Genomic DNA, 72,089 nt, shown 5'->3' on the forward strand with positions numbered 1-72,089 from the left:
TGTTTAGGCGATGGAGACCTAAGAAATGAAAAAAGGAACTGATTATTTTATCTGATGGTTTCCGTTTCGATATCGTATGGACTGATTGGAGGATGGAGTAGAAGTCATCCTCTCTATCTTCTTCACGACCTTTTTTTTAGGTATGCAGGTAAGTTTGTGTTGAAGTCCCCAGCTATAATTATGATTGCGCTTTTGTAGTAATAATTAGTTTCTTTAGATTATTCAAGAAGGAAAAAATGTTTTTTATCGATAAATGCAAGCTGTCATTAAATTATTGTAGTACCATGAAAACATTTGTAGCATTTGAAACAGATGTAACATTTTTTCAATAAAGTTTCTTATTTATAAGGATGCAAAAGCCTTCACTAGTTCTTGCCCTTTTGTTCTACAAAGCCAGTGTTTCAAATGTTTTAAAGGGAGAAATGTACTCATCCACAATTCTCCAGGTTTCCAGGAGGAAAACATTTGATGTGAGGCTAGAAAATTGATCAAGTTTCTTCCACTACATTTTAGCTGACAATGAGGCCCCTCAATGTTCCATGAATATATGTTGAAGCAACAATGTGTCGATTGAGTAGTTGTGTAAGTTTTATCAGGAAGTTTGTTGGAAACCAGGTAGTCTGTATTTGAAAGTTTGGTAGCTGACTTTATCTTAACCTGTTGGTTTTGAGTCTACTGACATTTTGCTTTTTGGCAGCATGGTCGTTATTTACTTTTATTCTTAAGCTGTTGACTTCCTTTAATGAAAGGTTGCCTAGCTCTTTACTGAACTTTAAAGAGCATTATAGTAATAAACCACCAATGTTGATGATTGTGTCATGTGCTTTAATATGTAAGCGTATTTTTCTTTTGTGCCGGATTTCAATTCAATTTCTCAGTTTGCCAAATCTTCTTTACTAGCCCGGTTATAAGTGGGCTAGGTATCGGATGACCAACATGTACAAGTGATTTCTTTCTCCGTTTTATGATCAGCTATGAACTTGACACTTAAAAGATTGTGTGAATTTAAGCGGTTGTAGTCCTCAGATGTTTTCAGCAGTCTTAAATATTTTGTTTGTTCAAAATCATGTTGTACCTGAAAGTGATACACGGAAAAAATATGTATTGCAAAGGACTGTCGTGACACTGGTTATTTGTTTTTTGCCTATTAAAATTTAGTAGGTCTTCATGGAGAATCAAACTGATTTCCTCAGTCAAACTTTGATTACTTTGCAAAAGAATTTCATGTGAGTTTGAATGAAAAGGTTGAGAATAGTCTGGAGGTTAACAATTGGTGGGGCATCATTTTACTTAGGTGCTTCAGCTGAAAATATTTTAAATACATCTACATTCACTCGTGGTGACCGTGTGTGACCATACCTGTCTGAGAGAACTCTGCAAGTAATTTTACTACTGAGGCGATTGCTTCAGTGATTCCTTAAAGTAATATATTATTATTTTCTGGTGTGGGACTGGTTGTTATTTTAGTTGGTTCAATATTTGTTGTCATCATAGATGGTTCACTACGGTTTTAGATAAAGTATTAATCTTTGCTGCTTGTTCTCTTAATTGAGTTGTTGCTGTTTAGTCCTTGATTAGTATTAACATTTCTAGATACTTAGGGGCTCATCACGATGGCAGGTGGACCTGAGTCTGCCCGCCATCGCTGCGGTGTTTGGGACCGCCCGTCAGACATGCGGAGGTCCCACCACTGAAATTAGGGTGGGCATTTACAATTGCAGAAGGTGCTGCTGGCTGCAGCACCTTACGCAATGTTAAATAACAATGCTGTGCATTTCCCTGCACTATGTGGCAGGCACCACATGGTGCCTGCCTTACAGTTCCGGGAAATATAGGGGGGTACCATGGGTACCCCCCCCAGTGCACAGCTACCTCACACCAACACAAGGGGGGGCCACTACTCACCCCTAAATCTGTTTCCACCTGTCTTTTCACAGTGGGATGACAGCCACGAAAAGACAGGCGGAAAGGGATATTGTAATCCCTACGGCAGTGCCTGCAAGGCACCGCCGCAATGCTGCTCAATGTTTTGGTTCCGCAAGGCGGGCGGAAACGGACCCGGGTTCCCTGAGGATTCCCCCCGCCATAACCTGGTGGGGGAAAAACTGCTGTCAGATGTCGGAGGGCCCGCCACTGCACGGTTGGTGGTGGCTTTCCCTCCACCATCGTAATAAGCCCCTTTGTGTGGTAAATTGGTAGTAGGCTAAGAGATAACTTTTTCTTCAAAAATTGTAAATGTTGGGGAGCAGATAGAGGGGTTTACCTAAACTCTGCCATCCCTAAGGAGCAGACAGGCCACTAGACACCAAGAATTATCTTTAAAAAAATGTGGGTGAGGACAGTCAACTCTGGCATCAGGCCTGACAACCACCCCGAAATTCCTCAACGTTTTCTCTGTTCCCCAGGGTCATTAGGTGCCAACAGGGAGGGTTAGGCTCCTATTAGGGCTCCCTCTGGTTGCAGAACAACCAGGGGGAGAACAACTGTCTGGTGCCTGGGAGGGGGGTGCAGTGGTATGCCAGGATAGGCAAACCCCACACATCCTTTTGCTTCTCTCATTTTTCAATGATGGACTTATTGTCTTGCTGATGCCCCTGGGATAGGCAGAAAGATGGTAAAACCCCTAATCTGCACACAAAGAGGACTGAATACCCTCTAGGCTTCTAGGGAAAAAAGCAAGAAAAGGAATGGTGAGGGGTGCTGGAACATCTTAACATTAGTCACCAAGCCCTGACACCAAACAGTATTTCTGCTCCCGAAAGAGGTAGAAAGGAGGTTTACCACCCTGTATGCCAACCCATATGTCAAAACTATGACCAAAGAAATCCCAATCCCCTTTCACTCACCATGGTGAATGGCTGCACTATTCGGTCTGTGGGTCAGCAAGCAACCAGGGATCCCTACCAAACCTAGGCATATCTGAAACCTAGAGACCCAGGTAAATCCAGGATGGTGAGACTTGCATAGCACCCACACATTTTCGAATCCAGAAAGCCCAACACATATTAATGTTTGGGTCCAAAACGCCTACTTTTACCGTATGTATGTGACAGAAAACTCAGCCACTTCCAGACAATGGCCAAAGTCTTCACACTCTTTTACTGACTGAAACACTGTTGCCTATGTGTGGTTGGATCTAAAACACATCATAGGAATGGACCAAAACTATAATCATATGAAGACCCCTTTAACATCACAATAACTTCACATGATCCAGGTTTTGACCAATTCCTGTGGCAGGTGATAGAACTAGCCACAAAAGCGGGCTACTGTTTTTATCAGGGGAAGTGTGGAAACGCTGGGTGGCTTTTTTGTGGATACCCACAAAGTCTGGAAATTTCCCTTACAGAAAAGCGAGGAAGATACACAACGTTATACAAAGTTTGAAGTTTGCACAGCTCTCTGGGTAAGAAAACCTAGTGGGATACATGTAATTTACACCACCCTTGATTCCCCTCAGTTTCTATTTGTTAGAAATGCCTGGGTTTCATATATTTCCATTGTTGGTGGGATAGCCTGGGCCCTAAATGCCAAAGCTACCACATTTGCCAGAATGGGTCAATTTTCAAGACAGAATATTGATATCTATACATTGCCTCTTGAGGTGATAGACCTGGACTCACAAGTCGGTTACTATTTATACAAGGAGAAGTTTGGGACTATTTAATAGTAGAACATTTGTTATGATCAATTTATCTCCTTTTTTGGCTTCTAACTGTAAGCCAGTGTGCAAAAGAGAACACATTTTGCAAAATGTCCTCTGAATCAAATGATAGTATCACTTAATTCAGTGTTGTACAAATAACCACTATTCCTCAACTCAGCATCTTATTCATACCTGTTTCATTTCGTAAAACTTTATTCAGCTATACAAAACAGCAATAAAAGTGCATATAGAATAACACAGTTAAAATAATTAAAATCTTGTTGATATAATACATTCAATGATAATTATAAAGTTCATTTGCTGCGCTATTACATAATACTTGTCCTCACGTTGCTAGATCTCAAAATAAATAGGGCAACATTATAGCATACAAAAGGATGACTTAGAGTCACCAAATATTTAATTGCTATTTTATGTGACCTAATATTCTGTGGAACAAGCATAGGTTTAAGATAAAACGCCTAAAATTCTGATAAAATGTACAGAACAATAGAAAGTGCAGTGTGCTTTGTTTGCTTTGGTCATCACAAGGGCAAAGAACCGCATCGGGTGGGTGGGACTTCATAGTTGGGAAAGCATCTATACGGTGCACAATGCCACATCTCATTCTTACCAGCACAAAGTGATGCTGCATATTTGTTACATATGATAAATAACTATTTCTTCCCTCCTCCAAGTCCAAAGACTTATAAAAGGTGACTGTTGATTTATTCCTATCGTCTATCGATCATTGATCCAGTCGATACTGGAGAAAGGTTTCTTTAATCATCCTCTTAGTTAATGATAATACCTTTGTAGGATCCGACCAGAAAGATAAATTAAACAGCCAAGTGAGGGAGGAATTAATATACAGTAGCCAGTGAATACCTAGCGCATCATTCAAGGTTAAACAATCTGAAATAATTATTCTAGTAAAACCGGTTTCTTCCTTGGACCATAGTGAAGCCCACAATAACAATGGTCTGACTAATAGAAGATCCTCTAAAAAATATAGTCTGACCTCTCGATGTAAAATAGACTGCTTTTGACCTGGTCCCCCGCCCCAAGCTCTGGCAGGTGGTGCATGAGTTAGATACTCCCCCCTTGGTTTTGGACTTCATTAGACGTCTCCATGAGGGCAATTATGCCAGAATTAGGTGGGGAACTCAGGGACAGCTAACAGAGAGGATCGAGGTAAACAGGGGGGTACGCCAGGGCTGTGTATTGGCACCGACCTTGTTCTCCCTCTTTGTGAATGGGGTGGCAGACCATTTGAGGGAGACTCCGGCCGATGCACCAGCCCTGGTGGGTGAAAAGATCCCGACCCTCCTGTATGCTGACGACACCCTCTTGCTGTCAAAGAGCCCAAGTGGTCTCCAAAGGCTGTTAGACAGATTTAGCCTATTTTGCTCTGGTCGAGGCTTAATCACCAATACTGTTAAAACAAAATTGCTGGTTTTATCCCCCTCAAAGCGGTTTAGAAATAACATTACCCTTGAAGGCAAACCATTAGACCTAGTTGAGTCTTTCGATTATTTGGGTATACGGGTCACTAGTGACATGAAGTGGAATTCCCATTTGACAAAAATGCTTCTGAACCACAAGCGAGTTTTCGGGGCAATTTTAAGAGAACAACAACTCTCTGTAAGTAAACCAATATTCCCGGCCCTTGTGGTTTATGAAGGCAAAGCACTCCCCTCAGCCCTGTATGGGGCTGAGCTTTGGGGCTTTGAGAATATCACTGACCTAGTAAGATCGGAGAATACGTTTTTTAGAGGTCTGGTTTCCCTTCCAATTTCTACACCACTGAAGCCCCTTTATTTAGATCTGGGCAGACGTTCAATTAAAGATATTGCACGTCTCCACCCTCTACTTTTTTGAGCCCGCATTAGATCGACCCCAGAGCTGTCTTATTATGCAGCAGCCTTTGGTGACATTATTCAAACAGATACAGGCCAGAGGGTTAAATGGACTTCAGATCTCAGGCGTTTATTAACCGACATAGGTTTAGGGGAGGCATGGGTTAGCCAGACCCCGCCTCCCAAACAGGTTATAAAAAAAGCTTATAGGAACTGGGTGGAGGTGGTCCAAGAGATCAATGCGGACAGGGGAACCCTCACCGAACGGTTCATGGAACACAAGCCGGTCCGAAAGCTGGAGGCATATCTTGATTTTATTCAAATTCCTAGAGACAGGTACCTATATATGAAAATGAGAATTGGAACCCTCCCTATTAATGACTTAATAGTAAGTTGGAGGAGGACCGAACGATTGGCATCAGTACCAGCAGTAGTGCCATGTCCAGGATGTGGAGCTCGTACTGAGTCCATTGCCCATTTTATGTTGGCTTGCCCAGCATACAGACATATAAGAAGTAAATGGTTAAAACCTGTTTGTTTACAGTTGGGCTCAAGAAACTACTTGTTTGTCTTACGCATCCTCAGGACAGATACCACCTCCCTTACCGTGATCTACGGGGTGGCCAAATACCTGGGATGCACATTGGCGTTACGTTCAAAGTTTTTAACACAAAAAAATATGGACTAGCTCCACACTAATTGTTTTGTACTATACTGCTGTATATTATTTTATGATATTTAAATTTAAAGGGTTTTCTCTACTTCTTTTATTCTTTGTTTTTTATAAAAATGAATTCAACTTTTTATCTCTCTGTAAATGAACTGTTGTTGCTAGTTTTATACTAAATCCTCCTCATGAATTGTATAAGAATTGATTCTGCTTTTATGATATATTTGTATCGAATAAAGCTTTATACAACAAAATAGCATTTGAAACAGAGGAAGGTAGGCCTAATAAACATTTTAAAAAGCTGTTTTCTTCTACTTGCAGGGCTGTGCTACTTGCATAACCCCAGAGACCTGCCCAATATTGGGATAGAGTTGCTCCTTTTGCTTTAAAGATAGCCACCATTTCGTTAATGGCTCGGTTCCCAAATTTTGAGGCAAATTTAAAAATACCTTGTGATGCCATGCTCATTTTAGCTCTAATGTTTAGAACATGTTGTGACCATGAGCCATTGCCTGCAAATAAAATACCCAAATAACAAAACAAGTTCACTCAAACATTTGGTGGAATTTTCAATAAAAAACAGTTTACAGGATTTATGTTTCAGCCCACAGACCATCTTAAAGGTTTTAGATTTGTTAATTACCATTTTCTTGAAAGTCATAAAATCTGTGAAAGCATTCATCAGTCTCTGGAGGCCAACTGGGGCTCGTGCTAATAATACCGCAACATCGGCATATAACAATACAGGTATCTGGCAACCAGCCTCCCGAGGGGCATCTGCCTGAACTGACTTCAGGTAATTATCTACCCCACTTATAAAAAAGTAAAATAATATTGGCAGTAGCACGCACCCTTGCGGAATACCTTGCCCCACTTTAAATTTGGTCGAACATTCCCCCTGGGGGCCAAACCAAACTTGACTAGTTAGGTTCTCATAAAGACAAGAGAGAAATCCAATGATTGGCCTAGGTGCACCCAGGGAGATCAGAGTTGACCAGAGTAGGTTATGGCTGACCAAATCGAAGGCGCTACTTAAATCGGCAAACCATAAATAAAGTGTGCCTGCCTTAGCCCTAGTATATTTACCAATTAATAGCTCTAAATTGATACTTTGTTCGATAGTCCCTCGCTGTTTCTGAACCCAAACTGCACCAGGGATAAAATGAATAGCTCCTGCGCCCATTGCTCCAATCTTATTAACAGGACTCTACTCATTACTTTCAAAGAGGAGTCCAAGAGGGAAACAGAGCAATAGTTTTTTGGGTCTGCTTTATCTCCTTTTTTAGATATGGGTACAATATTAGATTCAGCCCAGGAAGATGGGATCGTATCTATTGCGGCAGTATTAAACACCCTGGTTAAGATAGGCCCCCACAATTCAGGGCACATTTAAAAACAACTACTGGCACCCCATCTGGGCCTGGGGCCCGACCCGTAAAGCCAGATCGACTTCTCTATTAATAATATTCAGGGGAAGGCGCCCCCCCGCACAAAGGCCCCCAGTCTTGCCCTGTGGCATCCTCATTACTTTGTCTAGAGATTTCAGAGAAATGAGTCACCCATCTATCACAAGGGACAAAAGAACAGAATTTAGGGATGTCATCATTTTTAAAAAAGGGGGCATTCACTGTATCCCAAAAACGTTTGAGGTTCCTATTTTCTGCGGCAATGGACAGATTTTCCCATGCTTCGACCTGGAGTGTCTTTTTCCTAATAGCTATAGCTGATTTATTCTTTCACCGTAGGGACTTAATAGTCAGTATATCCCGTGGGGAATTAGACAGGGCATATTTAAGTGACTGTAGGGCTTTAGTGCAGGCACTATCGAACCATCCCCTTCTTTTGTTCCCTGATGTATTCAGGAACTTAGTCAAGAGTGATTTAATAAAAGTGATAATATGGCTGAAGTTTTCTATCATTACATTTGGTAAAATGTAGGTTATTTCCCTAAAATTATTTACTACTGATCGAGCGTGATTATTTAAGAATGTCTTGCTCAATCAAAACAAGCTCAAACTAATACCCATTTAAGAAACATGACTAACAGAATGTGAAAGTTTAAAACTGCTTCGCAAAAGCATGCAGAAGTGTCACAAACTGGTTTGAGATAAAGTCATTCATGACAAAGAGAGAAACCTACTAATGTGCTGTGATAATAACGTGAAAAGTAATATGCAAATTTTAGTTTAGCAAAATATGATTATGAAAATGCATTAGTAAAATGATTCCTGCTTATAATTCCTTTGACATGTAAATCTAAGAGGAAGTGCTTGCTTATATTTTAATGAGTCGTAATTAGACTCTGCTTATAAGTTTAATGAAATTATGCTTCTTAAGTTATTTCTTATGCATCTTTATTTCTTTAAATGTTTTCAATATTAGCGTGTTTATTAATTAGAAAATGATGATTTAGTAGTTTTCCATGTAGGCCTTCAAATTCAAAATGTATTTAGTTTTATTACTTCTTCGGATAGACTAGAAATGCTGACCTGATTGCATTGTGGCTATGAGAATTATTGCTGAAGTTTCTTTTCTACAGTTTGAATAATGGACATCTTCTCTGTAACTAAAAACTGTATCGACCTTGTTGCAAGCTCAGAGAAGAGAGTGTGGAGCGGACAGGATAAGCTACAAATGTATTTCCTATTTCCGAAGGGAAGTTTTATTGTACATTCTTAGAAAACAGTGAACACTGAACAAAGATATTATGTTTGGGTTTCAGACGATTTGAGTTAGAAAATGATCATATCAGGGTTGGACCACAGATTTTGCCCCATAGAAATCATCCAAATTTGTAAAAAGATATGTTGTGAGAAGGAACTGATAATGTAAGAAGGTATAACTACCCCGTGTGAAAAGGACGGGCGCGGCTATTTTCCTTGCAATTCCTGAGCCTGACATGCTGTCAGTTTGAACACTGATTTCCCTGAACTGAACTCTCCGGATTACCTCCACACTTTATCAGCTGGTAAAGTTGAGCAGGTCAAAAGCTTTCAGCTGAATAATTAATGACTCTGGTTATTTTACGCTGTACTCTAGCATTCTTGGGCTCATCTCATATCCTGATTCTGGAAAATCTAGAACCGATTCTTGGTTTGTATGATTTCAAATTGCATTTTGTATTTTGCAATGTATTCTCTCTCTCTCTCTCTCTCTCTCCCCCTCACAAGATGTTATTTGATGATGTATGTGCTCTAAGCTGTAATGTATTGTGATTTACCTGTATTACAAAAGAATTATTGCTATTAAATGAATCTAATGTATTTTTGTGCTTTGACCATTCATCTTGAAGTTTAGATAAAGGTATTTGATGACATTGTGAGAGTATTATTATCATATTGCCACTTCTTTATTCTAGGTTCTCATGAAGGAGTGGCTTTCGTCTCTAATTATCTGAGTTCCAATTAGCTCATACAAAGGTTTATCAGAGGACCTTGTGGTTGTGATTTTATTTGTAGAGTTTCAATGGGCCAAAGTCTGTGTTATTGTTAATAGTGTTGTTGGGGATTGAGTTTACGGTGTGGTAGGTAGCTCATGCCTGAGCTCACAAAATATTTACAACGCTTCCACTGGATCACTACTATTTTCTGCAGAATCTCACTTGGGTCAATACCCGTACACTTAATTCTTACACCATTAATCCCGGTGGGGTTAATACTATTTAATATAAGAAATGAGTCCTGCCTTTGGCCCCAAAAAAAGAAGGGTAATTTAAGTAAATTGTGGTAACTCAAGATTGAAGGTACAATACTGAGATTACCACACATATCATTAGCAAAGACAGACACCAATACATGATCTATAATGGAAAACGAGTTTCTCCCAGTAAAATCTGGGGTTGCTCTCCATTTATATTACATCCCCATCTAAGTAATTAAAGGCCATATTGAGAGATAATAGAATTCAGTGCTTCTCCATACTCATTGTGGCAAAAGTGATCATTACCCACCCGGTCCTGATAAATATGACCACATGCCTGGGTGGTAGATAATGTACATGCCTGAATATTAAAATCACCTGTCCATACTAATACAAAATCTGTATAAATGGAGCCTAAGAAGGCTTTGAGGCCGTGGTCAAGAGCTGTAGCCACACTGCTACGTGATGAATCAAAGATATTGTTATAAACATTTACGATTACTAGATCTCTCCCTCCCTTTTTGTTCAGCCACAATAGTTGAGAATGGGGGTCCACTGATGAAATCTTCTTAACATTTCCAGTAATTTTATTGGAGATAAGTATCTGTTGTCCCCCTTTCGCCCACCTGGCTTGCAACGCTAGAGCTTCTAAAAAATATGAGGAAACCCCTTCTATGTGTACTGGGCTTGTGCACAAGGTTTCTTGTATACATATATATCATATCCAGATATAGTGCTAACCAATCAACATTTCCTACATTATACATTAGCCCATTCACATTTCAAGTTGCCAGCCTAAACCCCCCTCAGGGTACTGACTTACAGGATCCATATTTGAAGCACAGGTAGATGTGTTACAGGTGCTAGGATGTTCATTACAGCTTGCCTTTGCGGCCTTGGCTACAGCCAACCTACTATCTGGAGCCGTCCCAGGAATAAGTGTGTGATCTTTAGGGGGCAGATGGCTTACCTGGACGGTAATAAGAGCCCCTCTACAATAATTTCCTGGGCCCAAGGCATGGTATCGGCCACGGCTGAGTCAGTCATTATCATCTAGGGTGCTCAATAACTGATATCTACTGGACACATCAAAATCAGCAATATGGCAGGTGCAAACTCGGCATCACCCTTTGTGCCTGCAAGTTCCATGCACCATCGTAATATTGGTCTAAACTCCGTAGATGCCGATAAAAACCCCAGTGGGAATATACCCATATCTTGAACAGCCGCCGGGTGTTGCTCCACCTTTGTGTGAATGCTTCTGGCAACCCTAGGGTTCTGAAAATTAATAACTATGCAATCACCCTCAAAATGTTTCTGTAGTGGTCCAATCCACCCCACTCTCCTTGTAAACAGAATTTCATGTGCTCTAGCAAGTGAGAATGAGCGTTTGGAGCTAAGCCAGTGCATAACCTTGTTCTTCAGGCATTCAGTAGTCTCCCTAACCCCTGGTTTCAACGGGGAACATTAACCAAAACTGCCACATATGGGCAGCAGGCAGGTGGCAGATTAATAGTAACTAGCTCCTGTGAAGACATATTGATATTAGAAAGGTGTTTGTTAGGTTGTCTCCATTGGGATTGGCCCACAGTGCGTATCATAGTAGCAGACTCCCTATTAGCCTCTTGCACATTACCATTCAAATTACCCACTAGAGCTTGAGTAGGATAAGCCATATCCTAGGCTGGGGGGGAGCAAGCCGCCTTCTACATTATTCTGCCTCAGATCTGTTGCTTGTGGCCCGGCCGCAATTACTGAACCCACATTCAGCAATGTTTCACCAAAGGAAATTACGTTTTTCAACCTCCCCAGTCTCTCTTTGAGGGGCATTAGTAGGTCATTTGGAATGGTTGCTTCTCCCAGAAATTTTACCCATGCAGGTTTGTCCATAGAATTGCAGTGGTTAGCCCACCCTTGCAAAAATGATGTGTCGGGGAAGCTCAGATTAACAGTAGGATCATTCTGTGTCTTTCTTTTACATTTAGCTGCGGGCGGCCGAGCTGGCAGACTGTGGTTGAGGCTGTAGCTGTAGCAGCCTGGCATGGGGATATTAGAAGTGTTACCGTTTCTAACACAGTAGGTACTTGACAGGCTGTAATGTTCTATGGCCCCTTGATACATCCAGTATTCTGACCGTCTTGGTCATTGTCCAGGCCAGACTGCTCCTTGGTAGATGTTAGGCACTCAGCCGGCCCATTTTGCCTAGTTGCACTCAGGTACATGCGTCGTTCAGCTAGGTCTATTTCTTTATATATAGATTCCCCAGCGCAAGCAAGAAAAGTATCTATAGTAGATCGCTTAGTAGTAATAGTTGGTTCAGCAGATGACTTTATACCTCCGACCTTACGTTTGCCAATACTGCTGTTAAGAACTAGTTATCAAAAGCACCACAGAGAACAGGGAATCAAACACAGGAAGAACGATTTACTTCTCCCTGGTCCCCTTAAAGTGTTGTAGTTGGCATCTTCAGCTGACAATGATGTCCCGACAATATTTATAAGGGTCCAAAAAGAAGAAAAGCCAAGAGAGTGGGCCTAGCCCGGCCTCAGTCGGCCGCTGACGGGTGCAGATGGGTCCACCCTTGACACGGGCTTTGCCTGGGCACGGCCAGGCACGCCCGTGCAAGTCCCGCACTGCGGGAGTGCACTACCGCATTTAAGGAATGTCGGGGGTTCAGTCCCTGCCTCCTTGTGACGTGCAGGAAGAGCAGCAGGTTGGTGGGGCCTCCGATGGCCCAAAGAAGGATACCCATTTTACATTTATTAGTTGGTACACAATGAAAAATCATTATACGCTGCAGCTCAGTCATTGGTTGTTGGCTCTGGGTATCACGTGGTTTTAGACAGTCAACAAACAATATATATCCCTATTACAGAAGGGTCTGGTGGATGGAACGGTGTATTACTTTTGTAAATAGTTCAATGTTGCAAAACACTATGGGGCAGATTTATGTTTCCTGGCGCATCCCTGCAAATCAGCAGGGATGCGCCAGGAAAGATGCGTCACGCAAGTTTACCCTTGCGCCACCATAGATGCGCCGCATTTACAATGCAGCACATCGTGGCGCAAGGATAAACAGATGCGTGACGCATCTGATGGTATAAGGGGGGGCGCATTGCTGGAGTCGTGCCGCAAGCACGACGCAACTCCAGCAATGCTCAGGGGCTGCCCATACCGAACATGCTGCGTCATGCCATACGCCTGCTTCAAGCAGGCGCAGGGTTTTGACGCAGCAGCGTCGGAAAAGTGACTCAGTGAAATCTTGTAGATTTCACTGCGTCACTTTTCCGAGGCTTTTTCCGACGGAACGCCCACCCTGCATACATTAAACCTGACGCAGGTTTAATGTTGCGCAGGGCTTTACAACGTGACGCATCTCCCTAGATGCGTCACGTTGTAAATAAGGCGCAACATGGCGCATGGTTTACGCCGCCGCTGCGTCACAGAAGTGACGCAACGGCGGCGTAATTGTCTCCCAAGGGGCTTGCAAATCTGCCCCTATATATGAAAACATTGTCACCTATTTCTATTTTTTCTACATATTTTCATTATTTTTTAATTCAACAGTTAGTTTCTTTGGGAAAACGGTAAACGATCTACACAAATCACCCATTGATGAAATCCGAATGTTGTCTTCTATTCAGAAATGTAAAGCTCTCAGGATTCACTCATGGGTTTCACATCTCTTTCCACCACAAGCTACATGTAAGTCGAAATCACTAAAAACACACCTATGGCACATTGGAGCTGATAGTATAACAGGAGGCATGTGTTGATGTTTGTGTCTAATTCTTTCAAAAATGTTCCCCTAAAGAAGCAGTGCAAAATACATTGGGATTGTGCTTTCAACAAGGGACATTAATAACATAGGGCCTCATTACGATGGTGGTGGGACCACCACAGTCAGGCCATCGGTGACGGTTCCACCGCCATCTGACCATGCAGGACCTCCCACTGCATTAGGATGGCGGGCAGATGGTCTGCGGGCAGAGAGACCGTCGGACACTAATCCGTGACCGTGGAATGGAGTGTAATCCCTACAATGGTGGTGGGGATTACAATGTTGGTTTCTGCTGGCAGTTTCATGGCGGTTAACCTGCCATATAAAGGCAGGTGGAAAGTGACTTGAGGGCCCAATGTGGGACCCCTTCCAAATGGTGGCTGCCACATAGTTCAGGGATATGTCAGATGTGGGTTTTTTTGTATTGCGGAGTGTTCTGCAGCCCAGAGCACATGCCGCAATACAAAGAATATAAATTGCGACCACCTTGAAGTCGGTTGCATCCTAATACAGATGGCAGGACCGCCAACAGCTAGTGGTTCACTTGGGTAAATTGTCCACCGAGTACAAAGTGCCAGGGCACTACACCTATGCACCCAGAAACACTATTTATAGTTGATCACATTTTTAAACTCATCTGAAAACAAAACCATAAAGTTCATATAAAACAGGAACGTGCTGCCAGCTTCTTCAAAAATAGAAAGGAAGGAAAGTTTGCTGACATATCTAAGTGATAAAGAGCTGGAAGCAAGTGCTATGTGGGAGTTTCTGAGAGCTCTTGGGCATTCTTGTGAGCAGTGCAGGTGGTCTCCATATTTCTGCCTAGATCAGTGACCTGTCTTTGGTAAATTTAGTGGCTTTCTCCAAAAATACTTAATTCAGTTTTGCTAGATCTGTACTTAGCTACATCTCTATTTATCATTACTGTTTACACTGTCACTGGGTCACTCCTCTAAAAAAAATGGCTATCCCCAGAATAAGATTGATTTGGCTGTGAAACACTTAACATAGATCAGAAAAATATCCTGCACACAGTCAGGCTTTCACCAGTTCCACTCCATCAAGCACCTTACTGCCGCAATCGTCTAGCTATGCATTCCACACATATCAAGGTGTACAAAGTCTACTGAATAGGCAGTGCATGAGTGTTAAGAGCCATCTAGAAAAGGTATTGCCATTCCATTGGACCTTGCTAGCTCCTCATCTCCACCCAAAGCTGCAAGTCCAGAAAAGCAGGAGTATGAAGAGGAGGTGAAAGGTTTGTGAAAAGAGAGAGTTGGAGAGAGAAATGAGCCAAGGTGATAAGGGAGGGGGTGTGTGGCCACCTCCTGGAGCCTAATTAGGCCCTTGGAACCCCATTCCGTGGGGCCTAGTAAATTAAATGGAAGGGGCACGCAGCCCTCTACAGGACCCTAATGAGGCACCAGGGACCCCATCTCCTGAGGTCAAAATGTAAAGATTGGGGGAGAGGGCAGTGAGTGCCCCTACACAGGCATTAAAAAGGCTCCGGGGACCCCATCCTCCAGGCCAGTGATTCTAATTAAAAGCCACCATCCCTGAGCCCCTAAAGGCCCCTGGAGACCCCATCTCCCAGTACCAGCTCACTTACTGTGTACTGGGGAGCCCACCCATAGGACCCAGGAGTTTCCCTGCCCACACTAATGTAACATGATGCAATGTAATGTAATGGTAACAAACCGAGCTGGGGGCAGACTTGTGTTCTGTTTTCCTGCCTGCACTCCTACGGGGAGGAAAACAGAACACAAATTTCTCATGCCCAGGGGAAGCATGTAGATAACAGCAGCTCCCTCCGGCGGAAGCAATACTGGCTCCCACACTATGCGGGGAGCCAGCTGGGGCCACGGGGGGCATGGGTTTCCCCTGCTGCCCCAAATATGGTAATTGGTGGGGGCCCCAGGTGGGTACCGGGGCACCCGCCTATATTTAAGACAGGTCCCGGGGATGGGGTCCCCGGGGTCATAATAAGCTCAGGAAGGGGGGCCCACTCCCCTTTTTGATGAGATAGGGCCTTCGGTGATGGGGTCCCTGGTACCTATGAAGAGTCAGAGACGGGGCTGCACTGCCCGACCCCCTTTTAGATACTCTACAGCCCTGGGGATGGGGTTCCTGAGACCTAATAGGGCTCAGGGAGGGGTCTGTACTGCCCACTCCCCTTTTTTATTGCCTTTGGCCCTGGGGGATGGGTCCCCGGGGACTGATAAGGCTAGACGATGACAGCCGCACAGCCCACCCTCTTCTTTTTTCTGCAATTAGGCCCCAGGGGATGGGGTTCCCAGTGCCCCAAGGTCAACCCTACCCCGCATTGTCAAAGTCTGTTTGTGCCATGAGGTTGGCATACAACAGCCAACTACCCGCCTTAGGTCGTGCGCAACGGGGTTTTATTTACCTATGGTAACAAAATATTACTTTGTGTAAAAAAAAAAAACTAGAAATTCACATAGAAATGTAACATTTTAAATTAAAATATCACAGACATTCACCAATTATAGTTATTGCAAGTAATTATAAGTCTTGCCCTAAGGTACTTATAACTCGCGCCAACACCATGCACTGCGAAATACCCCACATATTACATCACTCATGACATATTCTATGACACCATTGATAATATCACTGCAACATTTGCAATGAAAATATTGATTAGAAAACTATGCATGGTGAGGGCTCGAGTAATTGTTACCTTAGGGCACGAGTTATAGTTACTTTAGATAACTACAACTTGTGAGTTTCTGTGCTTTTGTTTAGTTTAAAACTTTATATTGTTACTGAACATTTGACCTAGCTATAACTTTACTTTGGTTGTTTCAGTGAATATTTATATATATGTATGTATACACACACAGATATATACAGCAAGGAACTCTGGGTACTTCTCAGGTTTAGGCTTTAGACAGTGAGCAGCTCCTTTATATGGCACACCGCACAACACCAGAGACACCGAATCTGCTCACCTCAAATGACTGTTTGTCTAGCAGAGTTTTTAAGCATAGGATTAGCACCATGACATCCATGCTGAGCTAGATAAGGATAAAGCCTTTTGGCCGTTTTATCGCAAAGTATTTAAGCAGAGGAACAGTACAGTGCCATCCACGCTGAGCTGAAAAATGACAAAAGCTTTTTACCATTCCAGACACAGTATTACAGCATTTCACATCATTACTTGCATAATTACTGCTGTAGAAATTCCATGAATTTTGCACGCTCCTAAATAGCATTGAAATAAAGAATACATATGTGGGAAGGGCGGCAAACATTGGCACCAATATGTCTCAAAATCAAAGTCCATCACTTCTGTAGGCCATGTCAGCAATAAAGCAAATAATACTACAGGAGGTTTCAATCCTCATAGACAATATCAATTAAAATTAGCACAGTGGGCCAAGAGCTGCATACCTGTATAAGATAGTATTGTCATGGAAGCATCATTTGCAGCACTCTTTTACATGTGGTGACTATGTTAAGTAAGTATGCATTGTAGTTTTTGATGCATAGTCTGTGTTTGAGTACTGAATGTCGCATGATAAATGTGTTCAGATAGCATAAATGTGTAAGGTCTATAACTCAGGTCTAATGATAAGTACAATTTCTTTGCTGTATTTCTTGAAAGATGATGGGACATTTTGTGTGTACAAATTTCTGTTGAACATTACTTGAACAAAAGGGAAATATTCCACTTTCTTTCTGAATAATAACGGGCTGAAGATGTGTGTTCCGCAGGAAGAGGAAGACCTTGCAAGCTTCAGCTCGTGCTACAATAAACACTCCATGACCCTATGAATAGTGTGAAAGGCCAATTTATTGGGCATGGTTGCACATCAATAACTTTATTAACCATTATCATCAACTTATAACCTAAGACAACAATCCCACAACATAACATGTCCAATCACATCTCACAGCAACTTTCAACCCCAACCATCCCTTCTCATTACATCCTTTCCCTGACAAGGTACCGCCCCTGTTTTTCCTCCTGCGGACCTTTCTCCCACTCCCCTGAGGGTGTGTAAGAGCCTGCATGTGACATTTAAGCCCCAAGACCTCTGCCCCTGCAACCCGTCCTAATATTGCCAGAAACGAACTTTTTCTTGACACACGTCCCCCCACTCGTTTGACCCTTTCTCAATGTAGGGTGGGTGGGCGGTCAAACTTAGCTTCTTAGCCCTTATCCCAGTGATGCACAGGGTCCTAACGAGGCCATTTATGTATCGCCGGACCCTTATATATAAAACAGGATGACCCGCCCCTCCCCGCTGAACAGGCTATCCCCCCCCATGTCCTGTCTAGGCACAAATTCCCTTGGGGAAAGACTAGTCTGCGCGTTTCTTGCCCCGGGCCATCATTCCGTGATTGAGTGCAAAGGAATAAACGAATAATTCCAAAATGCTTCCAACTAAAGGAATCTTCTCAGCTTGGTATTGCAAACACCGGATTCTGAGTAAACCGACATCTGCTCCATACAAATACGATATAAGAAAAAGTATAACAATTCATTGTAAATTGGGAGGAGTAAAGACAGAAAAATTAATTGCAGAGAGGAGTCTACTTCTAGTCTACAGGTATGCAGGAGTATTATACGTCTAGGCAACAAACCAAACAGTGATAATTCAATGGCTCCAGGCAAATAGGAATTGATGAAAAATGCTTTGTCTTTCTGGTATTTAGTCTACAAATATTTGAAATTGTAGGGATATTCAAGTATATGGTAATTTGTACTCGCCAAACAGGAGAATAACACACAATAAATACTAATTAGGGTTTATGTTCACTGATTCTGGGGGTTCGGGGCAATCCCCTTTGTATATTTCCCCTTTAAGAGCAAGAGTTTCTGGGGCAGTTTCTTCAGACTCAGAGGACTCCTTCGTGCCTGTAAATACAGCTCAGAGATGCCGTGAAAAACACCCTTTCACTTTCTTTTTCTCTGCAAAGTTACTGTTTCCTTGGCACGGCTAGAGAATTCTACCTACCCTCACGGCAGTGGGGCAGCATCAATGACCAGAGCAATTAACGGATGGGGCAAAAGTGTAGTGTTAAGCAATCAGCTGATAGAGGTCCTTACGCTAGTTCAAGGAAGATATAAGGGAGTAGGTGGTAAGTAGAGGAGGAAGTTTAACAAGCATAAATATTTTCTTTTATCGTATAATATCAGGGAGTTGTGAGGGTGGGAAATGAGGAAAAGTCTGGCCGGGTACTGTTAAGAACTGAGGACCACGTGTACAATCATTTCATTTTGCGAGTCTCTAAGTGCGATTTTTTCCGACTCGCTATTAAAGACTCGCAAAGTGAAATGTACTAATGTGTCTTAGAAACATTTAGCAATTCCCAATAGGGTCGCAAATGACCTACCTCATCAATAATAATGAGATAGATTGCAGTTTTCGACTCTTTGGGAATGGCCTACTACCACAGGGGCGGTGGCCCCCAGGGGACAGTAGACCACCATGTCTGTGATTGCATTTTAAATAAAACAATTTTTTTTTCAAATGTAGACTGTCTTCCTTAAAGGAAAATGGGATGCTTTTTAAAAAAAATGAAAAGATTCCATTTCATTTTTTAAGAACAGGCAGTGGTCCATGGGACCACTGCCTGCTCTTAAAAAATGTTGGCTCCCACATTCACAAAAGGGAAGGGTTCCCTTGGGGACCCCTCTCCATTTGCGAATGGGTTACCACCTACTACAAGGAGTCAGTAAAAAATGAATGTTTTGCGACCGCATTCATAACACATTCATACATGCCCAACAGTATCAGGAAGGGATGCACTTGGCACCTTCCCTTCCTAATAGCGACTCACAAACCCTATTGTAAGAATTGGTAATAGGTTACCGACTTGCAAAATAGGGTTAGTACATGCCAGAAGCCATTTTAGTGGTTACAAACAGCCCAATTCTCCATTTGCAACCGCTAAAAACGGTCAAACATCTGACCCAGAGTGGGGAATTGTCCCAGTGTTAAGGTAAAGTCACAGGGCCTGATTACAGAGTGAGGCATTATTTATCACCCATGATAAATAACAATACCATGGGGTATGTTATTTATTGGGTGCGATAAGTAAAACCTATTATGATTTTATGCGGAATATCATGAGGATTTTGGTGTTTGATGCACCAAAATCTGCATGATACACTAATTACTGTAGGTTTTCCCATGTTGAACATGCCGAAATTGAACAAGCCACGAAGTATTTAACACAGCCGATAATTATTGGATACACTAAATACCTTTTAACTTGTAATTCCAACCCATGCGTAACACACCAACCACATCATAATCAAGCCGATAGGGTTTATTCAGATCAATTGTGGATGGATGCTCTATGATGTGCCACGGCAACCATGAAAATGTGAGAGGTGATAAAAAGGTCAGGATGGGTAGGATTGTGTTCCGGTACATATCGATGGTGAGGATTAATCAGGAGAAGAGAAGATCAGTCATTATGTTGGCACTATGTATGACAGTGTATGGACTGTATCTGTATATTACGCAATAATTAATATTTATTCTAGAGCCATTTCCAAATTACTGTTGACGGGCAGCATAATAAAGCTAATGCTGCTAGCAATTGCACAGCTACCTTGAGAGTAAATAGCAGTTATCAGAGTTTGAATCCGATTCACTCTCTCAGAAGCGCTTAAATCACAGTCAAATATTTTATAGAAGCTGCTTAATCTGAGAGATAAACTGGAACATATGGAATTGATATTATTACATCTGTCCATCTTGATCCATTTTTATCACCTGGAACAGTTACTCTGCTTTAGGGGACTGGACTACAGTCTAGGTTTATAACCAGTGGTCAAGATTAATGAAAGCAATCTATACATTACTTTTTTGTTTTCCTCAGTGCAAAGCCCTCAGTTTGACTTGTAGGACAAGATGTGGGTCCCTTGCTCACTGTGTCACTGGAACCAAGCAGCATCATACTGGTGTGGCACAGATAGGGTGAAACTTGTCTGGAATTATTGTGGTCTGGTTCCTAGAGGAACTGGTCTTGCAGTTTATTATGGAGTGTTACTATTGAAGCAAGAGCAAGGCTGATTTACATATGGCTGCTCATGTCTGAGGTGGCAGGGTGGCCAAAAAAGGATGGACAGGATTGCAACCCAGATTAGTTACCAGTTTATAACATTAATTAAAGCAATCCATCTATCTATGTATCTATGAATCTATGCATCTGTCTATTTATCTGTCTATCTATCTGTCTATCTATCTATCTATCTATCTATCTATCTATCTATCTATCTATCTATCTATCTATCTATCTATCTATCTATCTATCTATCTATCTATCTATCTATCTATCTATCTATCTATCTATCTATCCATCCATCAATCACTTTTTTTGATTTCCTCAGTGTTTTAGGAGATCAGTATCAAACTATTATTGTATTTTCCTTGAGGAAAGTGCTGGCAGGTCTAACTAGGAGATTTCCGCATTTGTTTTGCAACCTCATGGGTCTCATTTATTCCCACTAATTGTTTAACCCTAGTCAATACAAGACTACTGCATGAGAAATGAAAGGATCTGGGAGGAACGGAGCATGAAGCATCCATTACTCTTTAGATGAATACTTGCCTTCTGTGCCACCTTTCTCCCTCTGCCCCAGCAGCCCCTAACTTGCCCTCTGAAGGCCCTGGCCCATTCCTTGAAGATAGGAGGCCTGCCCAAGGCTCAGATACCAGAGACTTGGGGCTTCTGTTCTCTGTCTAGTGAGCCCTATACAGTTCTAACAGCGGAAGGCTTGGCTCATCCTGGTGCAGCTCCCTTGTTATGCCAGCAATTACTGGCCCTATGTGCTGAAGGATTTATACGAGCCAGGTAAAAATCAACTGACTGTCAAAGCCTGATCCTGGGACCCACCTCACCTTACCCCCAGTGGTTTCCACTGGAATCGACATGCAAGTGAACAACTGTCACAAGTGTATTTTTCCATTGACCGCATCATTAACGTTTTGCCAGATTGAAATGCACTGATTTATTTTTTCTTTCAAAATCCATGACTCCGGTTATACACATCTGATTGTCTTCGATTTGATGCCTAAATGTATATAAAAATCTGCTTTGTTTTTAAGTTGATATTACATTTCTTTTGAGTCGTGTCGGTTACTTATTGTCCATGTTGGTACTCTGAAATGTTAAACACATGTTTCCCCAGTAAAGCCTGACTATTCTGCACCACACTACCAGGACTGAGCTATGGATTTATTAGTGTGCATCCAAAGGACCTACTTGGAGTATTGTGAGATTATTGCATTGTGAAGCCTAACAAAGACTCACTGCTTAATAGTCCACATTCCTACTTGGATGACACAGAGGTGGAGCAGAAGGCTAAAGGAGCCATGAAACCACTAAGCCAGTAGCATTGATTACTACCTCCACCTGATAGGTAAGAGAGAACTTGGCAGGGGCCAAGAAACGTGAATGTCTACGTGTTTTTGTGAATGTGTGTGCATTTAAGTGTATGTGTCTGTAAAGCTATGGGGGTTGTAGTAGAGCTGCAGTTTAAAAATGATCCTAGCATATTGAAGCCCTGGACTATTCTGAAAATGTAGATATCCAAGGTTAAAGGATGCATAGCCTTACTTATTAGTTGAATTATTGAATACAATATATACCACTCAACCATAATTGATATTTCTATTGCAACATACAACAAACTCTCCTTTGTCAATGTTATTGCTCCACATACAGATTAATCACAGCCATGGTTAAATGTCAAGAAAATATAACTAAAACTACAGAAATTACGGGTTAACAGCAAAATCTGGATTTTCTGCACCAAACTTAGATGTCTACACATGGTCTACTAATTATTAATTCAAGACACAAAATAAATTACACACAGGATCAGATAAAGTCCTCTTCAAACCAATCCAACTTTCGGATAAATTTTATCAGGGATAACATCGCTCTTAAGAATTCATTACTTCTTTTACTCCACCAACACAATATAAGGACTTCCTAAATTCTATTACTGATATAAATCCTCTAAATAGGAGAAAATACTGCAATAAATTCCTTGCCAAAGGATAAATTAACCACAAAACTACTATCACCATTACTATTCACCACAGCCCGTGCAGAGGACTTGGAAGCATTGATCAAACACTTCTGAGTGAATAACTGTTTTAAGATGTCCGCTCAACAAACTTCTTAAACAATCACGTACATCTATTTAAAAAATCATGATGCCCAATGATACATCCATCACTATTAGAGGGAATCTTTGCAAACTCTTTAAAAATGATTCAAATAACTCATCTTCTTAATACATCCTGTCTATATCCAACCCCACTAATGAACTATAGACTGGTAACTAAGCTTCCTTGGTTAGCAAAAACTATGTATTGTTGGGTCTCTGCTCAGCTCAATAACTTTGGCAAGTAGCTTCTGGCTGACTACCAGTCGGGCTTCAGGGCAGGAATCTGTACAGAATCAGCTGCCCTCTGAAAGTCCTAGATGGCATTCATTGTATACAGGATTAAAGTAACTCTTCTTGGCATATTAGACATCTCAGCCACTTTTGACAACATTCACTATCATACAGTGTTAAACATCCTTAAGCGCAGAATGGGTTTCATAAATCAAGTTCTAAACACTCCAGTTATCTCAGTTTGGAAATAAGTAGTGAAATTGGCTCATACACACATACAAAAATAAGTAGTGAAATTGACTTACACACATATACACACACATACAAAACCTCTCACAATGTCTGTAGTGTCCCAAAAGATTCTAATATAGCTCCAACAATATTTAGCTTGTATACGGAACTGCTCAGCTCATCCCCTGAAGACTCAAACGTGAAGATTCATCAATATTCAGGTGGTACACAACTCCATCTAAAGACAGTATGAGTGGAAGTCACCCAAACACTACTATCCTACCTCGTGAGAATCCAAGAATGGATGCTATAAAATCTGTTTCTGGTAAACTTCCAACAAAACCAAATTTGTTTTGATACTTCCAAAACAAAGAAGAAAATTATTTACAGCATTGCTAGCTTAACTCCTGGCACATGGCATTTCTCCAATCGTGTCACCTAAAGTAAACTTGCTGAGATTCATCTTAGGCAACACCTTATGCCTCTACTCTAATGTAAACAAACAAACAAAAAAACTGTCTCCGACTCCCCCCCAAAAAATAAAGGACTATTTCACACATTAAAAACTGAAATCCACAGCTCACATACTCTTGATCTCATGACTGGACTTTGGTAATGTCTTGGTAGCTGGAGTCTCCAAAAACTCCTCACCCCATTAAATGCAGTTTTTCACTTCACTGCAGGGTTGGCCTCATTCAAGAAGAAACATGACTACATAATGCCCATATTAAGACAATTTTTGAGGGCTGGGCTCTCTTTGGATTTCTTATGGAAGGCCTGTGCTAGCTTGAGGCTTTTGTTGAAGAGAGATTGTGCTTGCTCCGTGTTTCAAATCTGGCAACACAGCAGCAGTGAGCAAGCAGTAGCAGACAGGGAATGAAGACAGATAAGTGGTATATGGGCTTCAGGGGGAGGCACACATATAGTAGGAATTGGTGTTTGGGGGCACAGTTCTTTGAAACACTGTAGTGGACCTTCTGTGGAAAGGGGGAGGGAAAGCAGGAGACAGGTAAGTAATGCATATATCATACAGTGTTAAATGTCCTTATATCATAAAGTGATAAATGTCCTTAAACCCAGAATGGGTTTCCAAAATCAAGTTCTAAACATGTTCACTTCAGTCATCTCTTTTTGGAAACAAGTAGCAAAATTGGACAGAGACACACACACAAACACACACGCACACACCAACACACACACACACAGACACACCCACACACACACACACACACACCCTCTCACAATATCTGTGGTGTCCCACAAGATTCTAATCTAGCTCCAAAAGGTAAGTAATGCATCTGGGGGATTCACAGGAGGAGTTAACTCTGCTGCCTATGAATAAACACACGTTTCATACTATTCACCCAGCACAGTAGGTTTAGGACATTGATGCTTATTGGTCCATGTCATGAATGGCCCCTAAAGCCACACTAACATTTTAGTCACCTGTGCAGTGCAACTTGGGAATGGTAGCTTTGATTTTTAGCATGTTAAGTAGTGTAAGGTCCTGTCTCCCCTCATGTCTGTACTTGGCAGTGCTGTCTCGGCAAAAACAATCTGGAAGCCAAGAAATAAACAAAAATCTGTGTTGACAGGCCTGGAGGCTTTACCTGACTAAAGTCATTGTGGAGGGGGTTGGGGAAGCAAGCAGTAGGAGGAGGAGGGTGAAAAGTAGAAGAATAAGGGTCAAGAGGTGAACCACTAGGAAGGCTAGGGTGACCGGAGCCACAAGAACCAGGACAAGAAAAACTAGCCCCAGGGAGCCCTAATCTATGAGGCCAGGTTCACCAATGCCAGAGGGGAACAGGAACAAATAGACATTGAGGAACAGGACAATGCATACCAAGGCTAGGGGTACTGGGGCCAGGGTAAGAGGTATGAAAAGGGCAAGAAGGATGTGGAGTAGGGGGATCTGGACCTAGTGGACAAAGACCTGAAGGAACAGAAGTACCAGAGGTAGAAGCAATAGAATGCCTTGGACCATAATGACAAGGAGTGCTGTGAGGGGCTGTGAGCACCAACCAGGACCAGAGGGACGAGGACAACCAGCATCAGGAGTAGCACACCCAAGTAGACAGACCAAAGAGGACTAGTACCAGAAAAACAATGGACAGAAGGACCAGAGACAAGAGGGCCAAGACCACGGACATCAGACCAAGGAGGATCAAGGGACCAGAAGCAAAAGGACCAAGGCCAGGAAGACCACAACCAGAGCTACCAGGGCTAGCAGGACCTGGAGACAGTCAATTAGAATGACTGGGGTAATAAAGGACGAGGAAGTCTAGGTTCAGGATCAGAAGTACCAGGAGTGTCAGACTCAGGGGGATCCTTAACCAGGGTGACAAGAACTACATGAACCAGGGTAACCTACAAAATAGGAAGGCCCAGTGACAGAAGGATGAGGAAATCCACACTCAATAGAACCAATATTAGGAGACCATGATCGAGAGGCCCATGGTCAGATGAACAAGAACAAGATAGAATCAGCAAACTAGGAGATGTGTCAGGAAGACTTGGGACTAGATGATGCTAGGGAAACAAAGGCCAATGGAACTGGCACCAGAAGACCCAATACATGAGGGCCAGACAAAGGAGTACCAGAACTAAGACCAGGACCACATGGACCAAGATGATCAGGAACAGAGGGCCTGATTCACTAAGGTAACATTAAATCAAAAGTCTAACTAAAACCAAAAGTCTAACTTTACAACTTTTCCGTATTCACAAAGGCAAGTTAGACTTTTGGTCTAACTTAGACTTTTTATCTAACTTTACCTTTGTGACTCAGGCCCTACGTTGACCCGGAAATCTAAAGGCCTGATTCACAAAGGTAAATTTAGACCGTAAGTCTAACTTAGACCAAAAGTCTAACTTACCTTTGTGAATACCGAAAAATAGTAAAGTTAGACTTATATCTAAGCTAGACTTTTGGTCTAACGTTACCTTTGTGAATCAGGCCCAATAGGATTAGGTACAGGTAAATGAGGGGACTAGTTAAATCAGGGGTAAGGACCAGGAGGACTGATGTATGAGAATTAGGGTGAAAAGTATGAAAAGGTGCAGGACCAGGAGAATGTCAAACTGGAGACCCAGGATCCAAGCAACTAGGGGCAGGAGTATATGGGAATGACTATTAGTCAAACCAAGACTAGGAAGTTCTTAGACTAGCATGAATTGGAGGTCAAGGAACATCAGAACTAGGAAAGGCTAGGATAATCTGTGACAGGGCAAGTTTTTGCAGAGATATGCAGACAAGGAGCAGGAGGAGGAGTGCCCTGTGGATCAGGACCATGAAGATGAAGGCCTGAAGGACAATGGTTAGAATGCCCATGATACAAGGATAAACAGGACAGGGATTAGCAACACCAAGGAGTACAGTACCAAGGTCAACCAGAAAACTAGAGCAAGAGGACTCGGAAAGTAAAATGATCATGACCAGGAGTACCTGAAACAGGGCTTAGAGATTTATGAAGATCAGGACCTAGGGGACCAGGGCTCGGATTACCAGTTGGGGCCGAACAATCATGGCAAGTAGCAGGGCCAGAGTGAGGAGGATCTGAGGTAAGAAGGCCAACTAGCATCTGGAAGACCAAGTGGAATGGAAAGAGGTGGGCAGGAGGATCAGGATCAAAATTACCAGGCTCAGGAGGACCTGAACAAGGAGAACCTGAATTAAGGGGACATGGATCATTGGTTGCAGTACCAGTAGGACTAAATAGACGAGAAACAGACACAGGAGAACAAAGACAATCCAATCCAGGAGGACAAAAACTGAGAGCCCGATTTAGATCTTGGCAGGACTCCCATCATCCCCTCGTGGCTGATAATTCAAGTACTCCGTGCAGCTGATGGAAACCACCCCGCTGTATTTAGATGTGTGCTGGTTAAATCTCAGTCTGCGTCAACAAAATGCTTTCTCACTCAGCAGACTCCTCTGCTGCCTAACATTACTCTGTATTGGTGGTGGGATTGCGCCAAGTTTATTTAGGTTTCACAGTTGTACTGGTGTTGTTCTAGCAATGTATTGCCAATTAAGTGATTCAGTCGCAAGGCGTCTTCAATATTGTACTATTTCTGTGGCCTTTTAGATGGATTCTAGCATCACACACCTGATGTGTTTTGGCTAATTGTTTACACCTGCCTACCACACTATAAAACAAACTCTGTTTTAGACCATGATCCTTTGTCATTCCACTGCAGCACAACATTGTCAAGCAGAACTTTTGTCAGTGAAGTCAAGGTTTTTTTTGCTTTCTCTTTCTTGTCCATTTTTTCTTCTTTCATAAATTTTGTTATGAGTCATTAAATATATTTAGTTTTTTATTGGATAAATGCAGGGAGGAAAAATCCATGTTTAACAGATGGAAAATTGTCAGTCATGGTGTATGAAATTAATAAAGTAGAGCCACAATTATTTGGATCTCAAGTACAAAACACAACCAAATTACAACTTTTTCCCTGGCATGAGAAGGTCTTGCAGATCCTGCATCCTGAAGGCTTGACAGGAATCCCTGATGGAGTGGAGACTGGTAAGTTAGACTTTTGAATGTGTCACTAAACATAAATGTCATTTTTGCTTTTAATTTAGCTGTTGCTTATGTGTTTTGCACTTTTTGTAAGCATAGAAACCTGCATATATTTGTATCATTTTTCTTTGTCTTGCTTGTTTGTTTGACTGTATTTTCTTGTATTTAAGATTACAGGATTCAATCTCCATTACATTTCACATGATGTAATGGTGCTCGTAAGTGTTTTTACACCAAATAACATATTTCAAATATGTGTTTTGTATTGTAAATGTCTTTTCGATTTTTACTGCATATTTACACTAGGTATGTTTAACTTACAGTTTTTGCAAGGATTGTTAATGTTTATTTGAAATGACTACAACTACCACGATGCCTTGTTTTTGGTTTGTGAAAATGATATTGCAATGCTATAGTGTCCATTTTCTATTTCTATCATAATTTTCACACATGTTAATGTCTTATGTATTTATCAATCTCTAATTCATGATATGTTTAGAAATGTTCATGTGTTTAATTTTGTATGTTGTGCTGTTGTTGTTATTTCATTGAATTGATGTTATTTGCATCACAAATCAGAGTTTGTTGACTTTAAAAAGTTACGGTCTGTAAATTTGTATGCTGAATATGAGTATTTTGTTTCAAACTTTACTCTACAATGTGTATGATGACTAATGCAATATATCCTTCTAAGTTGTGTAATTGTCAGAATTTTTGCATGCTAGGCCTTGGAATAGTTTATTTCACAAACCTCCTCTGTACTGTGTTGTGCTGAATCTTTGGTATAATTGATGTATACTTTTAATTATTTTTTTTAATTTCAAGTCATCTTTTTACCTGTTTTTGTAAAGTAGTTTAATGTGTACTTTAAACTGTGTAATCAGTTATAATACCACTGAAAGGTACACTCATAGTATTTTTCTTTTTCCTTTCAGGTTGCTTCATTTTCAGCTTCAAACTCATTTTATGTATCATTTATACTTTAACATTATTTGTTTTTAATTCAGAATAGGTCGAACACCCAGAGTACGTGGACAACCATCTGCCACTGAGTATACCTCCACTCCAGATCAGGAACAAGACTTCATTGAGGACTCCACTCCTGCAAGTCCATATGATGAGGAGCTGCCTGATCTGTGGAGGATATTTTCCTTCTGCCCCTTAATGCCAACAGACTGGCCATCTCTATAATACTCAATAACTACAGAAGGCCTGTAGAATGTGCACAGAGGAGAAATGACAGAGAGTGAACTGATCTACTTGTACTGTAAGTAATCTCCCATCGCAATGGCTTGCCCAAGGATATCATCCACATAGCACATGATACTCGCTTAGCAACAGACACTTGGCCAAACCATATTTAGAAGTGCCAAAGCTTATGTGTCCCTTATTGGAAAAATAATACAATTCTTTCAGATAGCAGTTACCGTTTCTAGCACATTGCACTAGCTTAGAAAGTCCCAACTGTCACAATAAAAGAACACTTGGGTAGCAAGAACCCTACCACCTTACACCATGCAGGTATCACACAGTGGTGGCCTCTCCTGACTGGCCTGGTGTTCAATAATTGTGTAACCTGGTGATGCCCCTGTCTGTCATTTCTGAGAAATTGCCTTATTCTTGTGAATCTACCGGACATGCATTGCATGTATTGCAACGTCCTTTTGTTGTGGCTTTAGACAGTAAAAGATTGTGTGAGACTGCCTAGTGTTGGGCACTAGGCTGCTGGCTTTCTGTCCCGTGCTGCACGTATTATAATAAATATTCTCTTTCATCATATGTGCTGACAGAGATTGTATTCATTTAAGTAGGTTTCTACAGGTACATTTGCTCTGCCTGGGAAGACTGCTCTAGTGAGTCTCACACCTACACCTCCCACCCAAGTTAATACCACACTTCAGCCTATGGATACCTCTACTTCCTCTGTCCAAACAAACATCACTCCAATCTTGTGCTCCAGTCTTGGCTGCTGGTGCTCCAACACCACCAACACCTCCAGTTCAGCTAGTCACCAGTGGGATGGGGCACACTGGGTCAAGGGCAGAGGGTAGTGGGGGTGAGGTTGTGGAAGGGAATCTGTGGGCCAGCAAACTGAAGTCATCGGGATACTTCCATCAGTCCATGTTTGGTCAGGTCCTGACAGAACTCCAGGAGATGAAGCAGTTGCAGAAGGAGCACAATGTACAGAGGGAGAATCTGAACTCTAATTTGGGTTGCCTGACTGGAGTGCTGCATGATATTCTTACCCATATGTGCAGGGCTTTTTCAGTAACATCTTCCCCGTTATGTGGTCCAACAACACCCGGGCCAACTACATCTGCCTCAACCACAGAAAGGGAAGCCCTGCCACAAGAGGAAACAGCTGCACCCACCTCAGTCACTGCAACTGTAGTTCTACCGACCCTCCTCAGGAGGGGATGTTTAGCCCAACTAGCAGGAGAGGATGGCAAGCATCCACCACCACCAGCAAGAGATGCAGAACCTAATTTCCTCCAGTGTGAGACTACCATTTACTCAGTGGAATATTTTCTGGATGCATTTACCTTTTTCATGCAAGTTGTATTCTGGAAACTGCATTTCAAGAAATTTAGGGGCTCATTACGATGACAGACGGACATCAGTCCACCCGCCATCATTGCGGTGCTCGGACCACCTGCCAGACATGCGGCGGTCCCACCACACATATTAGGATGCGCCCGCCATGCTGGTGGGCGCATCCTGGGCCCTTAACATTGCGTACGGTGTTGCTGGATGCAGCACCATTTGCAATGTCAAATTGGCATGCACTGCATTTCCCTGCACTGCGTAGCAAGCACCGCGCGGTGCCTGCCATTCAGTGCAGGGAAATTACCCTCCCAGTGCAGCAACACCCCCCCAAACAAGGGGGGCCCGCAACAGACCCCAAACCCAAACCCCGCCAGCCTTTCCATGGCAGCATCGCCGCCATGGAAAGGTCTTTTTTTAACCACATCCTAATTTGGTGGACAGTGCCTGTTAGGCACTGCCACCATTTCAGGAACCCTGCACCGTCCACCAGGCAATCTTTACAACTGCCTTTGGCCGTGAAGCGGCAGACGGACTTTGCGCCTGCCACGGTAACCACCGCCATCCTAATTGGGCAGTGGGTAATACGCTTAGTGTTGGTGGAAGGAATGCCACCGCCGGCCCTGCGGTGGCAGTCCTTCCGTCATCCTATTGACCCCCTTAGGCTCTTCAATATTAGCTTCATTCACCATGATTGAATTATTATGTTTATTGTTTGCTCTTTTGTTAACATCCTGTTTCAGTTCATTTGGCTTTATTGAATAAAAAGTAAAATAATAAAAAAAGACTGGTGTTGTATTTGTTTTCTCAATGAAATCACTCTTTGTAATTCCATTATACATTTTAAAAAGTTTAATTAAAAAAGATTGTTTAATCATAAATAGATTCCACGTAGGAAATGTGTGTCGCATTTTTGAGAAGATGAAAAAATGAACAAAAAACACAAATCACAAACTAGGATATGTTTTAATTGGAATAAAGAAATGTTACTCATATTCTCCTAATACATTATAACCCATGCATATTCCAAAATTATCATGCAATATTCTCCTTGACAGTTAGACCATGCCACCAATGACGAATGGGAGATAATCCCCAAAAATCTGAATAAATAGGCAAACTGCTGTTGATGGATGTCATCACCTGGAGCCAGATTTTCTGCCTCACAATATGAGACACACATCAATAGTCAACATAATGGCAGTACTCCCTTTGGGGACCCCAGGATCATTTCAATACACTGTTGCAGTATATGCTAGAATGTCACAACCAACTTTAAGTGGTGTGCTACAAAATGTTCTTCCTTCAATGATCAGACACATAAACTGCTACATATAGTTAACACAAATTGTGGATTTTGCTTCTGTGAAGGGAGATTTGTATGCTTTGGTTGGGCTACCACATGTGGTCTGAGCAATTTAAGCAGCACATATTGCCTTGGTGGCAACAATCAACAGAAAACAAGTCTAATGCCATCTTTAAAAATACAATTCAATCACAGTGCACGTTTTCTAGATCTGAACATCCAAAGTGTGTATGTCTTTCATAGGGTCAACCCATATTCCCTTTTTGCTACGCAACAGCAGCAGATAACTGTATATGTCACAACGTTGAACTGTCCAATTGAAGATGGCATGGTGAAGGAAACTAACACAGATTAAAACCCCCCAAAAATATTTTGTGTGACATTACAAAATAGACACATTACAATTGAGAAATTTTGAGGACACATTTTCGAAAAACAATCAGAGTTAAACAACGTAAATAAACACAGTAGTCCATGTGTCAAAACTTAGATCAAGAAACGACTTTGCCCTGGATTTACCTTAACTTGGCCTTTCTAAAAAAGAAATCTAGCACACACTTGTATTCTCATTGGATTAAAAGTTGGTTTCAAATGTAAAGTAATAATATGTGAATATACACTTACACTCATGTGAAGACGTTGTCAGCAACATCTTGACATATATTAATACCTTCCTCTTCACCACTATCATATTAATTTGGCATTACAACATCCTCACCCTGTGGCTCATCATGGTCATTTTCGTCTGCAATGTATGGGATGTTCCATCACAGGCCTATGTTGTGTAACATGCAGCATGCCATGGTGATTTTCCACTCCTTATCAGGTGAGTAGCGGAGGGCTCCAGTAGTCTTAGCCAGATATCGAAACCTGGCTTTCAGAAGCCCAAAAGCCCGCTCCATTAGCCTCTTTGTTCTTCCATGGGCCATATTGAAGCGGACTTCCCCTGATGTAGGATTCCTCGGCTGTGTTAACAGCCATGGTCAGTTAGGATAAGCTGAGTCTCCTTTATGAAAAAAAAGAGCCAAAAATGACATACTATTTTTGATCATTGGACTTGAAATTAATGAAAAAAATTATTGTCAGATTGTATTTACCAGCAAGACAGGCCCTCTCAATTCAAAGTTGTGACATTTGCAGGGGCATGGTGCTATTCAGTAGTACAAAGGAATCATGTATTGATCCTGGAAAATGCACACACATGCTTGTGATGTACAAATCTGGTAAGCACACAACTTGCACATTGAGTGAATGGAAGTTTTTCAGATTGTGGTAGACTTGTTCTCTGTCATGTGGTGGCATCAAGGCAGAAAGAGTTCCATCAATTGCTCCAACAATATGAGGTAAGCGACCCAAAGCATAAAAATCTTCTTTCACATTGGCAAAATCGTCTATTACTGAAACTGTAGGAAGCAGTTGATGTTTCTCATCATTGTAAAAAGAACTTCTTGTAGCACACCACTAAAAGTTGGTTGTGACATTTCACCAGATACTTTCACAGTGTACTGGAATGATCCTGTGGCCACAAAATGAAGTACTGCCATGATTTTTACTATTGGTGTGATTGATGTAGGATGCCTATTGTGACACAGAAGATCTGGCTCCAGCAGATGACATAATGAAAGAATATTTGCCTATTTAATCTGATTTTTTAAAAATAATATTCCATTCTTCCATGGTGGTTGGTCTGGAAATGGTCAAAAAAATCTCCTCACTCTCCCTGGATTCAGATGTCTGCATTTAAAAAAAATGTAACATTTTTTCAAACATATTTTTTTAAACAAAATACACATTATATGTAGTTTTAAAAATAAATATTGTTTTTATCATAGTTATACACAACATTAAGGTGCCGATTCCGATCCGCTAAAAAAAATTCCCGTACGACTCGTATCCGTATATTTTTACATACGAATCGTACAAGTCCCGTCCCACCGGTGAAGTACGATTCGTACGTGAAAAATACATTCAAATCGCTTCGGGAAAAGGTCTACGAGACGTACCCGGACAGTTTTACGTACAAATCGTAAAACTGAAGTCCGAGCGCACAAGTACGATCCGTACCGCCCTTCCGAATACACAAGCGTATGTAAAACGTCCCGTACAGAGCGAACTCTGTACCACTCGCATCCCGGGTAAACTTGTGCCTGGGATACGAGTCGTACAGCCCCCCCTCTCCCCCACGTATGTCTGCACGTACCCCCGTATGTCAGCACCGTACCCCCCGTATGTCAGCACCGTACCCCCCCATGTCCACACCGTACCCCAGCCCCGTACTTGGACGCACCGTACCCCAGCACCGTACCCCAGCCCCGTACTTGGACGCACTGTACCCCAGCACTGTACCCCAGCCCCGTACTTGGACGCACCGTACCCCAGCCCCGCACTTGGACGCACCGTACCCCAGCACCGTACCCCAGCCCCGTACTTGGACACATCATACACCAGCCCCGTACTTGTATGCACCATACCCCACCACCGTACCCCAGCCCTGTATTTGGACGCACCGTACCCAGCACCGTACCCCAGCCCCATACTTGGACGCACCATACCCCAGCACTGTACCCCAGCCCCGTACTTGGACACACCATACCCCAGCACCGTACCCCAGCCCCGTACTTGGACACACCGTACCCCAGCCCCATACTTGGACGCATCGTACCCCAGCCCCGTACTTGTACGCACCGTACCCCACCACCATACCCCAGCATCGCGTATGTACAGACCTTACAACAACATTGCGTATGCGAGCACGGTACAACAACATCGCGTATGCACGCACCTTACATACGCGAAAACGACTCGTACTGAACCAGGACACTGTAAAACAGCACAAGGAGGGTCAATTCGACTCGCACAACACCACAAAACACGTCTACAGTAGAAAAAACATCAAAATGACTGACCTGGCACATCCAAACAGGCAAACAGAGGCCCAAGCTCACAACCACCTCGTATGACACACCCACCAAAATTTCAAACTCAGGCACACCCACAAATGGACCAATAAAAAGGGCCCACACACACAAACCATGAGCCTTTGCAACAGACTCACTGCAGCTACAGAGCACACCCCAACAACTGCACCCATACACCTTAACATATACACCTTCACACAAACTCCTTCACACATACCCCCTCTTCACATTCCCACACACACCTTCACATTCACACCCACACACCCACAACCATCCACACCCTCACCCCACACCATGCCCACAAACAAGAATCCAAAGTTCACAAGGGAGGAGCTGGACATCCTTGTCAATGAAGTCATCAGAGTCGAGCCACAGCTCTTTGGAACATTGGTCAGACAGACCAGAAGAGCCGAAAAATCACGCATTTGGCAGAGGATGGTCGATAGGGTGAATGCTGTTGCACCCATCAGAAGGACCAGGAATGAATGCCAAGCCAGGTGGTACGATCTGCGGAGGGCAGTCAAGCGGAAAATGAACGAGGACTACGCCCAGAGCAACATCACTGGAGGTGGGCTGCCCCGCAGACCGGTACATTACCATCCCTGGGAGGAGAAGGTGATGGCCCTGCTTCCGCCGGTGGGAGTACACGGACACGAAGGAGTTGCAGAGCCTGGTGAGTACACAAACAACTTACGTAACATGGGGGAATGACATCCACACCCCAACTACACCAAATGCACGCAACTACCCCCAAGCCCACACCGGACACAACCACACTCAAAAACAACGCTAATGCCACTAACATATGTATGCCCCATTCACAAAGCAAGGCCATGCCATGTCCCAGGCTACACGAAGCACTAACCCAAGACTGGATGTCCGGGATGCTGGGAGGGTGGGGCTCACAAAACACATTGTTCAACTCTGAATCAGACACCATTGCCCTCAGCCCATATGGCCCAGGGACATACCCATGCACCATGCTCAATGCACAGGGACTGGCAAAGTACTGACAAGGTAGCTGACACTTGGCCCTGCTGTAGGCAGCACAAGGCCCTCCTTTGACCACTACAAACTCAAACACCAACACAACAAGCTCAGATATCTAGGACAGGAACTCACACTCACTGTCATGGCAGCATGCTCCATGGGAGGACAGATACATCACCTGGGAGACCCACTGCCAAATCACACTACACCCAGGCCCTGTCACACACACCCCTTACACAAGCACACACACCCGGGGCAGGCAATGGATTTACGCACTCTCACAATGGACATGAGACACAACAAGATCAATCCATAGCCAAAGAAGCATCCAAGCAAAAAATCTAGATGTCAAACACTCAGGAGAACATATCAATCTGTCCCCAGCAACATACCCATCCACAAGTGAACATTGAGGAGAATGCTAGGCACATACAACTACCTGGAGGAACTGTGCCAACTTGAATATGTATGAAACATGGATGTCGCATGAAAAAGCATTAACGTTGTCTCTCTCTCACACACAGGGCAACCTCATGGATCTCCCCCAACAATGGGGGGGAAGAATCACAGTCCCAGGCTCGGGAGGAACCTGAGCCCACTGGCAGCGACGCCTCTCAACACTCCGCGGATGACCCCAACCCACCTGGACCCTCTGGTGTCCAAGCCCCTGCAGCGCCTGCTTTAGGAACATCTGTGCCAACCACCACCCCCATTCCTGCCACATCCCAGGAGACACCCAGGAGCCAGGCCCGCAGTGAACAACTGAGCCAGTCTGACCTGGAGGGACAAGGTTCGCCGGGCACCCAGGAGGAAGCAGACAACCCCACAACTGCCATCCCTCAGGGGTCCCGTAGACCCGATGTGCCCACAATGGCAGGCCAGGCTCGTGTGGGCAGGGGTGGTGGGAGTGGAGGCAGGCGGAGCCGAGAACCTGACCAGCCAGCTGAAGGGACCGGTATGTCACACAGACGCATACCAGCGTGACACCAGGGCCATCAGCCAGGTAGTGGAGACCCTCACAGAGATTAAGAACCAGCAGGCCGAGCAACATGCCAGTCAACAAGAACACCAAGGACGGATGGAGGCAAGACTGGCTGAGCTCCTGGTGGTGCAAACGGACATAAGCCGTTCACTCCGTCGGATCGCCGACAACATGGGCAACCCTCCCTGTGCCACCAGGCGAAGACCACCACCAGCCACAGGGAGGGAGGAGGAGGAGGATTCGTCCGATGGAGCGTCCCAAACATCGTCAAGGCCTGCATCCGAGGGGACCCGCGAGGAAGGTGGGTCGTCCATGGAAAAGACCGTGAGAGGCAGCGGACCGTCCATATCTCCCAGGTCACCTGGCCTGGCACCTGGCCTTCATGCGCAACAGCATCACCTCATTCACTGACATTCTCTGCCACATGGACTTGCTGGTCACAGTCTGACCAATGATGACAAACACTGTGTTCTGGACTCTGATGACTTGAAATGCCAAGGATCTCATCTCCCCCTGGGAACTTTGGATTCTAGGCACACTGTATAGCACCTATTTTTCCCCACAAAACATGCCCCCCACCGAGAATAAAACTACTTTTCTTTAATTAGATGTTGCAGTCATTTTGCATGAGTCGACAACATATGTGTGGGGAAATGTCAAACTATGCCTGAGTGTCGAACTAACTCCAGCCATCCATACCCTGGGATCTGAGTCCGGTACAGGACACACATGGGTCACAATGTATCATCAAATACAGACATGGAGCACAATACTCACCCGTGATGGCCTCAAGCTGCTGAGGGGGGGCTTGGAATACTGTGCGGACAGACCAATTTGGAAGAGTATCATTAAGGCGGAGAGGTCATGGCTCATGTGGAGGTTCCCAGGGAGGGAGTCCCAGGTATGTTTGGCTAGGTGGGAGAACTATCTCCTGCATGCTGGAGTTCGGTGGATGTGAAGAATGTTGGCCAGGGCAAGGTTGGATGCACGGAGTTGGCCCAACGGGGTCTTGGATGACAGACATCCAAGGTTGGTTTGGGGTCTGGGGTTATGGACTGCCTCCTGAGTGTGGGTGAGGAGTGTGAAGGTCATCCTGCAGCAGACAGTGATCTATTGCAGCTATCTCAGGTGGACAGTGATGAGGCTGGGGCACGGGATGTTGAAGCTGAGGTGTGCAGATGCACCCTGGATGTGTACAAGTTTTCAGGGAGTTTGGCTGTACTTGCTCCGTAGAGGGCGGGTCTGTAGTTGACACGGCTGGTGTCGTGGACCTGGGGGACGGTCTGTCTTGCCTTGGAGTGGATCTATCTGTGGATCATGTGCATCATGCGGAGGGTGTGTCAGCATGAGGCACAGATGCTGGTGAGTTGCATGGCAATTGTGAGCAGCGAGTCCATGATGCACACCATCTTGTGTGCGTGGCCACTGGGTGCTGGTGCAGTGCCCTGGCGGGTGGGACACAAGGAGTTGACCCAGCTGTAAGGGGACAATCCTCAGATGATTACCTCAGTCCTGTACAAGTCCAGCCTCAGGTGGCTGATGTTCAGCCATTCCTCAACGGACCTCATGCCTTCTTGAAGGTTGGAACTGGGAATGGCTGTGTCTTTGGTGAGGGTGAGGAGCAGCTGGCTGTCAATGGCATACGAGATGATGATGAGGTTGTGTGCGCATGTGATGGTGGAGAGGGGGATCCTGGACACATTGAAGATTGACACGCTGAGAGATGAGCCCTGGGCCATGTGCCCGATGACGCCACTGTACTACATGCTGAAGGCTTGAGTCCCACTCCCATGACCTTGCTGGTGAGCTACTTGGTGATTTCATCCTGGTCCATCCCCTGGATACCAGTGTTGGAGATGTGTGAGCTGACAGTGTGTGAGCACATCATGTATAATGCTGTGGAGAGGTCAATGGGGGTGGCCTCACCATTGTTGAGCAGGGCAAAGTTGTCGGTATTGGTGGCAATGATGGCGGTTGCAGTGGCGTGATTACTGTGGAAGACGGTCTTGTGCAGGTTGCCTGGAGCTCTTTGCGTGGAGGAAGTTCATCAGTTGCTCGTTGACTGTCTCCCTGATGACATTTGCTGGCTAGGGAAGCACGGTGATGTTCCTTGAGAGCCAGCATTCCTACCGTCCATTGTCTAAGAAGGGCCTGGGTCACTGCATGCTTCTATCTACCATGGAATGTGGCTAACTCCAAAGATACATACATGACGTGCTGGACGGGGGCTACAAGGATGGGGAATGATGTGGTTGAGATGTTGTGTGGGAAGGGGCCTGATGGAGATCCCCAGGGGATGTTGCACATGAGCCGGGTGTTGTATCTGCTGATGATGGAAGTCCAAAACCTGAGGGAGGTTGGTCCAGCGTATAATAGAGCGTTCTGCCTCTGTGTGCCAAGGCTTGCGTGTATGTCCATTAGCTTGCAGTGGTAGAAAGTTGCAAGGGATTGGCTCAGCCTTGCAAGGGTGGGGTGTCTTTTGGATGGAGAGCTGATGTCAGTGCACTCACAATGCTGATGAGCTCCTTGATGTCGTGCGGTTTTTTGGCCTCGGCCCCATCTGAAGGATCTCCAATTGTCCTTGCTGATGATATGGTGATGGCTGTGTGAGCCGTTTTCCAGGGTTGTAAGGCCACTGATGGTTATTTGTGTTGCAAGCTGTGCACAAGAGTCCTGTTAGACGTGTATGAGACCAGTAGGTCTGCCTTGTCCCAGGTGGCTTAATTGTTGATGTACGTCACAGGAAAGTCCGTCAACGTGGCTAGATTGTTGGATCAGTTGCTGATCCAGTGTGTGAGGTTGCAGGGTGTGGCGGCGGTGTTGGTTCCAGTGTCCCACACAGCATGTCTGTATTGACTTACATCAAGCATCTTTGGGGGATTGGTAGCGGGGTGTGGGGCAGTGTGTTGCTCGTCGGAGACGTGGATGCTAATGTGGATGGACCAATGATGGATGCTGGTGTGGTTCTCATCCAGCCAGAAGTTCCTGGCCCACAGCCACATGTATCCTGTGGATGTGAGGGCGTGCGTGACGATGGACGTGTTGATGGCTTTGCGGAATTGTGGATGTAGGCCTGGAGATCTGTAGATGAGTGTTACTCTGAGGGTTTGCAGGGGGTTTGTGCCAAACCGGATTTGTGACCCTGAGTGTGTACGTGGGAATAGATATCAATTCATCCTCCGGGATTGTTAGTGCCGTCCCTGCGGGTGCTCTTGTATCCGTCTGAGATGGCAATGAAGAAGTTGTGTGCTGAGGATTCTTTCATCCAGGTCACTGTCATGAAGGTGATGTGTGGGCCTGTTGTGTTGAGGAGGTAACAGAGTCCAATGGCGTGCTGGTGGACGGAGCCGGTGTGGAGTAGGAGGGACATGACTTGGTTGGTGTGACAGGGCATGGAAGGCGGGGCAGCGCTGTGTAGGCAGTTGGAGTTGCACACTCAGCATGCGAAGGTGTCGTGTGTGTGCTTAGGGTATGCCTGAGAGCAGGTGGTTGATTTTCGGTTGGACATTGCTTGGAGGGTGGCTGCAACATGAGACTGTTGTGTGATGTGGGTCATGCAAGGACATAAGGGTCGTGCAATGTGCACGTTGCATGCGCTGACGGTCCTGCATTGGCACTGCGTGGCCGCAACAGTGGCACAGACAAGCTGATGACAGCCTAATGAATGGGTGGAGGGAGGAAGGGAGGAGCATCTTGGAGACGTGTGGGTTGCAGAATCCGGGAACTTGGTGGGCCCTTGCCGCAGGGGCCGCAGCAGCAGGCGGCATGTACTGGAAACTAGGCCGAAAGTAGCACACAAAGACAAGGATGTCAGAAAGGACAACTGCAACAGGCGTATGTAAAGGAAGGAGTGTCAGGTTACTCATGGCTCACAAAGAGAAAATGGATGAACAATCACCAAAGATGACTGACACAGGATCAGGAAACAGAAGGCCGAGTTGCGCACAGGAGACACACCCTCAGCAGGCGTTGACGGCCCGTTGGGGGGAGCAACCTGCCCAAATACATACACAACCATGGACTTCATGCACAATAGAGATTGTTAGCCATGAAGAACTGCATGCATGTTGCCGAACTACACATAAACTCATATGCACAATCTTTGACAACTATGCCAGAGATGACGCATGCAAAGTGGCAAGAGACCTGCATTGACAGAGATGAGGCACTTTGGAGGGTGAGGAACACCTTTATTACTCAAGTTCACACTAAGGGAAATGCATCAATATGGACAGACTCACAGGTCATTTGACTGAACATGTGGGACCTACGCTGGACACCCCCTTCACAACACGGATGTTGTAAATCCAAATGAACTGGCACACAAGTTAAGGGGATGAGCCAAACACCTCCTGCTGCACACGGAGAGGCTGCAATTCCCCATTGAGCCTGTTATGGGGATGTCCCACACTATGTCCACCCGTAGCATCCCGTATGTTTCAGAGGGAAGTTTTACACACATTGATGCCTTCATCAGAATCCAAAATCCATTACAGATGACTGTCACGAAGGGTGACTATCAATTCATGGGAGTCATGCTACATGTTATGTGCCCCATGGTTAGTCGACATGTATGCATGTTAACACAACATGCACAGAAGCAGTCCCCACACATTTCAAACACGTACCACCCCCAAAATGCCTTGCTGCAATCCTTACCCAAAATGACATTTCCCCATGTCCGTGCATGGAACGCTGATTCAGCACACGTTGCAATACTCATGAGGAATAGCAGGAGGACAACGATGACACGAGCAGACAACATGCGGAAGAACCTGGGAATGACAGACACACAAGAAGTCAGCTAAAAGATTTTTCTCTGCATACATGGTCATATACTAAACATGAACAATGTTGTCCCCATGCTAATTAAAAAGAAAGTGTCTCAGCTAAAATGTGTGGAATGACATCATCACTCGAGTGACACATCAGAACACACATCTAAGTCACTTAGCATACAGTCAGCTGGACACACACATTGCAACACATGCCACCCAAGGCTACAAGCGTGCACACTCAGACCCAGTGACTCACCATTATGAGAAGAAGTTGCGTATGAGCTGACTCCGAATATCCTCCTCCTCCCCCTCCTCACTTGCCTCGTGACCAAGCCCTTCATCCTCCACGGGTGGATGTTCCTGCTCATCCTGCTCCAGGATGAGTGGCACTGCCTTCTCCACTGCCATGTTGTGCAGCATGCAGCACACGAGGAAGATTTTGCAGACCTTCGCCGGTGCATATGGGAGGGACCCGCCTGTCTTGTGAAGGCACCGGAATCGGCTCTTCAGGAGGTCAAACGTCCTCTCAATCCCTCGACTGGTTTGCCCGTGTGCATTGCTGTACCGGTGATCTGCAGCTGATCTTGGGTTGCGGAGAGGCGTCATCAGCCATGGCATGTTGGGATAGCCAGAGTCCCCTACATGGAAACATCATGTAAATAAGTGGGTCAGGAGATGCCGTAAGAGCCAAAGATACCGCAACACACAGGACAAACAGAGTATACCCACCAACAAGACATGCTCGTTCGTTGTGCAGCCGCAGCATCATTTGTGGCACCCTGCTACGCCTCATGATGTAGGCATCATGTGCCTGGAAAACGTGCACAGACATGGGAAATCGGCATGTTAGCAAGACACACCACAAAGGCATTTAGAGAGTGGTAATGTTTACGGATGCGATAGGCTACCTCCTGTGCCTGTGGTGGTACCAAAGCCACATGTGTCCCATCAATGGACCCAATGACATGGGGCATCCCTCCCAGGGCATAGAAATCACCCTTGACACCGGTCAACTCCTCAGGAGTCGGAAAATGGATGAATTCATCAAGGTGCTCCAACATGGCTGTCAAAACATCACGCAGGACACGGCTGAACATTGTCTGTGACATGCCACCAACATCAGCTATGGTGAATTGAAACGTACCTGTGTTAAAAAAATGTAGGGCTGCCATCACCTTCATCTTGGGGGTCAGCGCAGTAGGATACCTGTGTTGCGGTTGGAGGTGTGGTGCCAGCTTGGCGGTCAAGTCCTCAATCAACTGTTGAGTGAATCTGTAACGTCGGATGCAGGCACGTTTCCTCATGGCACCCAAGTCTGGCATTGGTCGGGGGACAGGCGGTGCCCTGCAGAAAATTGTAATGAATAACGAAGATTGAGAGCATAACAACATCAATGTCAATGAACAGAGCACATGCTAAACTGCTACTACACATCAGCTAAATACAGAGTCTGGTGTGTGCAATACATCCAGGACACGTATGCCAGCTTGGTGATACTCCTACGAAAAGCCAGATACACCCGTTGATTGGCAAGTCTACATGACATGCCCTGAAATTAGCTGGGGGCCAATCTGAGTGAACAGCCAGAGACATCACAGGAGTGACATACATCCACATAGCTGCATTTAAAGGATGTCATCTCATACAGACAGCTGACGGCAAGCTAGACGCACAGGTCACATGGAATGTCAAATGTACAGATCAAACACATTGCGATGAAGGGGTACACGTGAAAACAGAAAACACAGACATTGAGACGACGCAGATATGTCCTCATGTGAAAATATCATGTCCGATGCATACAGACCCTGCTTACATGGGAATCCACATGTGGCATGGTGTGCGTAGATGTGTGCCATGCCCATCTCCACACAGACACATGTTGGATGCAGCAACAGCAGATGTAGTTGATGGAACACTAACAGCAAGTTCATGGGAACACATGACACACACATGACATAGTCACATCGGGGCACGCTGATCGTGAAATGTCAGTTGTTAGTGTCCCTGTCCCTGGCATCAGGGGACAGTTGCGGGTGGTGGTGACTGTGCCATACCACTGATGCTGTGCTTGACACGTTTGTACTACAGGCACACATGTGCAAAGTGTGAAGGGTAAGTGCGCCACATAGTGCCCCATCACACATGACATGTGTACACAGGTCATCACACATCAATTGTGCAACTACATGAGGAGACATGTGCAATATCACTGCCTGACACACCTAGGCCCTGCACATGAAAGTCTGCAACGACAATGACTTGATGTACAGCCTTGTGCGAGTCGGAGACCTCCATTCATTTCATGTGCGCCTCCTATCACCAGTGTAAGCATGTGAAACGCACCGTACACACGCTCTCAGAGCGTGTGCACGTTCCGTATCACTATAGTAGTGGTGCCGTAGGAGTACGCCTGGTATGGACCGTACACACAACGTGTGTACAGTCCGTATCACTATTGTAGTGGTGCCGTAGGGGTAAGCGTGGTACGGACTGAACACACGCTCTCAGAGCGTGTGTACGGTCCCTATCACTATTGTAGTTGTGCCGTAGGAGTACGCGTGGTACGGACCGTACACACGTCGTGTGTATGGTCCGTATCACTATAGTAGTGGTGCCGTAGGAGTACGTGTGGTATGGGCTGTACACACGCTCTCAGAGCGTGTGTACGGTCCGTATCACTATAGTAGTGGTGCCGTAGGGGTACGCGTGGTACGGACCGTACACACGCTCTGAGAGCATGTGTATGGTCCGTATCACTATTGTAGTGGTGCCGTAGGAGTACGCGTGGTACGGACCGTACACACGTCATGTGTACGGTCCGTATCACTATTGTAGTGGTGCCGTAGGGGTACGCGTGGTACGGGCCGTACACATGCTCTTAGAGCGTGTGTACGGTCTGTATCACTATTGTAGTGGTGCCGTAGGAGTACGCGTGGTACGGACCGTACACACGTCGTGTGTATGGTCCGTATCACTATTGTAGTGGTGCCGTAGGGGTATGCGTGGTACGGGCCGTACACACGCTCTCAGAGCGTGTGTATGGTCCGTATCACTGTTGTAGAGGTGCCGTAGGAGTACACATGGTATGGACCGTACACACCTCGTGTGAACGGTCCGTATCACTATTGTAGTGGTGCCGTAGGGGTACACGTGGTACGGGCCATGCACACGCTCTCAGAGCGTGTGTATGGTCCGTATCACTATAGTAGTGGTGCCGTAGGAGTACGCGTGGTACGGACCGTACACACACGCGTACTCTTACGGCACCACTACTATAGTGATACGCACCGTACCCATGCTATGGATGTGTTAGTACGGTGCATATCACTATTGTAGTGGTGCCATACGTGTACAGGTACATGTGAAACGCACCGTACATGTTTTTTGGAATCAAAAATTACATAGGGGACAAGTATTAGGCCCAAAACGTATGCTGGTTGTCATGGATACAGAGATTTCAGTTGCAATGTGGCCATCATGTGGGCTTGAAAAGTCAGTTGGCCCAAAAATTACAATGTTGCAAAGTGGTGTTTGCCTTGCTAAGATGCTCAAAATTTGAACCATGCAAATTTGTGTCATTGGTGTATGTTTAAAAGGATTGGAGGAAACGTAGGATGCAAATGAGTCTGACCAATCACTCTGTACTCCTGTAAATGAAAGCCCCCAGCAAGACAGATATAAGTCAGCCAGAACCCATGAGAGGGCACTTGCCTGCACTACTTTCCTGTCGACCACACTGCTGCTGTCTATGCTTCCTCTGGTACCATGTCGCGTACTGTGGAGAGGGCCCAGCCATTCACACTTGAGGAGAATGAGGCATTGCTGAATGTCCTCCTCCCACAGTACCCCAGCCTGTATGGGAGACCAGGGGAGCAGGTGAGTGCTGACTCCACTACCTTTGACTGTGCACCTTTTTTGTGACTGTCACTTCTGGCATTGTGTCCAGGTGTGACAGACATGCAATGTGGTTTAGAGTGGGTCCCGGGGGGGGGGGGGGGCGGGGGGTAAAGGCTTATGTCTGTCATGCAGAGCATGATGTAGTTCCTGTGTGCACTCCTCACTTGCATTGTGCTTACTGTGACATTCACTGCATAGTGCATGACACATTCAGCCTGGCAAATCCTTGGTGGCATTATTTGGCTATTGTCCTGAGGTGATTCAGTAGACCCCCCGGTGTGACGGGTGACTGTACCCACAGATGTGTGTGAGTTGAGTGGAGCAGTGGTGAGAGGGTCCAAGTGAATTGTACACCCTCCTGGACATTGATGTGTGTGAAGGTTCCTTGTCATGTGGGTGAGTGTCTATGTGAAGTGTTGCACCACAGCTGCATGGAGGAGGCAACAGCTCTACCCATCTGATGTGAGAAGTAAGCTGTGCTGTGTGTCTGACTTGCTGAGCTAGGCCAACACCTGTGACACCCCACAGGCAAGTGGCACATGTGCAGAGTGAGGTATGTATCCGCTGTTGCCAATGGCAGGTGATTGATCTGTGCCTGTGTGTGTCTGTGTACTCTGCTGAGGTTGCGTCAGTGGCCTGGGGCATGTAACTGCTTTGAGGTGCTGTCCATCAGCCTGGTGTTGCATGTGATGCACAGTGTGTGACATGATCAGGGAGTGTGTCGCACCCCTCCTGCCACCTGTGTACTTTCAATGCCATGTAGTGCATTGGGGCTTCCACAGAGGCCAATGTCTATATGAGAAAGATGCTATTCCTTGGCAGCATCCTATGCCCTGTTTAACATATCATCGATGTTCAAATGTGTGTCTCTATGACATGGAGCAGGTATAGTGATGTTGTCTCACTTTGTCATCCTCACAGGTAACTGCCTACGAGAAGGGGGGATCTGGAAGGAGATTTTCAGGGCCGTGAGATTGGCGGGGGGTCGCAGTCGGCGCCTAGCCCAAGTCCGAAAACGATGGCAGGACATCCGGTGCTGGACCCGGCGGATCGCCCGGGTCCAGCTGGGGCTCTCACCTCCACGCCCCCACGGCGGGCACAGACGCCTGACCACCCACATGATGTGTGTCCTGGCGGTGGTCTTCCCTGACCTGTTTAGGCAGTTACAGGAGAGACAGCAGCAAGGAGGGGGTAGGTACCTGTCTGTTTGTTGTGTTGTATGTCCCCAGCTTTTGGAAGTGCTCTGTAGCCTGGATACACTGCCAGGGTTTATATGTGCAGTGCATATTCTGTTCCCCAAAGTCAACCGGTGCTCTTATATATTCCTTCCCCTCCTTGACATGTGTCCCCTGGTCTGTGTGTAATCACAATTGCACATGGTCATCTAGGCTGCCAGTTAATCCAAGTGCACATTGCTTTCTGCATCATGTGGGAGGGTGGTCTGTGACATGTGTTGGTACCTTGCCTGTGCCCTGTCCCGTTCACTCTGTTGGGTGTCTATATTTGTTGGCACTGATAATGAGTCTCAACATGGGAGTGTGAGGTTTCAAATGAACACACTTGCAGCATGCATGACCAATGTTGTGGCCTCAGATATGATGTGCATGAGTGGGAGATATGCATAGTGCCAGGATGGTTGCTCATGTTACAGTCAGATCATTCCAGGAACAAGGAGCAGTGTGCCCACTACAGTCCCCTGAGACACCCTTGCCTCGTAATCATGTGTGTCATCCAACACTGTGTCCATTCTCAGTGTGTTCAGCATATGTTTGCCTCTGTGGCATTGTTCCCTGGCCTCATTTGTATTTATCCAAAGTGTGCTACATGTGTCCACTGGACAGGGAGACCCCATTTGGCTTGTGCATACTCACACTGGGCAGTGCCTGTGTGTCTATTCACAACTATCTGTCGATGGTTGTTTGTCACAAATATGTGTTGGCAGCCTCACGAGGTGATGTGGAGTACATTTGGGAATTCTTGCAGCACATTTTTGTAAACCCTGATTAAGAGGTGTCACTTCTTGATCTGTCTCAATCACATTGTCTCAGGTATGGGGGATTTGTGCGGGCGAGGCCTACATGGCCAAACCTTATGTCTCCTTGCCAGGTCTGACCTGTGTGTGATAATTGGCTGGACAGAGACTCAACGTGCAGTGACCCAGTGATGTTAGGCAGGGTTTAATGTTTGTGCTTTGCAGCATGTGTCAATTGTTTAAATACATGATTCCTGCTCATACATTTTTTGCACCAGTGTGTGGTCCAGATGCTACGTAGTTTGGTCTTTGGGTGCTGACATCTGTGTGGACATCCTGGCTTGCCATGAGGGTGCCTCCTCAGTGCAGGTATGCCTTTTTACGACACAATTGCAGGCCCATTAGCTCATGCATTGTCCTGGGTTTTGGACATGTGTGCCACTCCACATGACAGGCAGTGGGTCAGATGTGTTGCCAACTGTGTCATAAGGTAACGGATGGCCATGTGACAACTGACATAATTCAAGTTGTTAGTCACAAGGTATTGTACCTTGGCACTCACAACACTTGTCAACAGGTCTTCATGTTTTAAATGCTTTAGTTTGATGTTTTGTTGTTAAGAACAATAATGTGCCTGCATGACAGATGTCTCCCAAGGAAGTGCACAACAAACCACCTTTACACTTTCAGTAAACACGCTGGCACATTTTAAAAGAAGGCACTGTTCTAATGAGACTGTTTTTCAGATTATACATATACATGTTCCCCCAGTGTTGTGGAAATTGGGTAAGTCCTTGGTTGTTGGTGATACCAACTTACGAGTGTCAAGTCATCAAAACCTCCGTGGGCCCATGTATATGTACCTTCTGCAACACCATTTCTTTCTAACAGTGGCTTCTTTAAAGAAGGCTGCCAGCTTCTTCAATGACTGGGTAAATGTAGTTTTGTCTGCCCCTCCTTGGGAGTCATCTTTTATGAAGGCACATGTGTGTTCTGTTCACAAAATGGCACATTCCCACATTCTGACCATGTCGATTGTGTAAAGTATTGTGATTCCCAAGGGACCAAAATGTTTTCGTTTTGTGTTCCAAAGTACTCACAGGTCTCTGAGTGTGGGGACACCTTTGGTATTGAGGTGTGTTACTTTGCCTTGGTTGCACCACTACTGTTTCTTTCAGGGTAAACAAGAGGTGGCATGACTTCATTGTATTGCTGTGCTCACCTGTTCCCAGACACTAGCTCCTCAGTGTATTTCTCATTCAAGTTTTGTGCTGGTGTGTCCTATTTTTCCTTGTGTCCAAGTGGCATGGTGGGTCTACCAACTGGGGAGTACAGGGCGTACATATGTGCGGAGTAATCTAGCTGTTACTCATGATGCATTGCCTGATATGCACTGTGACCTATTGGTTTTGTACTCATGTGTCAGATGTATACAGGTGACTGATGTATTTCTGTATCCGAGGCTGACCTCATCGAGGGGGTGGAGGCTGCTACAACACCTGGCAGCAGCCCAACATCTGTCCCCGCCTCCTCCATTCCCATCACCGCCCTCCCAGTGCTCCGGTCCCTTCTGTCTGTGCAGGGCCCCACCATGTCTCCTTCGGGACAGGCACCGCACCCCCTGCCCCTGTCACCCCTGCTGCCCTCAGTGCAGAGTCTGTGGACATACTGCGGCAGTTGCAGGATGGGCAGGCATCGGTGCTGACTGTCCTCCATGGCCAACCCCACACTGCTGACACAGATGGTGTCGTTCATGGAGGGCATGTCAGCAACGATGTCTGAACAACGCAGGTTTCTGCAGTCCATGGACTCTTCCCTGACGGCAGCAGTGAGTCTCCTGCAGTGCTTCGTCCCCCCCTACCCCAGCCCCATCCACACTTCCCTCTCCCATACCTGTCCCATGCACACCAGACATTCCCAAGCTCGCACCCCACCAGACACAGGCAGCACACCATCAAGTAAGGGCAAGCGCACACCTCCTCCACGCACACTCAGGGGGATGTAGGCACACCCACTGGGTCTGGGGCAAAAAGACATACACTCAGCCACAGTCTGAGTCCACAGGCCTCACAACCCAGTCCCTCCAAAAGCACTCCCCTTGGCTCCCCTGCCAAACTGACACCCAAAGAGGTGGACATGGGTGAGCTGCCCATCACCACCACTGTGACACCACCCCGCAAGCGGGCGAGGAAGTCCCCGGGCAGGGTAGTTGAGTCCTCCCTCTGTCCACCCCCTCCCCCAAGATCGCTGCACCCCCTCCCTCGGCCATCCCCCCCTCCGTTGGCCCTGGGGTTTCTTCCAGTGTAGGGGTTACCCTGGATGCCCTGGCAGCAGTGTGCAGCACCGAGCTCACCTCCACCTTTGGCGCTGCCCCACCCCCTGTGGTGGAGACGTCCACCCCTGCACCCACCACACCTACCCTTCCCCCTCCTGTCCCTGCGGTGCCTGGTCCTTCCCCACATGATGCCTCCCCCCCTGGTCGACGAACCTGAGGGTTCCACAGTGCAGGCAAGCTAGGGGAGACGCGTGCCCATGTGTCCCCCCAAGGACTTCTATTATGGACTGGCCATTGGCCTTTGTATATAGTGTGATGTAAAAATTAGTTTTTTATGCTGAATAAAGCATTTTTTTTTACTTTAAACACTATTGCATTTCAGGTATTGATGTTGGTGCTGAGGCTCCTGGAGTTGGTGTTGTGGTAATGTGTTATGGTTCTGAGAAATGTTCTAGTCTGATGGTCATGAGGTGGACCATGGTATCTGCATGCCATCACAAGGTCTCTGCAAAGAATCATTGGTAGTGTGTGTTATTTTGGTTTTGAGACATTGTCCCAAGGAGTGTTCCTCTGTGGCACCTGACATCTTCCCTGCAAAGAGTTGCACAATTGTTGTGCTGACCTGTGTCTACATTTCCTTTGTTGGTGACGGATCCCTTCAACTATGGCCATGCCTGCTCAGCAATGTCTCCGGCTGCTTCGTCTGTGCCATCCTTGCTAGTCACTGTACTTGTGTATTGAGTATGTTGAAATGCCTTCATGGAGAATCTGTCCCTTTTCAGCACTATACATGTGTGTACTGCCGGCCTAGCACACATATGGTACTTGTTCTGCAGGGTATTTGGGTACCTGACTCACAATTGTGGGCATTGTATCTGTGGGAACTCCACCCTATTCCTTCCATGAGAGACAACGTCTTGGTGGCTGGCCCAGCACCTGTACATTCCTATCAGTCCTGGGATGTGCGTGACAGTGTGTGTTCCCTTTGGCACTCTTAGTTTAGTATTATAACAAACAAATGATGGACGGAATGCTGACAATGCATACATTCTCCCCCAGTCAAGAGATCTGGGTTAAATCCATCGTTCTTTTGCCCACTACACCACCCCAGTTTAGACATGGCCATATGCAAATCAGACTTGACCCTGTGCCTCATGGGAACAGTCCAGCCCGAACTGCCAAGCCATGTCTTCCCTGGACCGGAATCAAGCATCCTAGGACCGGTTTCTGGCTATCAGCTGTCATCAGCCAGGATAGCTTGACTCCAGTGGCGTAGTGAGCACGGGTCCCACGTCTGGGAATACCCATCCCACTTAGGGCGAAAAGCGTTATAACAAACAAATGATGGACGGAATGCTGACAATGCATACATTCTCCCCCAGTCAAGAGATCTGGGTTAAATCCATCGTTCTTTTGCCCACTACACCACCCCAGTTTAGACATGGCCATATGCAAATCAGACTTGACCCTGTGCCTCATGGGAACAGTCCAGCCCGAACTGCCAAGCCATGTCTTCCCTGGACCGGAATCAAGCATCCTAGGACCGGTTTCTGGCTATCAGCTGTCATCAGCCAGGATAGAATGTCTGCATTGTCAGCATTCCGTCCATCATTTGTTTGTTGTAACGCTCTTAGTTTAGTAGGCAGTGACATGACTATACAGTCTTGTGGCATGATCTCAGTGTTTGTATTGTGCAGCATCCGCCAGGGGTGGGTATGCATGTGTTATTTGTCCTCACACCCACATGTGGTGTGTCATGCAGTGGGAGAAAGACATCCATTCTCCTGGGAGTGGGACACTGCTGTCAGTGATGTGTTGTTATGGCACTATCATCATTGTCCAAAGTTAGGGATGCGTACATACACCCATGGAGTTGTGGTCATCTGATAATGATGTACACCCCCCCATGTCTCTGTCCACTGCTGGGAGTCCTCTGCACCCACCCCCATGTCTCTGTCCACTGCTGGTAGTCCTCTGCACCCACCCCCATGTCTCTGTCCACTGCTGGGAGTCCTCTGAACCCACCCATATATGTCTGTCCACTGCTGGGAGTCATATACACCCACCCCTCACATGTCTGTCCACTGCTGGTAGTGATATGCACCCACCCCCATGTCTCTGTCCACTGCTGGGAGTCCTCTGCACCCACGCCTCACATGTCTGTCCACTGCTGGTAGTGATATGCACCCACCCCCATGTCTCTGTCCACTGCTGGGAGTCCTCTGCACCCACCCCCATGTCTCTGTCCACTGATGGTAGGGAAATGCACCCACCCCCATGTCTCTGTCCACTGCTGGGAGTCCTCTGCACCCACCCCTCACATGTCTGTCCACTGCTGGGAGTGATATTCACCCACCACCATGTCTCTGTCCACTGCTGGGAGTCCTCTGCACCCACACACATATGTCTGTCCACTGCTGGGAGTCCTCTGCACCCACCCTCACATGTCTGTCCACTGCTGGGAGTGATATGCACCCACCCCTCATATTGCAGGCCACTGCTGGTAGTCATTTACACCCACCCCTGACATGTCTGCCCAATGCTGGTAGTGATATGCACCCACCCCCATGTCTCTGTCCACTGCTGGGAGTCCTCTGCACCCACCCCTCACATGTCTGTCCACTGCTGGGAGTGATATGCACCCACCCCCATGTCTCTGTCCACTGCTGGGAGTCCTCTGCACCCACCCATATATGTCTGTCCACTGCTGGGAGTCATATACACTCACCCCTCACATGTCTGTCCACTGCTGGGAGTGATATGCACCCACCCCCATGTCTCTGTCCACTGCTGGGAGTCCTCTGCACCCACCCCCATGTCTCTGTCCACTGCTGGTAGGGATATGAACCCACCCCCATGGCTCTGTCCACTGCTGGGAGTGATTTGCACCCACCCCTCATATTGCAGGCCACTGCTGGTAGTCATTTACACCCACCCCTCACATGTCTGTCCACTGCTGGGAATCCTATGCAGCAACCCCCCCCCCCACCCACCCACCCACCCCCTTGGTGCAGTACACTGCTGTCCTGGGCCTACACACACACCAATATAAAGGTAATATGCTGTACCAGGCCGTAGGCCAACATTCCTGGCGTGTGTACGCCTTGTTTCCCAAATGTACTGGTGCCGTAGGGGTATGTGTGATACGGACCGTACCCCCGCATTCATAGGGTGTGTACGGGCCGTACCACGCGTACCCCTACGGCCCCAATCCAATAGTGATACGGCCCGTACCCACGCTATGTATGTGTGGGTGCGGACCGTATCACTATAGTAGTGGTGACGTAGGAGTGCGCGTGGTATGGCCCGTACACACGCTCTGAGGGCGTGTGTACAGACCGTACCACATGTACCCCTACGGCACCACTACAATAGGGATACAGACCGTACACACGCTCTGAGAGCGTGTGTACGGTCCATACCACGTGTACCCCTACAGCACCACTACAATAGTGATATGGACCGTACACACGCTCTGAGAGCGTGTGTACGGGCCGTACCACGTGTACCCCTACGGCACCACTACAATAGTGCTATGGACCGTACCCACGCTACGGATGTGTGAGTACGGTGCGTATCACTATTGGAGTGTTGCCGTAGGGGTACGCGTACACGTCCACTTCCGTTGTTGCGGGACGCAGAGATTGGTGGACACGCCCCCCGGAGTGACCAGACCCTGGAGGTAATGTATGTCCTCAATATTGTAGGTTTTTATTTGGGTAGGGGGTATGTTTCCTGCCCCTCACCTCCCCTTGGCCCCTGGGTGTTGTTCTCACCTTCTGCGGCATGTGCGTCGGGTTCGGTGCACCAGGTAGTAGGCTAAGAGGGCCGGGATGACACGTAGGATGGGGTCCATAGCAGCCCGTCACATACCGGGGCACCGTTTTCGCGTCGGACTCAGTTTTCCGGCATTTTTTGGCTGCCGTAAAAAAATAGCTGTGCGGAGTGACGTAGGGACGAATCATACTTGCTGGTCCGTAAAACGCTGCCTGACTGCGTACGGACGTCGCGTACGCGCTGTCCAGGATCAGACTTGTAGGTATTTTTTAGCCGTACGGTGTTTTGTACGAATCGTACAGAAATGCTATTTCTGTACGAATCGTACTTGCTGGATTGTACGAGTACGAGTCGTACGGAGAATACGCTCCATACGACGAATCGTACCCGGGTTTTACAGGATTGGAATCAGCACCTAAATGTTTTTTACCTCAAATTGTTTTTATTGAGTTTTCGAGAAAAGAACAAATAAATGATAAACACAGTAATAATAATAATAACAATAATACTGACAAATAATAATAATAACAAAGAAAAATGACAAAAGAAGAAGAAAAGACAACAAGTTATCCAAAAGCGTTGCAGTAGGAGCTGCAGCTATGTTGGAGAGGTACAGGTGGTCTATGAATACTGCAGTCTTCATTTGTTCTATAATAAGAATAAAATATGTTGCAAGCATAAAATAGAGGACATAGCAGATTAAATACGATACATTATAGGAAGTCGTGAAACAAGTCCTATACAAAACGATCTTTGCAATGAGATGGGTTTTACGGTGGGTCAAATGCGAAGGAAAAGTCATCAAGGGACCTCCATAACTTCGTATGTGGAGTGTGCCAAGGAGAGGAGTGTAGAGAGATGTTGTCCGCCCCTCTGAGGAAGGACAGCCATTCTTGCCACATACTGAAGGAGGCTTCTTTGGAATTCTTCCACTGATTGAGTACTATTTTGCAGGCCAGTGTGAGCATAAGATCTAACAGAGAGCGGTCATTCTCATCTGGAAGCATTGGATCAAGAAAACCCAGAAGGATATAGGAAAATTCCCTTGGGGGGTCAATATTAACCAGCCACGATGAGCTAGGAAGATTCCAGAAAAGTCACAAGGGGTTTTGTGATCATCAGACAACTAGGCCTTTCCAAGTTTCTTACTAATATTTGAGGCCCGTTGTACTATCTGGTCTACTTGCTATTCACAACCTCAATTCTCTATCGTCTCACAGTCTCCAAGCATTTGTCATACTGCACTCGGTACTAGTGATCAGAGTTATTCATTTTGGTCCTGTGACATCACCACCATCACCTTACAGTACAACAAGTACGGCAGCGAAAAAACAAATCATCAATGTGGTAACTGAGGGTGCGACAGTCGGAGATCAGTGTGACCATTGAGATCTTGGAATGGTCTTTGTGGTCTTCGTAATATCACACTTCCGCTAAATACATGCTATACAATACATGCTATACAATACATGCTATACAATACAACTTCTTGGTCAATAATACACCATTAAAGGCATAACTAAGGGCACCCGTCAGTGTCATTAATAGCTAGATACACTGAAGAAGCCTGGTTGTCAAGGCAGACCCACAGAACACAGACTCTCCTACTAAAGGCAAACATGACATCAATGCTACTATGGTTTTCATATTAAGTAAACTAGCGGAGGTCCACGAACTCGCAAAGTCCACAAAGGAAAATACTGACAGGATGCAGACTGAGATCTCTGCGATCCAATTAGACATCAGGTATACCAACGTTAGGATAACAGAAACAGAAAACAGAATTAGCCAACTGGAAGATGCAGAGACCAAAATGAGCAAATCCCTCAATGTTAATGTTAATGTTATTTGGCATTTGTTAAGCGCTCGTACGCCCGGAGGCTTCATGGCGCTGTAGTAAGGAACAGGCGTGGCCATCGGTGGGTGAGGATAAAGCAGCTTAGTGATGCACCTGGGTAAAGAGCCAGGTCTTCAGAGCGTGTCTGAAGCTGAGGATGTTATCACTAAGTTTCAGGTGAAGAGGGAAAGAGTTCCAGAGGACAGCGGCAAGATGGTCAAAGCAGCTGCCTCCGAGACGCTTTTTCTTGTAAGGAGGGATAGTCAAAAGGGCTTTATGAGCAGACCGGAGATTACGGGGGGGACTATATTTTTTAAATAGGTCTCTAATGAAAAAGGGCCCGATATCGTGTAGAGATTTGAAAAGGATACAACCAGCTTTGAAGGCCACACGTTGCTCGACCGGGAGCCAATGCAGTTGTTTCAAGCCAGGTCTGACTGATTGCCTTCTAGGAATGTTCAAGAGGAGTCTGGCTGCCTGGTTTTGAACCAGCTGGAGGCGTTTAAGCTCTCCAGTTTGGAGCCCAAGGTATAGACTGTTGGAAAAGTCCAATCTGGACAAAACCAGGGAGATAATGATCTGAGTGAGGGCAGCTTGGGAAAAGAAGCGGGCGATTTTTTTTATTTTCTTCAGCTGAAAAAAACTGGAGGAAACAACAGCTCCAACCTGTTTTTTCAGAGAGAGGTCCTCACTGATGAAAATGCTGAGGCTCTTGACCGAGGATGATTTGGGTGGGGGTGCGCCCATGCATGTGGGCCAGAAGCTAGGGTTCCAGCTGAGGGCGCTCTGTCCCGGCAAGACCAGTTCGGTCTTGCCTGGATTAAGTTTGAGATGATTGCAGCTCATCCAACTCAAAATGTGGGACATGGTGTTTTGGAATTCTACCACAGAGTCCTTGGTGTTCAAAGGAAAGATGAGCTGCAAATCGTCGGCGTAATTGAAAATGGTGACCTTAGCGTGCCTGAGGGAGTACAAAAGAGGGCGTAAATACAAATTAAAAAGCAGGGGAGACAGCGAAGAGCCCTGAGGTACTCCGCAGATGGTAGAAATGGTGGGAGCCGTAAAGGAGCCTAGTCTGACCGATTGAGTTCGGTGAGTGATAAATGAACGGATCCAGCTCAGTGCAGGGCCCCTGAGGCCTGCCTGTTCGACACGGTCGACCAAGATGGTATAGTCGACCGTGTCGAAAGCAGCAGAGAGGTCTAAAAGCACCAGAGCCTGGTGGATCCCTTCATCCGCATTCCGCCTTAGGGTATTCTGCACCGAGAGGATGACCGCCTCCGTGGAATGGCAAGGGCGGAAACCGGCTTGATTAGGTGCAAGATATTCCGATTTTTCAAGGAATGTGGAGATGCTGTCGCATACATAAGACTCCAGGAGTTTGGCGCAGTATGGCAGCAGAGATATGGGCCTGTAGTTGAGTGGGTCTAATGGATTGGCTCCTGCCTTTTTTATGAGGGGGATAAGGAGGGCTTTTTTAAAGTTGTTTGGAACTTTGCCCTGAGCAAGTGAACCATTCAGCATGGGAAGTAGGCCCCCAGGAATGCTGGTGCCCACCTCTTTCAGGATGTAAGGGGGACAGATGTCATCAGGGGAGCCGGATTTGATTTTAGAGAGAAGTTTAGATAAATTAGCGTTTTCAATGGGGGGGAAAGAGTCCAGGGTAACAGGATTGTAAAAGATGTCTGCAAATAGAAGTGGAGGCTGAGTGGTGGGGATGTTTTGTTAATGGTGCAGATTTTGTCAAAGAAGAAGGAGTTTAAAGAATTACAAAGTTCCTGAGTGGGGACTGTCGGAAGGGAAGTTCTGTCACTGGTGCTGAGGTCTTCCACAATGTTGAATAGTTCTTTAGATTGATTCTGGGCTTTAAGAATTTTCTCCGAAAAATAGTCGGTTTTGTGTTTTAAAATAAGCTTTTGGTAGTTTTTTCGAGCTTTGCAGAAGTTGGCCCTATCTTGTTCTGAATAGGCTGTGCGCCACTTTCGCTCCAGTTGACGGACCTCAAGTTTGTGAGTTTTCAAAAGAGGTGAAAACCACCTGTGGGCGTCATTGGGGCGGGAGCGGGGAAAGCAGGTGCAGGGGGCGTGAGCGTCCGCAGCCTGGAGTAGCCACCCTGAAAAAGCCTCTACCATCTTTTCGATGTCTTGATCAAACGAGGGAAGGGAGGAAGTAAGTGAGCCAATGAATGCGGGGACATCAACATTCTTCCACCTTCTGGTTTTTCCTCCTGGCATGGGCAGGGGATTTTTACTTCTCCCTGTGGTCATAGTAAAGTTGATCAGATAATGATCAGACCAAACACAGGGCATAATGGACTTAATTGCCACGGGAATGCTTTGGGACCAAATTTGGTCTAGGCTATGCCCTTTTTCATGAGTGGGAAGGTGAATGTGTTGGGAGAGATTCATATCGAGGAGGGTTTCTTTCAGCGTGGCAGCCTGAGGGTCAGAGTCGGCAGAGTCCAGCCACAGGTTAAAGTCTCCTAGCAACACAATTTTGTTATGGGCAATTATCAGAGGAGCAATTTGTTCTGCTAGGGATGCCGAAAAAGAAGGCATTTTTTGAGGGGGGCGATATACAAGGATAAGAAGTAGTGATCCAGTATTAGTATCCTTTTTAAAGATCAAGTTGTCTGTTCCTGATAGGTCGAGGGATGGTAAAGAGGAGACTTTATGGGTGCTGCGAATGATCGCGGCAACCCCCCCACCTCTTTTGCCGGTTGGTCTGTCGACATGTAGAATGTAGTAGTTTGAGGGAACTGCCGCTAGGATATCGGGTAGGGAGTCCTCGGTAAGCCAAGTCTCAGATAGAAACAAAAAATCAGGTTGTTCAGCCTGGAGCAAGAGAAAAATATCCAAATGGTGTTTGACCATGGATCTAGTATTCAGATATAGGCATTTGAGAGTGGCCTCGGAGTCATCAGGAGTAGAATGAGGCACATAAGGCCTAGGTTTAGGTGCCTTGCCGAGAGAGAATTCGGGTTTCAAGATGCCGTGAGTAGCGGCACGTTTTAGAACATAAGCTGGTGGGGCGGGCCCGGCGCTGTCCGTGGGCCTAAGTGATAACAGTGAGGAAGGGGAGTAAGTGTGAGAATGACCAGGGGTTATGGCCCCAGGCCCCGGACTGCCGCGGACGGGCGCAGACGGGCTTGCCTTAGGCGCTCCCGCTGCGCTCGTCCGCTGCGCTGGGGAGGTCGACACATTTGTATTGGATGTAATGGGCGTGGCCTCGCAGTGGGCGTGGCTACGCCTTTGGCGCGCTGGCGGTGATGGCGTTTCCCTGAAGGTGGGGGTCTGAATTAGCGCGTAGCAGCAGCGCTTTCAGCCAGGTGAGCAAGAGCGTTTTGTAATTAAAAGTACAGTAAATTTCGTGACAATTTTAAAATGGTGAAGTTAACAAAACCTCCGGCTTTCCGCCTCAGAGGGGTTCCAATGAATGAGGATCGTTGCGCTTTCGAGCGTTTAAGTAAAGGGTTGGTGGGCGTGGCCTCGCAGTGGGCGTGGCTACGCCTTTGGCGCGCTGGCGGTGATGGCGTTTCCCTGAAGAGCCTAACAATCATGACAGACTCTCTCACAAAACACCTTTCAGGTCTGGAAGATAGAAACAGAAGGGGGAATCTATGAATCTTCTGAATTCCGGAGGAAGAGGAAGAGCCTTCTGGGTCATGCATTGCTTTTCTGGAAAAATGGTTTACTCAAGCCACTAATCTATCTTTCAGTAAACCCCTAGAGTTTGACAGGGCTCACCGAGTACCTGCGAGAATACTTGCTAGTCAGAAAGCGCCGAGGCCAATTGTGTGCAAACCTCTCCGCTATCAGCATGTAGAACAGATCCTCGCCTTCATGCGGAAAAATAACCACATCCTCTGGAAAAATGTCAAAGTCTATATTTCGCAGGATTTTAGCAAGGAAACTGTCGACACAAGAAAAGGCTTCCTGGCACTTCGTCCAGATTAAGAGCCATGAATTACCAGTTTGCCTTTGCGGGCCCAGTTAAATATCACATCATGATTCAGGGATCTCCACACTTCTTCACCGATCACCTACAATTGAAAAGATTCCTCAATGGGAAAGATGATACTCTTATGGACATCACGGCCTCTGGGCCTTCTGCCACAAGCCCCTGATATTTGCCGCATTGTCAAAAGCACAACCAAAATGCGCGACGGAAAGATGAAACTCTCTTGGCTTTCAATTAGCCTCCACCTTGGCCACATGGTGTAACTCAACAATGACCAGTGTATGCCTCTTTGCATCCTACTACAAGACCTACAATCGCTTGAACTATCTTGGGTGAGATAATTGCACAGGTTTGACTCCTCTGACCTCTCTGTAAAATGTCAGGTAGTTGTCAGATAGATATCAGAGATATGTTGATTTCTGGTCACGTGTAATTCCTCGACGTAACCCAGAAAACTAATATCTGTTAAGTTGCTTAGTTAAGTTGCTTTGTGCTTTGTGCTTAAATGCCTTACTTGATTTCTTGGTCACAACACAAACGATTATGCCAGTGTATTTTTGTGAAGCCTGTTTGTATTCAACATTAAATATTTGTAATTACATTTACTAGAAATTACAATTTAAATGTATTACCTACACATTTTTTTTTTTTGCCATCAGAAGTAGAAACAAAACCACGCAAATATTGCATTTGACCATAGTAACGCACTATATAACGCTTTTTTGTGAAAACAAATGAATAACATTAGCATTATGTATATGTGAACAAAGTAGCCACCATTTTGTGTTTGACACACTTTTTTTTATTTGGTTAGTATTTCTGTATATATATATGTATATATTATAATTTCAAGTTAAATCGACAAAATTAACATTATGTTTTTAGGAATTATATTATATTTCCCATACAAATTAACATATATGTTATTTTTGTACGTAACCAAAACAAATTATTTGTGCTTTTTGTATTATCCCACACATCACTCAGCCTAGTTCAGGTGTCTCAAATCAGTAAATTGGACACCTTTAGAGTAGCTCATAGCCTTGAGTTAATGTTTAAATACACACAAGGTCATATTTTCCTTTTAAAGTTAAGAGAAGGCTAAGTTCATTTTTCATTATCATCATCAGCCTGCAGATATCAGGGCCTGATAATGAGCAGTGCTCAGTCGGATTCATGAGCCAGGCTGGGACTGGGATACAGAGGGAACAACTGAAGCACTGAGGTATTTAACTCTTAAATAAAAGTCCTTGGCAACTGAATATTGGAGCTGTGAAGAATATGATGTTTTTGAATGATTTTGAAATGGATAGCTACCTTAATGATTAAGTTAACTCTTTATTTTAATTTTCTCCCATTTCAAAGTGTCGTATTTACAAACAGCAGGCCCCATAATCCAGAGGCACTGTGCCATTAGTATAACAGAAATATACAGCCATTTTTGAAATGAGAGAAATTTAATGTGCAGACAAATGTTTCATATTATGAACATTTATTTAAAAAGTTTGTATGTTTGTGCAATACATGTAGCAGTGCCACATATGGCTAAAAGTATGTCCTGTGCTGCAAGGACATACAACACAGGCTCTCAGTCACCCATACAAATATATCCCATTCATATGCACACATGTTCATACACCCCCAAAGACTGCACTCTCACTGACACACGTCAACCCTTTAATAGTGCCCTTAATCATATTATTTAGTTCAAAGCTTAGTATCTGGCTCTATGGGCGTTAGGCTTAAAGTCAATGAAACTGGGAGTAGGGGTGTCTGGTAACAAAGCGCAAGTTGTTTAGCCTTCAGTAGTTCACGAAGATTCTCCCTGATCAGAAGTAGCTCTCACTACAGGCAATGTTGGAGACCCCTGGCCTAGATGGTGTCACTGGCCCGGATTAGTTAAATAAGGACATAACAAGGGATAAGGGTACTCAACAGGTTACTACAATTTATCTTTTAATTTTATTAAAATAAAAAACAAAATATGCTGTTGCAACTTGTTTTCAAAGTGCTTGTGATTGGCTTCTCAAAATCGTGTTACATCACTGCAAAGAAGAAAAAAAAAGTCATAAAAGATTTTTCTATTCTTTTTTTTCGAATCCATACAGGTTAACACCCATCGAATAAAGACCATATGGAAGGCCATCGCGAAAATTGGGCAGACCCTAGGGGTCTACAAGCCATGTGCAGCATTTACTCCTGAAACATATGTGAGGACCTACGAAGCAGGAACAAAAGATCCGTTGAAGTCCAGCTCGTCCAGTCCTCCCAACTTGTGAAGCTTGTGCGCCGCACCCTGACCCCTCTAATGGCCGCATACTTGTGGTGACTTATCCTCAGCTTGATGGGCAGTTGAGAGCCCAACAGCAGCATCAAGGATGCAGGTTAGTTTTTGAGTTTGTCATCTTAAATAGCAATTTTTGGTTACAGCAACAAATGATGGCATCAACATAAAGGTTGACACATATCCAATGCACTATGCACAAGAAGAGTTCTTGAAGGTGTAAGTTAAGCACAAGGTATATGATGATGTGTTTTTTAAATTAATTTGTTGAAAATGACACCACCAGTGGCGGCTCCCCCATTGGGGCATTGGGGCGTTAGGGCGTTGCCCCACTGCTTTCTCGCAGTGCGAGAAGACAGAAACATAAATGGTAATAACTACCATTTTAAGTTTCTGCCTTCTCCCACGGCGAGAAAGCAGAAGTGCCTGGTTGGGGGTGGGCGGTCCAGCTCGAGGGCAGGGGTGGGGTGTTGCTTGCCCACTGTTGTGCATACTGGCTGTTTGGTCGGCCCTGGGACCGACCAAACAGTCAGTATGCACAACAGTGGGCAAGACACTCACCCCTGCCCTCGAGCAGGAATGCCCACTCTCCCTTTTCCTCTATGTAGGTTGCTGCATGCAACAGCCTACAAAGAGAAAAAGGCCCGGGTAGGTCGCGCTCTGCTGCGCCTCACCGCGTTGTGATTGGCGGACCGGACGGAGGGAGGCTGCCTTTCCTGGCTGATGACGGTGCAGGAATTCAATTCAGGGACGGCGGGAGTCGGGAGTCGGACCCCAGAAGCTGAGGTGGCAGAGCGCAGGACGGTATGTAAAGTTTTATTTTATTATATTTTGTTAATTAAACAAACCCCTCCCGCCTCTCCCATCCCCCCGGGACAACCCCATTTCCACCCCCTCTCCCCCAGCCGCCCGTCATGCCGGCCGTGCATTGGTCTGACTCTGAATAAAGTTTGGTGGTGTCTGTGGTATTCGCTGTTGTTGATATTGGGAGATTAAGGGGGTAGAGGGGGGGCAAGCCGACACCAGACCACTTTATTGTGTGTGAAAAAGGCCGCTTTATTGAAACAGGTGCATATCACAATTTAAACTCCTTGGCCACTGCCTTACAAAACTAACGCCTCGCTATACAATAACCTCCTGACCCCTTGTGTTTTCCCCCCACCCCTACGATCCCCACATCATTTCCCCCATCCCCCAAAATACAACATAACATTCCATAACCAACATATAACCCAATCCTACACCATGTAGCCTTTCCCAACTCCCAAACTCCCCTGACCGTAACCCCTACCTGCCTTCAGTGCAACTGTAACTATCCAACCTCTAATCTAAACTTATCCAACCTGGATACCCTTTACCTGTCCCTGGACCCAAATTACCAAACCTCTAACAACAAACTCTAGCCAATCCCGGCCAACTGTCAACCACCCCGCCACCCAGGAAAAAGGGGGAAGTGTCGGCGGCTATGCCTCTTCCTCCCTTTTTTCTGCCCTCCCCCCCCAAGCGCCGCGACCCCGCACGACCTAACGCCTGTAAACTCCCAGCAAACGCGCCAACACCTCTCTCAACTCCAAAAGGTACAGGTCCATTCCCATCCGGGACAAGTGCACCCCATCGTCCCTGAACATTTCCCGCGCATCGTAGCGAATGTCCCCATGTGCCAAGCGGCCAATCCCCAAATGCCGGCAAAACCTCACCATCTCCGTATTAAGCTTTCGCCGCGCCTTATCCACCGCACCTGGGTTAACCGCCCCCCTCCAACTCCTCCGGGGGACAAATTCCGTCCACACAATGGAACAACCCGCCCATCTCTCCTTAATCAAAACCAGGTCCTTCTTCATTGCACGCATCAGCGCCAAACCTGTCTCCCTCACCATGTCGTTCTCCCCCAAATGAAGCACCAACACATCTGGGCACCGCCCTGCCCTTAAGATCCCGTTCAACACCGGCACCAATTCTTTCCATCGCATCCCCCCCCTACCCCTCCACCCCACAGAGAACAAATCTTTATTGAACCCCAAATGTTCCCCAAAATAGCTCTCCTGCGCCTGAATTTGCGCCCTCCTCACGAACGAGTGCCCCACAATCCAAATGGACATTTCTCGAGCCAGGGGTCCCATGACCGAACCTGAAAAGAAAAACAAGAATGAAAACCTAGCCAACACCCCCTTGAAAACTCTGCTGTTCTGATGTCCCCCCCCGCCCCCCTATTATTTTTTTTTTTATTTATTATTTTTTTTTTTATTTTGTCACCCCGCCCCCCGTCTCGCTGCGCACATAACGCTGGTAGCAATTCGAAGACCACCTACCCAACTTCATGATGTCTTCCCTGTCCCAACCCCTCGCATGTGCCTCTGACGCTGCCCCAATGCGAAAAGAATGCGTGCCAAAACCCTTTTCATCGACCCCCAAGTTCCTAAGTGCTTTCCTCAGCACTGCCAGCAATTGCAAAGCTTTAACACCTCGCCCCTGCTGATGGGAAAAGACCAGTCCCCCCAGTCCCCCAGAGCACGAATTCCACCGCCGTCCCCAGCGGAACGGACAAACCCTCGGGGAGCGCTCTTTCCTCAGAGTAACCCACTTCCCCCGACTTTTCTGGTCTGTTTTCGCTTTCCGCAGCCAAATGCTCACTACCTGCTCCCCAAAGGACACCTCATCCCAGGTCAAACCCTGTTCCCCTTTCGACCCCAGCAATTCCGACACTCAAAACGCCCCGAAAAACATCCAAGACATGAGCGTGGCGAACAGCAAGGCCTCCCCACCATCCCAACACACCACGGGCAGAACCCCCAGCACCCTGCCTAACAGCTCCCAGGACAGTGGCTTCCGCACCCGGGCCACTCTCCCACATTCCCGCGCCCAGCCCTCTAAGATCCGGGCCCCCAGCTCCCCCGCGGATGGCGCATAGCCCCACAACAATTTTCCGATGAACGCAACCCCTGCCAACTTGCCCACTATCGTCACCCTCGTCAAACCTCTCTCCACCAGGTCCAATATAAATTGCACGACATCCTCCCGTCTCTCCGCCCCTGCAGCCCGCCATCTCGCCCCCGAACGGACAAACTCCTCCCATGCCGCCCTGTATGCCATTTTCGTCGACCGCGCTAATGAACCTAGAACCAATTGTAGCATCCGGTATTGCCTACTTCCCAGAGTTGGTTCGGCATCCTGGTCGGGTTCACGTCCGCGTCCTTGGCGAGCCCACGGAATCTCCCCCACTGTGAACGAGACAAGGCATCCGCAATGTCATTGTCCACTCCTGGCACATGCACCGCGCGAAACGCAATATCATGTCTCAAACACCCCAGCACAAAAACCCTCAACAGCTTGAGCACCTGCGCATCCCGTGCCGACTGCCTGTTCACCACCTGTACCACCGCCATGTTGTCGATCCTGAACGTGACCTTTTTGTGTGCCAACAAAACCCCCCACAGTGTGACCGCCACCACTAAGGGAAAGAATTCCAAAAACGCAATGCTCCTGCCTCCCTCCAACCATTCCTCGGGCCAGGGCTCCGCACACCACCTCCCCTGCCAATACAGTCCGAATCCCTTGCTCCCTGCTGCATCCGAGAAAATCTGCACATCCCATACCATGTCCACTTCCCTCATCAAAGGCACCCCGTTAAACTGGTGCAGGAAAAACTGCCACATCCTCAAGTCCTCTCTCACCCCGGCTGACAGCCGCACATGATGGTGTGGAGGCCTCTGCCCCTCCAACGCTCGCCCCAGTCGCCTACAGAAAGTCCGCCCTACTCTGACCACCCGACACGCAAAATTGAGATGTCCCAGCAACACCTGTATGTCCCTGACCGTCACCTTCTGTCGTGTCAACACACTGGTCAGCAAGCTCAACATGTTTCGCTTTTTCTCATCCGGGAGGCGCGCCTCCATCAGGACCGAGTCCAATTCAATACCTAGGAAAGCCAGTGCCGTACTGGGCCCCTGTGTTTTCTCCGGGGCCAGTGGCACGCCCATGTCCCCCATGATCTCATGGAAGCTGTCCAGACCCTTCTGGCAGTCCGCGGAGTCTGAGGTGCCGACAAAAAAGAAGTCATCCAAGTAATGTGTCACGCCTTGGTGACCCGTCCGTTCCGTAAACAGCCATTGTAGGAACGTGCTGAAACATTCAAAAAGTGCGCAAGACATGGAGCAGCCCATCGGCAATGCCTTGTCCACATACCGGTGACCGCCGAATTGGATGCCCAACAGATCCCAGTCATCTGGATGAACTGGCAGCAACCGGAAGCTGACTTGATGTCGCACTTTGCCATCTGTGCTGCTGCGCCCGCGGTCACCACCAGTGCCATAGCCACGTCAACAGATGAGTAAGACACAGTGGCCGCACTTTCCGCAATAAAGTCATTGACCGACCCACCTTCCGGCCATGACAAATGCTGAATAAGGCGAAACTGGCCCACCTCCTTTTTGGGTACCACTCCAATGGGTGACACAATCAAATTGGGCAACGGCCACTCGCGAAAGGGTCCCGCCATGCGGCCCTCCTGTACCTCCTTGTCCAGTTTTGCCTGCACCACCTGTGGATGCTCCTGCGCCGATCGCAAATTGTCTGCCCATCTCCGGACCCGCGGCCCCTCGTACCCCAACCTGAACCCCTCTTGAAACCCCGATCGTAGCTGTTACGCCGCCGCCCTGTCCGGATAACTCCCCAGCGCCCCCACTAACTGCTCTACCCTTACCGGAGTACGAGCCTTTTGGCCCAGTCCCCCTCGCCCCCCTCCCTCCTCCTCCCTGCTGAGACTGCTGCTGGGCTCCAGCCTTAGGGGCTCCTGACTGCCATTGCTGACTGCTGTGCCCCGGACCTTGCGTCCCCCAACACTTGACCAGCGGATGTCGCTTGCCGCAGCCCGAGCATTCGTGCCGAAACTTACAATACTCTCTCGTGCATAGCCCTTTGTTAAAGTCCTAGCAAGCACCCTTGTCTCCTGTCGTCCCCCTGCCGGCTCCACCCACCCCCCCCCGCGGGTGGGACCCCCTCGAAAGGGCTGATACACTACCGGCAGCCCGCTGGCCGTAAAGATAGTCTTCCCCGACCCGGCAAGGCCCATGGTATGCTGCCACAGATCCGTATCCAACTCTCCCCACTTAGCCTCCGAATCCCATGCCATGCGCGCCCGGAATTCCTCATCATACTGAGCCCAGGCATATCCACCCCCTGTAATCTGTGCCTTCCGAATGACGTCCATGTATTTAAACATGGCCACTGACCTCTCCGGAAACTTCTCACAGTGCACACTGGCATATATCAGAAAAGCCGCCGTCCAGTTCTCTATTGTCAGCGGCACCTTAGGCCTCTTTGCCAGCTCAAATTCCTCCTCCTTAGAACCCTCTTTCGCCCTGACCTCTCTGTGCAGGAGTTTGAGCATCTCCACATACTCCCCTTTCCAGATCCTTTCTTTTGTTGCCAACATCAAGTGCGCCCCCAAGGGCTTGGTCACTCCCATATATGGTAACCGCTTTATCTTCAATTCCTTACTCTCCAGTTTTGTCTCCTCTGCCTTTGCGTCCCCTGTCCCTTTCTCGTCCGTCCCCTCCTTCTTGGTCTGACCGCTGTCCACCTTGTCCGTGCCGTCCGTGCCCACAGCCACATCCACCACGTACGTACCTTTGCGCAATCTTTCCCCTACCCCCCCTCCACCCCCGCCCCCCCCACTCCTCTCGACACCATCCTTGGACGCCCGAGCAAATGTGTATTACCTGGCGCCAATGTCTCCGTCTGCCGCTCCTCCCGGCGTCCTGCCTTGGGGGCCGAGCTGCTTTCCCACCTCGATGTCCGACCCGTGGGCTGCGCCTGGCATCGTGACACCTGTAAGAAACTAGCCACAACATTACTCGGCTCCCCGTCCCTAACGTCCCCCACCTCACGCAACTCTCCTTCCTCCATACTCTCCTCCTCATAGTCCAATTCCTCCTGTCCTGCACCCCCAGCGCTACCCGCTGGTGGTGCCACCTGCTTTTGCGGTAAAACCACAGTCTCCTCTCCGATGCTCCTCCGGCGATGCCCCCCGGGGCGCTGTGACCCCGTGGGTGTTGGGGCTGGCGAGCCCGTCACGGGCCTACTTGTGCCAGCCGCGCCGGGATCCCTCGCTGGTACCGGGCACGCCGCCCGAGGCTCCACCCTCCCTTCTCCTTGGCGTCGCCGGGCCGCTCCCAGCCCTGCCAAGTCCGGTACCCCGCGATGTTCCCGCTGTCGCTCCGCTACCTGCAAAGAAAAGGAATGGTCTGGTGTGCTGGGCCTACCTCCTTTCCTCCTGCCATCCCATCCCCGCTTACCAGCCCCCGACGTCTCCGCGACCCACGCCCGTCCCACCGCGCTCCAGTCCCCCAGGTCCTCATCCCCCCCATCTCCGTCGTCACCGTCACTCCACTCCCCCTCCCCTTGTCCACTCGCCCCCACCCCTACCGCGCCCCCCTCCCATCCCCCTCCCCCCCTACTCTCCGTCCCCCCCAACCCGACGCCCCCGTCTCCAGCCCCCGACGCCCCCCCCAACCCCTCCGCCCAGGACTCAAATATGTCCAGGCCTTCCCAGTCCCTCTCACTACCCTCCGATTCAAACAGCACTGGGGATTCCCCCCCTGCTGCTCCCCCTCCAATATCCCCCTCCGCCTGGCCCCTCCCACCGCCGCCAGGCACCGCCACGCTCCTGTCCCCTGCGTCCCGCTCTACACCGCCCGCGCTATGCCCCCCCCACCCCTCCCCCACTCTTCCCTGAACGCCTCTTGCCCCTGCGCGCTCGCCCCCCCGCTGGGCCCCGCGCCCCCTCTCGCTGCCCCCAACTGCCTGCTGCCCCCTCCGGGCAAAACCCGTCGCTCCTTGCTCCCGCCCGCCCGCCCCTGCTTCCCGCAGTCCCTGTCCCCCTACCCCCTCTCCGCCGACCCCACACAGCGAGGCAGCGCGGCGCCGCTCCGCGCCGCCCCATGACACAACCGCCGGTAATATCCCCTGCTCGGGCACTTCTGTGAGCCCTTCTCCCTCCTCCGGCTGATCGGCCCGCCCCAGCGCTCTCCTCACGCCTCCACTCGCGACAGCCCAGCCCTCCCAGGAGCGTCCCCGCGCCCCCGCCGTTGCCTTGACTACGGCCGCTCCCCTGCCTGAGGAGCGGCCCGCGTAAGATTTAGGCCTCTCGCATGAGGCAGCCGGCGCCTTCCCCCGACGCGTTGCTCGTCCCCGCCCACTCGCCGCCTCCCTACCCACCGCGCGCTCCTCCGGCCCCACCTCCAACTCAGGGGCAGCGTTCCTGGTATACGCGCTGCCCCTTCCACTCACCGCTCTGCCCAACAGACTCCCGGGGGGCGAACACGCCGCGACGGCGGCCGCCACCCCCGCGGACGCGCGCCTCACCGGGCGCCTCGTCCAATTCGCATCCTGCACCAGGAGGTCCATCCTCCCCGCCTCACTCAGCAGTCGGATGGCCTCCAGAACCCGAAAATCGCCAGCCGCCATAACCACAGGTAATCTTCCCTACACGAGGCCTACACCTAAGCAATGAAAAACTTTAAACTCGCGCACCCAGCCACCAGGTCACCAAGCCTAAAATGGTGGCTGGGCTGGCGCGCGATTTCCCTATATACCCCTTGGGCTCCTATCCCTGGATTTGGGCTACATTTGGGCTATCCCCAAATGTAGCCCAATTATTACAAAATGGCCGTTCGGCCACACCCCCCCCCCCCCCTCCCCCCTCCCAATCTGCCCGGGAGGCAGACCTCGCGGTGCTCGGCTGCCCCCCAGGCTCCCATTTTGTAAAGCGACTGGCGCTATTAAAAACATGTTTTTGGACTATGGTACGCTTCTGTTCTGAAATGACGTATAACTTAAATATGTAATAATAGAAGTGCTCCAGCCCCCACGGGACGCTACAAAAACACAACCCTCAGACACATATACAGTAATATAAGCACACACACACACATATCCAAGGCGCTATGAAAAACATTCCTATTTCTGGCTTCTTGTGCACACAGACGGTAAACATAGATACAGAGCTGGGCTCAAATGCGCCGGTTCTGTTGTGAAATTATGATGTACATATTCAGTAATATAAGGACACCACCATGATAAAGCAACATGTTTCTTCGCTCTGGTAACACAAGCGCGGGCGGATACACACGGGCTCCAGGGGTCCAACTCTTCGATTCTGAGATGAAGTTACAGTTTAAATATTCAGTAATATACGCACACCGATCTCCGTAAGCGAGTTGAGTATGTCACAATAGGCGATACGATTCTGTCTTTATTTAGCTTGTCAACCCTTTAGGTGAGTTTGGAAGGTGATTTATACCGCTATCTTTTTTTTTTTTAAAGTAAAGATTTTTTATTAGGCAATTACGCTACCGTGCACTGTCCAAGCTTTTCGAAACTGGAAACAGAAGTGTCAATTTTTTTAACAAATCTAGCGAGTGAAGAGTATTAACAATGATAATGTTCTTATTCCCCACGGTTGTCCAATTAGAAATATACACTTGTCTAAAACAAAATCCATTGTTTATAGAAATAAATTGTTGAGGGTTTGTACAAACACGTGCACAAAAGCAACGTATAGCGAGAGTCACAAAAGTGATTTAAATCTATATATATATATTTTTTTTAACGGTACGTTTTCTTGGAGCAGCAGAGAAATGAAAATGTGTGGGCTTCTGTGATGTAAAGAACGGTAACAAGGCAATGCCATGCTAATATCTTTATTTCGCGCCTTTATTTGAAATGTGCTTTACAGCTGTAAAATTCTGTATCACGTATCACGTCTCTTCGTCACTAGTGAGTGCGCTGGAATTTCACTCCTTCAGAATAACAAAATATTACTCGACAGTTTGGTCGACTCACATGTGTATAGAATGAGTGAGGATTGTTGATAGGGCCTATGTCTGTCAGGCAGCTGCATGATGCTTCGCTGGAGTGGCAAATGGATGGTAAAGCTGAAACAGGAGCAATAGGACCCTTTCCTTATACAGGAAAGTAGTAGTACCGTATTACCTTACCTTTACTTGTGGGTGCAGGCAGGTAAGGAGCACGGAATCTTTCCTAGTCCTGTGAAATTTTCTGAACTGATGTTATTTACCGGTGATGTCTTGAAATAAGCCCGGACAGTCGGTGTTGATACAGCATTAGGTAATTGCACTATTGTTTGTCAATATTATTGATGGATCAGATACATTCTCATTAGATTATCTGATTAATGTGATGTTATAATGCTTTGGTAACACACTAAAACTGTATATATTTTATTTTTTTAAGCTGTAACAAAACACAAATATAATGAAACGTTAATACTGTGTTAAAAACGACAAGGAACCCACCTTCCAGGAGAGTGACTGGCAGATATTAAGATTTTGATGAAAATTGTCTTAAGTATGTATCATTCCCTGAAGTTACAGTGCTCAGAAATGCAATTCGTACCTCCTTGATACTGAGCACTTTCAACACCAACTTTCGATATAAGTTCCTTCCTGCTGCTCAGTTGGCGCTTATACCAATTTTTACGCCACACCACTTTCAAATGTCACCAGCCGCCACTGGACACCACTATATTTCTGATCTGACTGTTTTGGGCAGACACTTGCCTGACTAAAGACAAATTATACATGAGTTTGTTTGATGTTATAAGTGACAGTTATACCAAATAGGCGACAATTTATGACTGGGTCAGGTATGATACTCTGTCACAACGGTGAAGGATGTTACCTTAGTCCTATTACAGGTGACATAGTATAAAATAGCACTTATGATACAGTGGATGTTCCAAACGTCACATTGGTGAGTTGGTATTATAAACAGACAATAGTGAGCATTTGAGCCCAAATGACTAGAAACATTAGAATAAATGGCTAAATATTTTAACTAAAAAACATATTACAAATATGCTTTTACTAAAAAATACAATTCAATTTAATTTAAAAGGATCAGATTTGCTCGATGTCTTACTCATTCACAAATGTGCGTATACTTTAAAAAAAAAAAAAATTGAGAGGCATACCTTTTGAAAAAAACAGACAAGAATGTGAACACATCGTTGGCAGAGTAACATAAACCCAAAAACACCATATTTATGTCCTTAGTTATGTGCAGATGATAAATCAATAATGAAAAAAAGTAATGAGTTAAAGGGACTTTTGCAGACGGAATTTTCCATTACATATATGTTGGAGTATCCCATCTGGAAAACTACCAATCAGGTACAATAAATGACTCGTTAGGAGATGTTAGAAATGCAGATTAAACATGTTTCATATTGTGATTAGCATTTTTAAAAAAACATTTAAATGTATCTGAATACCTTTATCTTTAAAATTTACTGTCATGCTGTATCAATTTTTGCCTAAAATAAAAGGCAGCATATTTTGAAACTTTTTACATAATGGTATTACAAACTGAAAATAGCTCAACATATTTTGGAGTCAAATTTTTATAAAGAATTGCTCTGTACTAAAGTGGATTAGAAATGTCTCACATCCTATGCATTTACTTATGCTGTAGAAGTCATTTGAAAATACCAACAAAATTATTGTAGAATTTCTTCAACAGCTTAATTAAATACATAGGAGGTGATACATTAATAAGCAACTTAAATACTGAATCCATAAAATGATTTTTTACATTTGGAAAATACTTAAGTTAATTGAAGTAAGTTTTACCATTGTGAAATACCCCCAAAAAAGAAACAGCCTTTCAGTTTATACAAATTTAGGTACAACCATCAGTAAATACTAACACACATTATAGGAAAGTAGGATCTGCTTCTATAGTTACCCTCACTTTGTGCTTGATGTAATGCTGTTTCTGACTAGTCTGACCTGGATCCTGCAATT

Source organism: Triturus cristatus, chromosome 2_2 (assembly GCF_964204655.1).
Source record: "Triturus cristatus chromosome 2_2, aTriCri1.1, whole genome shotgun sequence".
In the NCBI taxonomy this organism is placed as follows: domain Eukaryota; kingdom Metazoa; phylum Chordata; class Amphibia; order Caudata; family Salamandridae; genus Triturus; species Triturus cristatus.